Source organism: Diabrotica undecimpunctata, chromosome 2, assembly GCF_040954645.1.
Source record: "Diabrotica undecimpunctata isolate CICGRU chromosome 2, icDiaUnde3, whole genome shotgun sequence".
NCBI classification, from domain to species: Eukaryota; Metazoa; Arthropoda; class Insecta; order Coleoptera; family Chrysomelidae; genus Diabrotica; species Diabrotica undecimpunctata.
In genome coordinates this window covers 119,638,994-119,711,082 of record NC_092804.1, presented here as the reverse complement: position 1 = coordinate 119,711,082, position 72,089 = coordinate 119,638,994, and the positions used below count along the sequence as shown (strand labels likewise).

At 32.5% G+C, this 72,089-nt stretch overlaps 1 protein-coding gene across 1 annotated transcript; it reads right to left on the bottom strand.

Annotated features, from left to right (window-relative positions):
• Positions 1–45,512: 45,512 nt before the first annotated feature.
• Positions 45,513–71,029, bottom strand: LOC140434825 (serpin B3-like). Its single transcript, XM_072523388.1, has 4 exons — positions 70,801–71,029; positions 54,680–55,480; positions 52,419–52,560; positions 45,513–45,746 (listed from the first exon to the last, which is right to left on the bottom strand). Exons 1-4 carry the CDS (start codon positions 70,912–70,914, stop codon positions 45,610–45,612), a joined length of 1,194 nt encoding a protein of 397 aa, XP_072379489.1. The 5' UTR covers positions 70,915–71,029; the 3' UTR covers positions 45,513–45,609.
• Between the last annotated feature and the right edge of the window lie 1,060 nt (positions 71,030–72,089).

Genomic DNA, 72,089 nt, shown 5'->3' with positions numbered 1-72,089 from the left:
TTAGTTAATTGCCATTACCACCGTTGCTGGTTCTACTAAAAGCTAAATTGTGTCAAAATATTGATTTAATACGAGAATTAAGAGCATTCTTGCAGCGTATTTACCGAAATCCTTTTTTAGATGTCTTTTCTGTCCTGTCCTGTAGCACCCAAGGTTCGTTTTATTATTCGCAATGTATGGCAATTTTTTAACTTCTTGCTAAACATTATAAAACCCTTAAATGGTGCAATAAAATCCATAAAAGGGTTGTCGGAGACATTTCAATATATTTTTATAATCAGAAATTGGCAAAAAGATTCTTTCAATCCTTTTATAACCCGTTCGTTCGGCATATAACTGAACCCTTGACGTTTTATGGTGTAAGCAAAAAATTCTACGGTACTTTTAGTTACAGTTACGACATTTGTGATTTTTATAACGGGTTAAGTGTTATAAAAAATCAAAGGAGGTAATACCAGAGGATAAGCACAACAAACTTGAGTTTACAACTAGTTACTGCAAGACAGGGATGTAACAGGAAATATCCTCTAAATTGAGTACTTCGTCGATTGTTACAAAAATTCTTGATTGGAGTTGTATTAACTATATAATAATCATCACAGTCACTAATGTTCATCGGTAACTAGAGATTAGATATATATTTAATAGCTAGTGTTTTTCTTGTGAAACATAAATGATGATCTGTTCTTGTTTTACGATGTTTTGCTATATGTGTTTTAAGGATAATTAAATATATAATAACATAATAACAAGCCATTACGAAGGTGATGTATAGAGTATTTTTTTATGGTTGACAGCATAATTCCGGCTCTCCTTATATATTCAAGAACAGAATTGTCTTTTACAGACTGATTCTCAGAATTGTGCAAGTGATTATTCATTTATACACCAAATTCTCAGATTTCACAGCCATAAATGATGCTTTCCCCGTGGGTCGCTACTTCCTTTTATCTACCGTTGACTCTTAGTAGAGTAGAGCTCGCTCAATATCCCGTGCCCTCTTTTAATCCATTTAACGCAGTGGATTAGTCCGCATATATTCTTTAGGTTATTTTTCGAAGATAAGTATGTGTTTTTGCTTTGTCTACTATCTTTATCCACTCTCTCTGTCGAAAAATCTTTTCTCTTTAGGTTGGAATTTCCATCTTTGATATATCTTCCTGTAGTTGGTCTTTCCATCTTAATTTTGGTCTTCCTTTTGGTCTGTTTATTACTGGTTTCTAGTTTGTTCCCTTCCTAACTAGTGCGTCTTCTTCTCGTCTTTGTATGTGTTTAAACCATCTCAGTTTTTGTGATTTAATAAATTTTACTGTCATCCGCTTCGGTAATATTTATTATTTTATAATTCATCGGCCTTCTATGTATATTCTCCTTATTCTGTGTTTATGGGGCCGTGCGTTCTTCTCATAATTTTTTTTTCAATTATTTTTAGTTTTTCTTCGTCTTTTTTCGTAAGACACATTACTTCTGCTCCATATGCTACTATCCATCCACTAACACCCCCAAGTAGTTTAAGTAATGGACCCTCTGAAATGTATTTCTATCTGTTTTTACTTCTGTTGGTCTGTTTACACAGTCTCTTGTCACCCGCTATTAATGCTATATCGTCTGCGTAACCTATGATTTGTGTTAAAGTTTGAATATATTTTTTTGCAGGTGTGTGTTTCTAATTACTCCGTCTACTTCAAGTATGATCTTAAATAGCGCTGTTAACAGATTAACTCCTTGTCTTACGCCTCGTTCTATATATAAGTCGTTTGTATCTTCTTCAGTTGTTTTAACTCTGATTGCTGATGAGTCCTTCATCGTAATTCTAGTCAGTCTTATTAGGTTTGCTGGTAATTCCATTCTTCTCATTTGCCTTAAGAACTACTTTTGGTACATGAACAATATGTGTAGTTCTATATCACTATGTCATGTGCAGTCTATATTGCACGGTAAAGTCAAAGGTAAGCGAGGACCCGGTAGAAGGAGAATATCATGGCTGCGGAATTTAAGAACATGGTTTAAGAAAACCTCAACGGAGCTGTTTCGAGCCGCAGCGAGCAAGGTCATGATTGCCAATATGATTTCCAACATCCGAAACGGATAGGAACCAGAAGAAGAAGAAGATGTCATGTTCGTAGCTTTTCTTTCGGTGATTTGCGTTAGTATGTGTATTGTATCTATTGTTGATTTCTCTTTTTTAGCTTACTGCTGATACTGTCATATATATTTTTGTGTGTAACAATTTAGTCGGTTTCTTATGATTGTGGTCAGGATCTTATATGTTTTGTTAAGTAATATAATAGATCTATAGTTATTGCAATTAGTTGAATATTCCTTCTTGGAAATTGGTATGATGTGCGTTTTTTCTTTTTACAGGTATGTTTTTGTCCGTCCAAATTTTGACCATTAATTTGTACGTCCGTTTTAGCAGCTCCTCTCCCTTAATTAATTTCATCTGGCCACGAAGTTTTGCGTAGTTTTAGTTACTTTACGAATTCTAGATAAGTAGGTGCGTCTCTATTATCTCTATTATCTCTTATTTCTTCATCTTCTCATTATGTTTCTTGGCTGGTTTTGTATAGATCTGTAAAATGTTTTTTCTATTTTTTTTTATTTTTATGGTTGTTTTTTGGTAAAATATTGTTGTCTTATATATTCGAACCGTCTCTTGTTGTCTTTCTTTATTTATTCCTAAATAATGCATTTGGTCAGAGATCCATGTCACTTTCTTTCTTCTATGGAGTTTCGTGGCTTCTGACTTTTCTCTTTGGTATTGTTCTAGTTGTTCCTGCCTTCCATTTTCTAGCCATATATTTCTCACGAGGTTTTTTATTTGACTTTTTTGTGACATTCTTTATCAAACTCTGCTTTTGATTTTTTAGTTCTTAGGGTCCTATTATTAATTCTGTAGTTTTTATTATCTTGTTTTTATGTTGTTTAATTGCATTTTATATTTTTATTGGTATATCCTCTCAAATTCTGTCGCAATTCTTGTCAACCAATACGTATGCAATATTCTGAGTGTGCGGCAGTCACACGAGTATTGTGTATTGATTAAGGTCCATTTGATGTTATTTATGCTTTTATAATATTTCGTCACATTTTTGACAGATTGATGATTATATTTCTTCCTTTTACTTTTTGGTAATAATCTATTTACCTCATATTGGTATTCATAAGAATCATCCACATTACACTTGCCTGAGCATCTCTGCATCCGAAAAATCCGTAATATGAACATTTAAAACGTCAACTAAAGTATTTTAAATTTTTTTCTTTTTTATTGTACATGTTTTGCCTAAAATATTTAATTTTATGTAATCATTTTAAAATTTCATTTAATATTTTTCTTGTTTGGTTCTGCTTTTTATAGCTTTGTAGATTTTTAATTTTGTTTCTTTTAAAAACCTCTGTTATTTTTACGAATTTATATATAAATCTCACTTTTTTGGTTGTTATTAGTGGAATTTATGAGCCTCATTGTATGAATACGGTTACCGCTGTAAATTTATAGGAATGGGAAATACATGGTGTCATATTCCTGGACAATATCAAATTACATGCATTGAGCAACCGATTTACCATATAACTTAATGAGCACATCCGGTCAAGTAAATGCAATACAGGTAGGAACTAACAAATAGGCTTAATGAAGCTTTCACACAAATTATAGGTTACGTTCTGCATTGTATATAGAACAGGTATTTATTTCTGAGTGAACAGTTTTTGGGGTGGTTTGTTTTCGAATTTCCTAAGAACTGAACATATCTATTTTACATAAACATGATAAAAATATTCTCTTCCGCATTTGCTGCTACATATTTATTATGCTTTCCGTTTGTTTGTTTTTTTTTTAAATATGTCGATGATAAAAAATGTTATTATTATTTTGTATTTTTTTAAGGTTAAAAAAATTGTTGCTGTGTAAAATGTGGAAGAGATTTTCAAGAATTTAAATATGAATACTATACTACGTTTAAAATAATTGTTAGAATTTTGTATTAAAAAAACTTTGTTAGTTTGATATTATTTTTATAAATTTTTGTAAATTAATGAGAGAAGAAGATATCGATATTTATAATCTTTTTACTTTGACTTATGTAAAATGCAGGTGGTTAGTATTATGTTGTACACATTTCCTGGAAGTGAATTGATAGTTCTGAAATAAATTCTGAATTTTTGCTCGCGTTAATCTGTAGTTAAAACATTCTTTTGTGGGATCACCATTTATAACGAAACCAGGATAAGGTCTAATTAAAGAGGTTTTTAACTGCAAAATTCATCTTCCACAATTACATAGGTTGTAGAAATGCCAATTCCAGGAAGACTTTTATCCCTCAGAAGTCATCCAATTATCTCCTTCTCCATCGCCAGGAGGCGATTATATCGTCCAACGCCAGGAGGCGATGTAATCCAATTATGCCTTTAAGAAGAATAGCATAAATTATTTTTATTTATATTACAGTAGGTGCGCTGATCCAATAATTATCTCTTTAATACGTCCTCTCTCTATGATCTTCATATTTACTGTCGTTTAATCTTTGAAACGAAAATTCATTAACAGAAGTATTTTATTACATCGTTAGACTATTATACAAGTCGTTAGGACTTTGACAGATCGGCTATGTATAAGGTCTACACCAATGCCCGATACTGCTCTTATTTTCCCTGTAAGCTCAGAGGCCTTGTATCACGGCTACATCTGACTTTCTCATAGTAGAAGCGAGTTCTGCCGAAGATACCTTACTATGCTGGAGGTTTGCTTGCAGGACTCTGATTGAAGCCATTGATGCCTCTGATTGTCTTAAAGGATCCGTTGTCGAGTCTGTAATATGACTTGAAATAAATAGGAAACGTTTAATGCTTTATATCACACCACGTCAATCGTATAGACTAGGGATTGCGCGTCCTCCCCGATCTTTGTATTTTTCAACAACCAGTCTTTTATACTAAGGTATTGATTTTGCCTTTTTAGATAGTTGCTTCATCACCCTCTTTATCGGGGACGTAAGTGAGAACTATGGGGCGCTTGGGCATGTTATTTGGATCAACTATATTTAAGTTTGTTCCCTCCCACAGGCCTATAGTCCTCTTCACTTCAGTAGTCGATTTTTTTATATCCTCGTTAGCACACTCCACCCCCCAGAGTCCCTAAGCTAAACAATAGTGTATGGAACTGCAGAAGCTAATTCTTATCTCCAAGAAGAGCCTGATCAACTGTTTGCTCCAGTTTGTTGGATAATTGTAAGTGTGGCATTGCCATTCTTTTGTCACTTGCTATATAACTTAGTCTGCCATACTTGTATGACTTTATCCTCGGGTGTTGCCGAAATTCCCGTTTTGGTTTTATTGGGATTTGCTGTGATCTATACCCCAGCAGACATTTTGCCACCCTCCTCATATTCCTTTGTGAAGCCACAGAGAGGCGTTTTTTAAAACTTGTAGTATTTGATACAGATACAGAATCATCGTTAGAGTCGCCTCTCTGACCGTTTCCGTTATCTTTGTTGTCTTTTTTGTCTGTCTGTCCATAAATGTTCCCACCAGTTGGGGTAAAATACTGTCAAGGCGCGGCAGTGTCGTGTGTTTGTATTTATTTATGTATTTATGTGTTTGTATATCTGTACCATGTTTAATTCATAGCTCATATGGCTCTGAGATTATAATTTGATGCTGGAAAAATGCATAACAGAACTGTCAAAAAAAAATATACATATGTTGATAGATTCGATGTTCTTCCATAATTATGATTATGTATTTCTTTGCTTTGTTATTGTAGCTTTTTTTTTCTTGAAAGCCATCTGTTATAAACCGCTCGTACTGCTCCAATAGGCTTATTGTACATCTTCCATTTTCTTATGGTACCCGTTCCAGAATTCTGGAACCGTGTACCAGCATATATAGCTCTAGTGGATGCGTAGTTTGATCTTGTTAACCTTTTTTTCTATCTTTAATTCATTAATTTCTATCTAAAACAACAAACATTTGTTTATTTGAGCGATAACTTATTAGACTGTTGAAGTCATTGTATTGTTGAAGATATATTCCATTCCTTACTCTGTTTTTATTATTGTTAATAAATTAATAAATAGTTATCAATATATGTATTAAAAAATATGATTTATATACACGATAATAACATGAATTATAAGTTATTTCAATTTAAAGAAACATGAAGATTTTATTTGGTAAAGGCGTTATGCCAGTATTTACAGAGCGTGCTTAAATATCAATTTCAGGTAGGTTTTAAAAAGGCACACTCCCTATGTTGTAAATGGAATTATAATGCCGCTTATAAATATAAAATAATAAAATTGCCACCAACGTTGTACTTAGAAAAAAGTATCACTTCCATTTCATAAATACAATATTCCATTTCACTAGTGATAGCAATAAATAAAACAATTTAATGTAAAGTATCTAGGAGCATGTGCGAATATAGTTTTGCGTTTTGCCAGAATTATATCCAAAAACCTCAATTATCAACTATACTTCGATTACTACTATAATACTCTTAATCTGTTAGTGTATTTGGCTCAAAACGGAATTTTAGGTCTTGAAACAGTGCGGAGAAACAGAATTTCTGGTTGCAAATTATTTATAGAAAAGGAAATGAAAAAAAAGACCGAGGAACAACCTATGAGTTTGTAGCTAGCTACAAAAGACAATCTGATTCTTCTTCTTCTTCCTCTTTATAAGCAATTCTGCCGATTGGTGTCTAATCTCTTGCTATTTTGACGACACAGGTCCGCTCCATTCTACTTATGTGGTTATTCCATTGATTTTTCTATGTTGTGTCCATTCATTTAGACGCTATATGTTATATTTTCTTCTAATGTCTTTACTTCTCTTTCGACCTCTCAGTATTTTTATCTATGCAGTTTCCAGTAGCCTCTACGTTGTGGCTGTGTCGGCTCTTGTTTCTGAGGCATATTTCGTTATTGGTCTTACACTGGCTTTATTAATTCTTGACTTCATCTCATCGTTAATGTGTCTATTTCGCCATATAGTGTTATTAAGACATCCTGCCAGTCTATTTACTTTTTGTACTTGATCTCTCCAGGTCTCCATAGCTACACATTATGTTAAATCTGTGGACCACTCTTTGCAGACTATCTTCATATTGGGCTATCAATATTGCGTCGTCTGCGTAACAAAGTATTTTTATTTCTTTGTTTTCCATTCTGTATCCTATTCCTTTATCTTTTAACGCTTTTGATGATTTCATCCATGATCAAATTAAAGAGCATGGGACTCAATGAATCCCCCTGTCGTATTCCGCTGCCTATTTCTATATGCTCTGTGAGTTGTCCATCTATTCTGACTTCCATTGTGTTATTTTGGTAGATGTTTTCGATAGTTTTTATAATAGTTAGGGGAACTGCTCTATTATCCAGAAGATGGATTACATCTTTGAGTCTTACTCTGTTAAACGCTTTCTTTAGGTCAATTAGACACAAAAATGCTGGTCTATTATACTTTAGTGATTTCTTAGTAATTTGCTTTATAACGAATATTGCATCTGTACACGATTATCCACTACGAAAACACTACTGTTCATCTGCTAAACTTATATTTTGATTTATTAGCACTTGTAAAATTTTAGTTGTAAGTTTTAGCGTAGTAGTTGGAAAAACAATGTGTGGTAAATATATTATCACCAAAAGTAAGAAATTATACTACGTATTTTTTACCATCTTCTTAATATGGTATAACCTAATGGTTGGATACTTTATAGAAGAATTTGCAAAAAGAAGCAGAATAAAGCCCATCTTCTAGTTCAGTAGAAGAAATAATTGGTATTAAAAAACAAGAGAATTAACTTAGCATGTCCCTCTTAAATATGTAGGGGATCAAATTGGCCAGTGGATAATATGGACTACGAGGAATCAGTGCATATTTCCAAATTGCAGTGGATATTCACAGACGTGTTGTGAAAAATGTGGTTTGAATTTGTGTTTAAACTGTTTTAAAAATTTCCGTACTGAGGCTTAATAAAAAAGTGATAACCCAATGCATGATGTTGCATATCTGTAACATTAGATTTTTGAATTTTTTAATTTGTTATTTTTTACTAATAAAAATAACATAAATACATAGTATATATTTTTTTTTGTTGAATTTAAAAAAGTCACGCCTAAAGCGTTAATCTACATTATAGTTAAAATATGGATGCGAGAGAGAGAGAGAGAGAGAGAGAGAGAGAGAGAGAGAGAGAGAGAGAGAGAGAGAGAGAGAGAGAGAGAGAGAGAGAGAGAGAGAGAGAGAGAAAGAGATAAAAAAAGAACGTTTTATAGACACGAGAAGTATAAGTCTACATGTGAAAATAATCAAAATAAAAAAAGTAAAAAGGAAAAACCCACTGCACCAGCGGCAATGGGCGTATCAAGCAGAGAAATTAGGTGAAGCCATCCTACACAATCTGAACCTCTCTGTGAACCCTTTCAAAACTAAATTATTAGCCTTCACTAATAATTAAAAAACTGTATGTTTTTGTACACACTTATGAATAAATTAAAATTTATCTTATGGTAACTTGTAAGTCGGTATACGTTAATTTATAATGAAGATACTGTGTAGTGTCCTTTTAGTAGTTGACTTGTTTGTTTTTTCTATCTAAATGTATTCGTTATATTAGACTCTTTCATTTGATATGTCGCATTTTATGATTCGATCAGTTGTTTATTTTGTACTCAGCCAGAGGCCTTCTTTAAGTCAATAAATCCAAATTTGTCTGATAGTAAATCTATTTTTATCTATAGACAGCCTTTATAATTATCGCGAAGTTTTAATATCCGGACAGCTTACTATGCACTTTTAGCACAACGGCTTTTATTGTAAACACATATATAGCGGCGCCTTTGCCAGCTAAATTTTGATTATTACTAGTGGCAATTAATTAAAAACATAATATGCTGATATTTCACCATAGCTGGGCCCCCACACGAAAGTGAGTTTTTGGTATAAATGACAAATGCAAAAATGGAAAAAGTATTTTTGAAAGCGCTGTCGACTTACAAAAGCATCCTCAGAGCTAGGTCAAGTTTTTAAAAGGCAACTTTACTAGAGAGGGATCCCATTGGTTCGAAACATCCACAAATTTTTCTTTTTTTAAAAGGTTAAAAATAATTAAAAAAAAAAACACAAAAGACAGAAGCATTAGACACTACAAAAAAATTAAAAAATTTGTTTATAATACGGGTGTAAGAAACCAACCATTTGTTTTTAGTTTAAGCTGTAGACAGGTCTGTTTACTACGTGAAGTATTAGAGAAAACAAGCCGAAATTAGGTCAGAGTCATAACACGCTTCCATACTAAATACGCGTCAGTCAATAGGCACCTGGACACAATAAAGTTGTTTCATTAAGACTTATGTAGCAAAAAACTTATATAAGTCAACTATATCTTATATTACTGCTATAAACTAGATTGCAGATGACAAATAGTTTTGGTGGCTACCAAGTTACTCCAAAAACATATGGTGCCCGTCTACTAGACCTATATAAGCTGGTACAGAGTCCCAGAATTCTAAAATGGATAACGTGAATGAATGGAAAATGTACAATAAGAAAATGGACTAATCTTGGACAAAAGGCAAAATAAATCGAAGACTTTGGATTTATTTATTCCCACTGATAATGTCTTAATCTGCAGTCTACTTTAATGTGATTTCCAAACAAAAAAAAGCTAAATACTAAGATAATTATTTGAATATAAAAATAAAAATAAAATAAAAAATTAAACATTCTACGACCATAAGATCAGCTATGTTTTACGAATGTTGGGCAGTTAAAATTAAATATCAATAAACACTTGTTGCAGAAATGGGAATGGCTAGATGAATGAGTGGAGTGACATAAAAACAGTGATCACATTGAGAATGAATTTATTAAGTAAAGTCTAAATGTAACACCACCTGATATTATTATAAGAAAACATAGGTTAAAATGATTGCCACGTGCAATGTTGAAATTGAAAGTTTCAAGTTGCTCCTGGAAGACGTAGTAGGAACTTCTAGAGAACTTTAATTAGGGAAGTTTAGCCAAATAATTATAAAGAAAAAAAATGTTAATTTCACAGTACAAAATTTATTGTATAAGTAGTACCAATTTTAGGAAAACCCCTTCTCACAAACCCTTTAAATTTTTGTTTAACCACCCTGTAAGGAATTCTTCAACTTTTTGCAAAATTTACAACTCTTGCGAAACTCTCACTTACATCAGGTAGCAGACATCACCCTTTTACCATCATTGTAGTGTATCTAACATTTATGGCATCTTGCAAAATTTTGACTTCAACTCTTTGCAAAAAAGGCTTAGATGCAATAAAACTAACAGCAGCAATAAAAATCAATAAAATAATATACGAATCAAAAGATTCTAAAAGTAAGAGTGAGGCGGCACACTTGAATGTTGAAAATTTCGGATATATTGCAGAAGGCATTTCGAAGCTATAAAGTAATTTAAGAAATGCCTTTGAAGAAGATTTTTTATTACGATGGGGTTATTTTTTTATTAGGATAGGGTTTTTGAAAAGTGAAAGTGTGCTGAAATGGATAGAATGAAATGGGGAGTACCTGGGATTCATTAAAGAAAGATTATTATCACAATATAATAGTGATATCACCAATTAAGAAGGAAATTTACGTTCAAACGAAATTTATGTAAATGTAAATCATAATCATTGCCTTTATAAAGTAACACATAAATTATTAGGTAAATAAATGGCACTATAAAACAAATTTCGAAAGAGATCGGTTTTAAAATATTGTATTTATATGAGATTCAAAAAAAATTAATTGTAATGAAAACTAGATTTTACATTTGTTTTTGACGTTTCGATTTATGATGAGAAGCTAGAATCGGGGAAGTGTGTTTTCATCAGGATCTCAGCACTTTCGCAAAAGTTGGAAGTTTTGCTTTCATCTTCCTTCGTTAATATGCCAATATTTATTTATTTATTTTTATTATGACGCGAATATAGATCGCGGCTATATGCAAAATTTAATGGATTAAACAACCAATAGTTTAGTCATAGTAATAGTTTTGCTTATCAAAATATAAAAATACGTTATACAAACTAGAAAGTAAGTTTATTGTATAATTAGAATTAATTAAATATTTATATGTAGTTTTATTATTGGATTGATAATGTATCAAATACACAATGCACACACTATGCCCGTGCTCGACCACTTTTGATTTTAACGGGTAGTATCAGATGTTTATTGTTCGATGTGTAAATAACATACTTACATTTTTGTTCTTTTTATACAATATACATGGAATTACTAAACATTATTATTATTATTATTATATATGCCCACGTAGGCCCTTTGAGAGCGCTTTTTATAGCCTGAAAGCCTGCGGGAAATCTTCTATTTCCTTACAGTAGGCTCTCCAAGCAGATCTTTGTCTGCAGACATTCTTAAACTCTCTGAGGTTTGATTGCTAAGAAATAAGAGATGAGAAGAATAAGATTATTTACTTACCGACTCTACCTATTTTCACTTACCAACATATGTATTATGTATTTTTATTTATTATTGCATTTTTTTAAAGCCAATGAGAATATCATTACAGAAAATAAATTAAATGATAGGAGAGAAGACACAATCTTGCTGCACTCCTTTTTGTGTTGCAGCATCTTCAGACTAAGCAATTTTTATTCCTTCATTAACTGTATTAACTGAGCAGAGATTTTCTCTAATTGTTTTATTATGTTTATTTAGGTCAAAGTTGTTTAATATTTTCATCAGAGTTTTATGAACAAACAAAGCGTAAAATATGTCTTTTTGTTGGTCTAAAAAAATTTCTGCTAGTATTTAAGAAAAAATATATCCTCTCTAGTTGGCATGCTTTTTTTGAATCCAAATAGCTGATCTGAAACGTCGTCGAAGTTTTATAGCTTATCTATAATAAGATCAACAAGAAAAAAAAAAAAAAGAAAATTGTATAATATTGACGAATATTTTTGATACATGACTATGATTTCTACGTCTATGTATTGCAAGAAAAATTGATTTTAACCAGTCTTCTGGTAAGATGAATGTATTGAAACTTAGAATGTATTGAAAAGGTCAAGCAATAATTTAGTATTTTTTATCTATAAGTTTAATTACTTTACTATGAATTGAACCTAAATCTCGAACTTCATTGGTTTTTAGTTGCCCCTTTGCATATTGCAACTCTAATAACCATATTTTTGGCTTGTTATTTCTACTGCCTGAATACTGAGAAATAACCTACGTATCCTTAAAGTACGTTTCTTTAATAAACTTTTCATTCCCCTATCTTTCCCTCTAAATCACGGATAAGTGTATTATTTCTAGCAATTATACCTATGTGATAAACGACGAATCATTGCACCAGTTAATGTTTTCTAAGCATGTTTTTTTCTAGACATCATCATATTTTTTTATTGAAATTCTTTAGTGTATTTATATTTTTGTCCAATCCAATTCCCATTGGCAGTTTTTATTTGTTTCCTTTCTTTATTGGTGCTATTTATAGGATCTCTTGTTATTAAATCTGTTTTATCTAAGTCCTTACTCAATTTCTGTTTTACCATGATGAATTTTTTTTTGTGTTTTTTCTGTTTAGCAGTGATTTTATATTATTTGCCGTTTTTCATATCGCGTTTAGTCGAACGAATATGTTACCTACTATAGTTATATAGTCAAACCAAATATCGGTACTAGGATAGTTTTTTTGCAATTATTAACTATTTTTGGGCCTACTAGTTATCAGAATGAAATATTTGTTTATACTTCCACAAAGTTAACTCGTGATTTTAATTTTGACTTCCTCAATCATTTTCAAGAAATAAGCATAACATCTTGTATAACTACTAACATGTATGGTTACTAGCATATTTTACACCTTTTTGGATATAACTGTCGGGACCTTTTAAATTCAGTTTAAAGAAAAGACCAAAAAGCGAGCCACCTGACGGTTAAAGAATAGTAGGTAGGTAATAATGTATGACTTTTGTGCATGAAAATACCCTGCAGTGCGTAGTAATACCCAAATAATGGATGTGTAGTAAATTTTTAGTCTATTATCCGTCCTTTGTTTGACATAAGTGCAGTGACGTGCAATCGTATTAAAATAAAAAGGATTGTATTAAATTAATCGTACATTGGGTACTTCGTTTCTATAAAGAAATTTTTTGTTTTGAAAATTTAAATGCTAATCATTCTTATTGACAATTCGTTTATTTCATATTTGTTAAACGAAGGTTTGAGTTGTCAGGTTTTTTCTGCAGTACAGCTAATTACTAAGCTGTTTGCAATCATCATCATCATCACCAACCTGTATGCGTCCACTGCTGGCCATAGGTCTCCCTCAGCTCTTTTCATCTGCCTCTGTCTTGTGCACCTTGCATCCAATTATTGCTAACACGCTTTCGGTCATCAGTCCATCTATTTGGTGCGCGTCCTCTGCTCCGTATTGCTTCTTGTCTTGGTTTCCACTCCAAAATACGTTTTGTCCCTCGGTTGTCTGATAATCTGGGAACGTGTCCTGCCCAATTCTATTTTATCGACGCGATTTTTTTGATAGCTTCTGTTGTTTTTATACAATACAGGTAAAACACATTGGTCAAAGATTTTCCTTTTGAGGCATATGGGTAGATCCGATTTAAATACGGATTTAAATAAGCTGTTTGCAATATGTTTATTTAAAAAGTACTGAAAAGGTCTGATAGTGAGTGAGTAATTACACATACCAAACTGCAGACATGATGCTGCTTTTCTCTTTTATTATTACGTATTTACAGATTCTCTTTTACGTTGATTGTTTCTTAAATTTACTGTGGTTTAACTGAAAATAAGTTCAGGCTTTCTTTGATATGAAGAGCTTTAAACTTGATCTATAAGTAAAAACAAGCCAATGGGATGATTAAGGTGATAAGACATAGAATATGTAAAAGCAAAAGAAATACAGCAAAAAGGAATGAAGCTTTTTTATCAAGGAAAGTTAATTAAACTCTAGTAAAACAAGCTTAAAATGTTTGCAATACTTAACAGATGCAGAAGTTATTGTTTATGATTCCATTTTTCGGAAATGACTAACAGAAAATGAAAGAAAAACAATTAGCCTTAAAAAGTGTTGACTGCTGCTATGATATATAAACAATATCTTTGGGGAAAATATATAAGGCGGACTTTTGAATATATTCTGGGGCTGAGTTTCTTTTCTAAATACACCCGAATGCTTGTGAGCAGACTGAATAATGTACTCGGAAAAAATTGTGATTAGGCGAATTAACTGTAGGGGTAGCACAAAATCGGTCTTTCTTATTAAATAACTTTACTCAATTTACTTCTGTTAAAATATCACGACTTCGCGACTTGGGTCACTGAAAAAAGTGTGTGGTTACGAACAGAGAGCCATCAACCTGAGTTGATGTGGTATGTGCTTCGCCACAATTTGCACATTTTTTATTTATATTGCGATCCTTTTTGCAATCGTCACCTATATAATTTTCACCACATTTTAGGCATCTTGAGCAATGACAAGCCTTGGACCCATAGTAAAAATCTTGACAGTTAAAACACTGCATAACTTCTTTTTTGTTCTTTAATGTTTTATCTACATAAATTCGCATATAGCAGAGTTCTGTTATATTCTTTATTTAATCGTCGACATCTCTTATTGTTATAGGAATAGTGATAATATCATCTTGTCCTGTTTTTTCAATACTCTTATGACATCGACTGCTTTATTTTGAATTGTGACTATATTAGTTGTTTCTCATAGTCCTCTGATTACTAACCTTTTTGTTTTTTTGATCTTTTGGGTATGCAATATACTCAATTTTCGTTTCATCGTCGTATTTTTCTAATACTTCTCCACTTCGTTGTTCTCCACTGTTTTACAGGTTGTAGGCTGTGCTACCTCTTTGTTCTTTTTTCTGTATTTTATTATTAATTTCTTTTTCTCTCTTTTGCTGGATCATTTGCGTCTGCTTTCTGTGAAGCTCACTATTTTTGGTTTCTCGCTGACTTTTTTTTAGCATATTTTTCTGTAGTTTTGAGTTTCTCGTTTTGTTTTTGTAGCTTTGGCTTCTTTTTGTACAGTGTTTTCTTTCTTAGAAGTGGATTTGTTCTTTTTTTGTTATGTTTCGCACCCTTTGTCTGCTTTTTCTGTCGTGTCCATTGTTTCGGCCTTAGTCATTATTTCGTTAATCTTTTGCTCATGGATTTTACCAGGGTTCCAAAAATCATTAAAGCTTCCACTAGCCAGTGGGTCTAATAGTATACTCGGTTCGCTATTCCCAGTCCGAACTGTCTAGTGAATTTAGTAATTATTTTTTTGCGAAGTTAGTTACTTTTTGACAGACTAAAAGTCGCTGGAAATTACTATACAACCAAGCACACGTACTCATAGCCAATATTAATAGTAAACAAACTAAATAGTAAATAAAATAGAACTTTGCGACTTACCGACAATCAATATTTATTAATCTGCACCATATAATAAATAGTTATGTTAAATTATAACAACTAAAATATATTTTTTAAATATATACTACCTAAAATTTGATGGGCTTAGTATACACTTCCACTATTTAGAATAATTCTTCTTTTTTTAAAGAAAGAAGTCTGCAATAGTAGGATACTTGAGCTATTAATACTGAGAAGTAGGAATTGTTGTGTTGTAGGTTTCCGACAATGAATCTGTCAAAATCTGCCCGAGCTAAACGAATGGAGTATATCCTGGATTTTTGTATTAGTTTTTGGTTTTCTCTTTCTTTCATTTCACTTGAACTCTGTAGTTTATTTATCTGAGCTAGCAGATCATCAATTCGCATTCCGTATTGCTCATCAACACGTTTATTTTCGGCCTCCATTTTTGCCATTTTCTCAATTATTATGATGTTTATAGATTGAGTCATGCTTTTATTTTCTTCTATTTCCTTTGTTCTTTACGGATCATTGTACGTTTCAGAATCGTTTCTCATGACGCATGATGTTTTGCGGTTTTTTGGCTCGTTAACTGCTATGTTATCATCACTACTGCACTGAGAATCGTCAGTTGTATGTATTAGTTTACGTCGCCATAACATCGAAGTTTTCGTTATGGGTAATATTGTAATTAATTGATTCTGAATTAAGTTTTAAATCTGAGTTTGAATCAGATAAATCTGGTTCGGATTTGGGACTGGGAGAGATTAATTGAGAGAGAGAGAGAGAGAGAGAGAGAGAAAGCGAGAAAGAGGTGTGAGAGAGGAAAGTATAGAGTAGGTATTTGAATGATTTGCATAAGAAATTAGTTATATCAGACTCTCTTAGTATTATAAGCAATTAGCACTCATCCACTAAATTAAAACAAAACTGTTTTTCATATAACAAACTGGTACCCAAAAGGATAAAGTCCTTTACTATTAACCCGAAATACATATTATCCTTCAGTTAGGTTAGTGTCAGGAGAGGAATACTCTTGTTTATAAATCACTTATACTTAGGAGAAAGTTTTCTTAAGAAATAAACTTAAGAGATGAGGTAACCGTTTTTATTGTACTTAATAAATTATACAGTGAACGGCTAAATTATGGAATATTATCATTATTTTGACACCTCATTTAAAGGAGAATTTAATTTGAAATGAAAAAGACAGTAAAGATTTCATTTCACGTACAAATCGTCTATGTATCTGTTTATACGTATTTCGCTTTAATCAAGCTCATCAGAACAGTTATTCATAGGCGTTCTCAACGTGAAAATTAGATCTTTCCTGTCTTTAAGGAAGCAACAATAAAATGGCTTCGAAACGGACGCAATAGCGACATCTGATATTAAATCCGTAAAATAGTTTCGAAACACAATTCAGATAACTGCCTTAATCTGAGCCTTCTATAAATTGCAAGGCATAGCCAGACGTTGATAAAGATGTTAATAGAGACATGGGGAATCTAAAATTTGCATTCCACGACATGTCTCCTCAACTAAGCAGAAATCGTTAGCGAATTGGTTTCTTTTACTCATACAGAGTAAATCCGAATAAAATGAAAAAGACAGTAAAGATTTCATTTCACGTACAAATCGTCTATGTATCTGTTTATACGTATTTCGCTTTAATAAAGCTCATCAGAACAGTTATTCATAGGCGTTCTCAACGTGAAAATTAGATCTTTCCTGTCTTTAAGGAAGCAACAATAAAATGGCTTCGAAACGGACGCAATAGCGACATCTGATATTAAATCCGTAAAATAGTTTCGAAACACAATTTAGATAACTGCCTTAATCTGAACCTTCTATAAATTGCAAGGCATAGCCAGACGTTGATAAAGATGTTAATAGAGACATGGGGAATCTAAAATTGGCATTCCACGACATGTCTCCTCAACTAAGCAGAAATCGTTAGCGAATTGGTTTCTTGTACTCATACAGAGTAAATCCGAATAAAATGAAAAAGACAGTAAAGATTTCATTTCACGTACAAATCGTCTATGTATCTGTTTATACGTATTTCGCTTTAATAAAGCTCATCAAAACAGTTATTCATAGGCGTTCTCAACGTGAAAATTAGATCTTTCCTGTCTTTAAGGAAGCAACAATAAAATGGCTTCGAAACGGACGAAATAGCGACATCTGATATTAAATCCGTAAAATAGTTTCGAAACACAATTAATCTCAGATTAAGGCAGTTATCTGAATTGTGTTTCGAAACTATTTTACGGATTTAATATCAGATGTCGCTATTGCGTCCGTTTCGAAGCCATTTTATTGTTGCTTCCTTAAAGACAGGAAAGATTTAATTTTCACGTTGAGAACGCCTATGAATAACTGTTCTGATGAGCTTTATTAAAGCGAAATACGTATAAACAGATACATAGACGATTTGTACGTGAAATGAAATCTTTACTGTCTTTTTAATTTTATTCGGATCTACTCTGTATGAGTACAAGAAACCAATTCGCTAACGATTTCTGCTTAGTTGAGGAGACATGTTGTGGAAAGCAAATTTTAGATTCTCCATGCCTCTATTAACATCTTTATCAACTTCTGGCTATGCCTTGCAATTTATAGAAGGCTCAGATTAAGGCAGTTATCTGAATTGTGTTTCGAAACTATTTTACGTGAGAATTTAATTCTCTATTTAACAACATTACATTTTTAAGGGTTAAAATATTTTTTTAAGGGTACAAAAACAATTTTTTTTAATTTAAATTTAACTAAATTACAACTAATGATTTAATTCATAATTAACTTTAAAGTAACCAAATTATGCATAACAATTATTTTAAATTAAATGTTCGAAATGCCATCCATCGGTTCCTGCCATGACTTTCTGAAGTAAATACTTAAAAAAGCAAAAATAAGTAAAAATAATAATGGAGACAAAAAGTTATCTCATAAACACTGAAACTTTTTATAAAATGTTAATTCAAGCAAGTGATAGTGGCAAACTTACTGTAATATTTATTGGCGTAAATGGATTACTGAGTCACACACACAATATTCTCAGAAAGTAAATATATGAGAAGGCATCATTAATGACAGAATCATTGGCCCTTTTTTCTTTGAAGGAAATCTAACAGGAGAACATTATTTAAATTTTTTGAGAAATCAACTTATACCTGTCTTTGCTAACCAAATGCCAATAATCCAAATTTACCTAGTGAAAATATCTGGTTTTAACAAGATGGAGCCCCCTCGCATTACGCACGTGAAGTGCGTCAATTTTTAAACCATCGCTTTCTCAGGAGGTGGACCGGAAGACGAGGATTTATAGAGTGGCCAGCAAGGTCGCCAGATCTAACATCACTAGACTTTTTCCTGTGGGGTTACATAAAATTAAAAGTTTATGTCAATAGACCCCAAAACTTACCGTACTTGAAAGATAGAATTAGGCATGAAATACTCCAGAAGTCATCCGCAATGTACTTGATGAATGTGTCCGTAGATTCGCATATTGTCAAGAAACCGATGGATGGCATATCGAACATTTAATTTAAAATAATTTGATTTAAATAATTATTATGCATAATTTGGTAACTTTAAAGTACATTATTAACTAAATCATTAGTTGTAATTTAGTTGAATTTAAATTAAAAAAAATTGTTTTTGTACCCTTAAAAAAATATTTTAGTTAAAAATGTAATGTTGTTAAATAGATAATTAAATTCTCGTTTAATTGAGGTGTCGCATTATACCGATTTCTATTTAAAAAAAGTAACTTTTTTTCTCTTTTTCTTACAATTAAGAAAATAAGAAATACTAATTTTTATTTATATTAAAACAACAGTTATATTATCTTATATTGTATATTATAATAAAATAATATAAAACTCTCCAATTGATCATAAAATAAATTATTTCAATAAGAGATTGGTATACTTTTTGATTTTTTTCTACGTCATTGGAAAATCACCTACTCACTTGAAGCCAATCTATTGTCATTTTTGGCAAGTTTCTATAGGGTGGCCCTCTCCATACTGGCACTCGATTTCTGAATGAACTTGCTCGAGAATAGAAAAAACACACAAAAGGTTATTGTATTAGAATATTTTGAAAAAGCTTTATTCACAGAATCACAGCAACAGGAAGTGGCTTATTATTGAGTACTTAAAAGACTCCAAGTTATCGTATTCACAATCATGAGTGTACCTTTTAGTAACTTCGAAAAGAATCTAGAATGTGTGAGTGCTATGTCAAAAAGCGGTAATCCTAAATAGCTATACCCTTTTGAATTACTGAAAAAAATATAAATATTTTACAGTGAGTAAGAATCATTGTGGAATTTGTATATAGAAAATTTTATTCTTGAGGAATGCAGTCAATTGATTTGGGCTGATATAAGTAACCAAACTTCTTTAGTTATGGCAAGATTGCCTTTATAATCTATTATTTTTTTGCTGTTACGTTTTCGGAACTTTCCAGCTATTTCCTCGGCCTTTCGATGGACATTGAAGTTATCATATCGACTATAATACTCCTCTGTTTCTTGACATTGCTCTGTTATTTCTTTCTCTTTGGTTTCTCTTATCTTTCTTCTGACGATGGTATGTATTCTTTTATATTATTGGAGATTTTCTTTGTTTTTTTTCTCTAATCCATAAGTTCAAGTATTTCATCCGTCATCCACGATATCCGTTTCTCTGTATCTTTCTTCAGGTGTTGTTCTTTTATTTCTCTCACTGTTTCTTGTATGTTGATCAGGCTTTACTCTATAGTTACTGAAGTTCTTCATTTTAGCACCTTTGTATCAAGGTTTTCACTCACCTTCGGTCAATCATTTGGATCTTTCAGTTTTCTAACATCATACTTCTTCATCAACTTACTTATAACCTTCTTCATTCTGACTTTGAAATTACCTACAACTGGTATAAGATCAGAATTTATGTCTGCCACCGGGTATATTTTGACAGATATACAGCTGCCAAATATATGACGCGAATTTCCGTTAGTAAATGAATAACCCAGAAAGGTAAAAAAAAAATTTCTCAAAGCTTCCAGATTTCCAATTGCCACCTCAACCGGTTATAACGCGATGGTGAACTTGGCTTGATGCAGCCGTTTTTTATGCTAAGTATTATGATACTTTAAGAGTTAAAAAAGTTTAAAAGGACAGAAACTATTTAAAGATAAACAATTGCAGAAACAACTTATTTCTATTAAAGTAAATTATAATTTTATATTCAATACAATTTTACAATTGGAAGCCAATTCTGTACCTTTGATCGACTCCGTTGATTTAAAGTTATAAAAATGTAAAAGTTTCATTAGGAGCAAAAATGTTACAAAAATTTGAAAATGTTATTTAAAATAATGTAGGATTTGAAATACTGCAAAATGTTTAAAAAAAATTTTGGCTGAGGTTTCTGAATTGCAAGTAATTAAAGAAAATATATTGCCGCATTTAAAATTTGCGCCAATTACTTCAGTTGACGTGGAACGAAGCTTTTCCTTATATAAACATGTATTAACAAAAAAGCGACAATCATTTCTTGTAGATAAGTTTGAAAATATATTATAGTGAATTCATTTTACATTATTAAAAGTAGTTAATTAAAGAATGAACATTTTTATTATTTATACCAATTTCTAGTTTTTATATATAGTAAATTATAGTATACTATATATTATCATCTAGTTTATTATTATAAATTATAAAAGCATATTTTAGATTTTAACTTTCAATCTTTTTGTTGTTGCATTAATTGATTCTTTATAATAATTAAATAGAATTTAAATCCCCAAAAAGTAGTGTTAGTGTTTAAATATTTTAAATATGATATGAGTTACGATTTACATGGTAATATATAAATTACAAAATAATGTAGTTAACATTTAAGAGCGTAGGAGCAAAATTTCGGGCCAATGCTTTTTAAATGCAATCATTTTTTTCGAATCCTGAGAAAACTAACAAATATTTTTGAAAAATTTAAACGCAAAATGAAAGATTACATTATTACTGAGGGCCGAAAATCCCTGAAAACTTCTATAATGGTTATATTAATAAGTTACGGAGATGAAAAAAAAAAAAGAGAAAATTTAGTGTGATTTTTAATTTCAAATATCTCATTCAAAAAAACTTTTTGTTTATTCTAAGGGACTTTCGGCCCTCGGTAATAATGTAATCTTTCATTTTGCTTTTAAATTTTTCAAAAATATTTGTTAGTTTTCTCAGGATTCGAAAAAAATGATTGCATTTAAAAAGCATTGGCCCGAAATTTTGCTCCTACGCTCTTAAATGTTAACTACATTATTTTGTAATTTATATATTACCATGTAAATCGTAACTCATATCATATTTAAAATATTTAAACACTAACACTACTTTTTGGGGATTTAAATTCTATTTATTTATTATAAAGAATCAATTAATACAACAACAAAAAGATTGAAAGTTAAAATCTAAAATATACTTTTATAATTTTACTATATAATAAACTAGATGATAATATATAGTAAACTAGATGATAATATATAGTATACTATAATTTACTATATATAAAAACTAGAAATTTGTATAAATAATAAAAATGTTTATTCTGGGTATTCTTTCATTCTGGGTTTAAATTTTTCAAAAATACTTATTAGTTTTTTTAGGATTCGAAAAAAATGAATGCATTTAAAAATCATTGGCCCCCAAATTTTGCGCCTACGCTCTTAACATAAAGAGAAAATAATAAAAACATGTAACATAACATTTATGTTTTGTTGAGCAGTTGACTTTTCTCGAGGAGTTTCATAACCTTGTTGATTTGGTCCATGCTGTTTAGGACCTCTTTGAAGATAGTATTGATATCAAACTGTTGGCGTATTTTGGCATAAAAAGGGAATCAGTATATATGTCTGATTCGGAGGGTCGTATTGCATTACTGACATTTTGGTTGTGGAGATGATGTCATCAGGTAGCCATGAGTTAGACAGGTATGTCCTACACGCAATCTCCGTATGATTGCCATATTTTTTCGAGATAAAGTGGGATAGGTAAGTAGGTTCACTGAGGGTTTAATTTCATGCAGCGCTGAAGTAACTTTATTCGAGTAAATCTGCCAGGTGGATAGATTAAGCTTCTTCAGTCTAGCTTTGAGATCATTGCAAATTTGTATATTGATAATGGTGTCCGTGGATGATGCGGCTTCTTTGGCAAGGCAATCAGCTTTTTCGTTACCACTAATACCGACATGGGATGGTACCCATATCAGTGTCACAAGCTGATATGTGTCATGAATATCTTGGATGATAGGATGGTTGGTGGATATAGCCTTAATGAAATGTGCAGAAGAAAGTGAATTAGAGCATATGGGCATGCGTGTATTTGGATATTGTTGGGCATATTTGAAAGCATGTGAGATAGCAGGACCCTTAAGCTAGCGGGGACACATGAGCGGAATCCAATTTAACCTACGTAATATTTTTTCACCAATTTTTCACTAATTTATTACCACCCTAATAATTTTTCACCACCAAACCAACCTTAAGGGGAGCGATTCTGCTGGCTTAAGATTCAAGCTAGCAGAATTCAAAAAAGAAACTTTTTGTTGATGGCATATTTTTTCACCCATTTTTCACTAATTTATTACCACCCTAATAATTTTTCACCACCAAACCACCCTTAATGGGAGCGATTCTGCTGGCTTAAGGTTCAAGCTAGCAGAATAATAAAATAAAAAATCTTTTTGTTAGTGGCATATTTTTTCACCAATTTTTCACTAATTTATTACCACCCTAATAATTTTTCACCACCAAACCAACCTTAAGGGGAGCGATTCTGCTGGCTTAAGGTTCAAGCTAGCAGAATTCAAAAAAAAAACTTTTTGTTGATGGCATATTTTTTCACCAATTTTTCACTAATTTATTACCACCCTAATAATTTTTCACCACCAAACCCCCCTTAATGGGAGCGATTCTGCTGGCTTAAGGTTCAAGCTAGCAGAATTCAAAAAAAAAACTTTTTGTTGATGACATATTTTTTCACCCATTTTTCACTAATTTATTACCACCCTAATAATTTTTCACCACCAAACCACCCTTAATGGGAGCGATTCTGCTGGCTTAAGGTTCAAGCTAGCAGAATTCAAAAAAAAAACTTTTTGTTGATGACATATTTTTTCACCCATTTTTCACTAATTTATTACCACCCTAATAATTTTTCACCACCAAACCACCCTTAATGGGAGCGATTCTGCTGGCTTAAGGTTTAAGCTAGCAGAATTCAAAAAAAAACTTTTTGTTGATGGCATATTTTTTCACCAATTTTTCACTAATTTATTACCACCCTAATAATTTTTCACCACCAAACCAACCTTAAGGGGAGCGATTCTGCTGGCTTAAGGTTCAAGCTAGCAGAATTCAAAAAAAAAACTTTTTGTTGATGACATATAGTTTCACCCATTTTCCACTAATTTATTACCACCCTAATAATTTTTCACCACCAAACCACCCTTAATGGGAGCTGTTCTTCTGGCTTAAAATTCAAGATGGCAGAATTCAAAAAAAAAATTTTTGTTGATGGCATATTTTTCACCCATTTTTCACTAATTTATTACCACCCTAATATTGTTTCACCATTAAACCACCCTTAAGGGGAGCCATTCTGCTGGCTTGCGGTTCTGCTGGCTTGCGGTTCAAGCCAGCAGAATTAAAAAACATATTTATAATATACCACAGTGTTTTGCTAGGTTTTTACGAATTTATTACCATTCTAGTAATTTTTCACCCCTTAACTACCCATTGTGAAAAGTCAATAATTGTGGTAGATTAAAATTTAAGGAGAAATTTTTTTTCAAATTTACTGTCCACTACTTATAACTGAAATAAAAAAGTGTTTTGTTAAGTTTATACTAAACTTTGACCATCCTGATAATTTTGCTCCCATAAATCTATTCGAAAACTTTCCTACTAGCTGAATATTTGAACCAGCAAAATAAGAAAAAAACGTATTTTTGAAATACCTCAGTATTCTGCTAAGTTTTTACGAATTTATTACCAACTTAGTAATTTTTTATCCCTCGACTAACCCTTAGTGGAAGTCAATAGTTCTGTTATGTTTAAATTAAAGGTGAAAAAGTTTTGTTTTATAATTTTACTAAATACTATTTATAAGTAAAATAAGAAACTCTCTGGTTAGTTTTTACTAAATGTTAACGAACTTCACCAATTCCACCATCTACACATTTACGCTGGTTGAATGCAAAGCAAATCTTTTCGGAAATATGAGATACTACAGTATTATGCTAGATTTGTACTAATACATTACCATCCTAGTAATTTTTTACTCTTCAACTACCCTCTATGAGGAGTCAATAATTCTACTACCTTAAAATTTAAGGTGATAAAAAATCTATTTTTATAATTTTACTGTATTCTACTTGTAACTGAAAATATAAATTGCTTGCCTGGTTTTTACTAAATTTGATCCACTCTTATAATTTTTGACCCCCTAAGCTTCAGATAATGGGAAACATTCAACAAGATACACATTGACGCTAGGTGAATAAAAAATCTTTTTGAAAACACAAGAGTGCTCTGCTAGAATTTTACTATATTTTTACCAGCCTAGTTCTCAACTACCCTAATTGAAAAACATTTTCAAATGTTATTCTATACTAACTAATATTTATTTTTTCAATGTTTAAATATTAAAAATATGAAAACACTTTATTCCAAAAACTATAAATTTTACCCGTTTTAAAAAATTGACTCTGATTCGAGTCGTATTACATGGCTAAGCGAAATAGAATCGTTAGTCCTTTTTATGAATATAAAATAACTGAAATCAAGTTGAGTTTTAGTAAATACAATGGAATTTTTATATTTCACAGAATAAATTACCAGGTAAGAAATATTCAAATTGAAATAATTTTATTACGTCTATTACATTATTTATCTGATTGTAAAGGAGGGTCGTCGGGATCGTGCGCACCTATTGCACCCTATTGTTAAAAGATTTGCATTCATTAGGTAGATGAAAATTTGAAAAATAATTTAGGTATTTAATATTTTAATAATATTTAAATAAGAAGAGTATTAACGATTGGTCAAAACATAATTTTAAGATTAGGTGTATAACATAAAGAATTTATATTGCAAAACATTTTAAGTAGGTATATTCAAATGAGACCGAAATTACCGGTTGGTCAGAACAGCTGATATAGATTATTTGCGTAGTAAAATAAATTTATATTAGCAGCATTTTAAAAATTTAAAGATATTTGTATTTTAATTCTTTGTCGATTTTTCATTCATTGTCAGTTGAATATAGGTAAAAATTAAAGGTTATTACAAAAAAATATTAACTTATTTATTTTGTTTATAAAAATGTTTGAAAGAATCGCCCACGGAGAGATCTGGTTTCTCGGCACAATCCACACTCATAAATTGGGTTTTTTCTTATTTTTAGGATAGGACATACTCTGCATCTTTTCGTTTTTGTTTCGCGTTTGTCCGATTTATTAGCAATTATTTATAGGTAAATGTTCGCGTGCGATATTCCGTCTTTCTTTGCTTTTTTATAAATTAATTTACGAATTAATTCTAACCTTGATATCGTCTTTTATGTCTTTTGTTTAAAACTAAGTCTAACTTTCCACGGTACCATCGATTCATCTAGCGATAATTATTTTACTGGATAACGCAGAGCAGTCATTTTATTATTAAAAAGTCTATAACTTCTTATTCTATAAAACCGATCTTCAGGAATAACATTCGGTCCCATTGGATTATGGATGAAGATTAAGCACCTTAAAATTATAAGAAAAAGATCTCTTCCGATGTTCTGCAAAAAAGGTTTTAAGTTGAATAGTGGATCTGTTTTCCAATAACCCTCCAATCTTGAAATCCGTATGTGTCAGTGTGGAAGATAATTCCCATAAATACTAGAAATTCAAATAAGGAAAGTAGGAAAGAAAGGGGTAGTAAGGGGTGAAAAATTACTAAAGTTGTAATAAATTCGTAAAAACCTAGCAGAACACTGTGGTAGATGATAAATATTTTTTTTAATTCTGCTAGCTTGAACCGTAAGCCAGCAGAATCGCTTCCCTTAAGGGTGGTTTGATGGTGAAAAAATATTAGGGTGGTAATAAATTAGTGAAAAATGGGTGAAAAAATATGCCATCAACAAAAAGTTTTTTTTTTAATTCTGCTAGCTTAAACCTTAAGCCAGCAGAATCGCTCCCATTAAGGGTGGTTTGGTGGTGAAAAATTATTAGGGTGGTAATAAATTAGTGAAAAATGGGTGAAAAAATATGCCATCAACAAAAAGTTTTTTTTTTTAATTCTGCTAGCTTAAACCTTAAGCCAGCAGAATCGCTCCCATTAAGGGTGATTTGGTGGTGAAAAATTATTAGGGTGGTAATAAATTAGTGAAAAATTGGTGAAAAAATATGCCATCAACAAAAAGTTTTTTTTTTGAATTCTGCTAGCTTGAACCTTAAGCCAGCAGAATCGCTCCCATTAAGGGGGGTTTGGTGGTGAAAAATTATTAGGGTGGTAATAAATTAGTGAAAAATTGGTGAAAAAATATGCCATCAACAAAAAGTTTTTTTTTTGAATTCTGCTAGCTTGAACCTTAAGCCAGCAGAATCGCTCCCCTTAAGGTTGGTTTGGTGGTGAAAAATTATTAGGGTGGTAATAAATTAGTGAAAAATTGGTGAAAAAATATTACGTAGGTTAAATTGGATTCCGCTCATGTGTCCCCGCTAGCTTAAGGGACCTTGAGATAGCTAATAGTTCACCAGTGTGGATACTGCACCAAGGAAAAATTTTAGATAATTCTATAGGCTGTTGTATAGTGGTTACAGAATATCCAACACGACTTTTAGTCTTTAACGCGTCAGTTTAAAGAACTATGTTATATTTATTTTTGTTTATAAGTTATAGAAAGAGAATTCTTAATGTACTAATACTGGTATTTTCCTTGTTATATTTGGTGAGGGAAATATCATGATATGGGAGTATGTTGGTCCAATAGGGATTATTGGAGAATGGTAGAGTTCTGCTTCCAGACAAATTTATATCTTTTAGTAACGGCTGTAGAAGACTAGGAATAGGATGCCTAATTAAGTTACATGGAGGGTTGTTATGGGGTTGGTGTGATGATGTAATTAAATGATATACTAGATTGGACGTATTGGAAGAAATTGCAACAGCATAGGAGAGAAGAAAGTTTTCTCGCCTAAGCCATAGAGGAGGTTCAATAGTACAGTAAAGACTTTCTGCCGGACTAGAACGGAATACTTCAAGATATAGACGAATAACCGTGTTGAGTACTGTATTTAATGAACTTAAGATTGATTTAGTTAAAAATATATAGACGAAACATCCGTAGTCAAGCTTGGAGTGGATTAGTGATCTGTAAACTTTCAGTAACCTAGTTTCTTCTGCGCCCCCATGATAATGTGGGAGTGTTTTGATTATGTTTAACCTTTTTAGGCTCCTTTAAGTTCCTGTATGTGTTGTTTCCAGGTTAATCTTGAATCAAATATTAGCCCTAATATTCTGCAATTATCAACAACCGGTAATTTGAAGTTGTTGATAGTGATTTTAGGATTAAAAGAAGTTTCAAATATTAAAACAAACAATTGGCATCATCTGCATATTTTAAAAATTATTTGCATATTTTAGGCATATTCTTGATTTTTTTTACAGTAGAATGTGCATTAAATGCGCACTTTTTAAAGGTTTTTTATTTGCATTTTATCCGTTCTTTAGTTATGAATGTCTGCATATATTAATATAACAACTCGTATAATATTTGATTTTTATTTAAATAATCCGATAAGCGATATTGAACAACAGGTTAATTATTCAATTATAACACAGCCCAACAAAAAAAATTTTTTGTCTTGCTTCCGAAAAAAAATCAACTGATTTTGGTTAATTCATCTGTGCTGATTCCAAAAATACAAACCTTTTCTTTGTATCAGCTCTAGTTTTCGAGATATAACATACTCATCAAATACTTAAATATTCTTACATTTCTGTATATTCCACCACTATAACTGCAATATGTTTATAAACCAACTTAACAAATTCTAATACAAATACATACTAATCACTTCTAATTAAAGTGTACTTTTTGAAAATGCCCATAACTTGAAATTAGCGCTAATTGCTTTTTAACTATTGTCCAAAATTATATACAAAATTACATACCTACTACCGTAATAGAGAAAATCATCTTTTGCCTTTTTTCTTAGCAAAATGATATCGTTTTTGTAATAATATTAAAGGACTGTTAGACAAAATGGGTTAATCGGAATATACACCAGATCACTGGCGTCTTTTTAATGACAGGTCCAAACGAAGTTTAAAGTGTGCCCTTTTACATAATGGCAACAAATATGGCAGTATACCAGTTGGGCATTCTACAAAAATGAAAGAAGAATATAAAACAATTTCGCTGGTGCTAAAAAACATCAAGTATGACAAACATCAGTGGGCGATCTGTGTTGATTTTAAGATGGTGAACTTTCTCCTGGGACAACAAGGTGGCTATAGAAAATATCCTTGTTTCCTGTCTTTGGGATAGCAGGGCTAAGGATCAACACTGGAGTAAAAGAAAATGGCATCCCAGAGATGCTTTAGTTCAAGGAGAAGCTAATGTAGTTAACGAAGCATTGGTCGACCGAAAGAAAATAATATTACCTCCGTTACATATTAAACTAGGGCTGATGACACAATTTGTAAAGGCCCTAGACCAGAATCGTCCTTATTTTGAATACTTGGCCAGCAAATTCCCTGCACTTAGTAAAGAAAAATTGAAAGCCGGAATATTTTATGGACCTTAGATACGACAAGTTATAAAAGATTCACATTTTACAGAATCAATGACTGAAATTGAATGTAATGCATGGTGTTCTTTTGTGAAAGTTGTGCAAAATTTTCTTGGAAACAATAAATCGGAAAATGACCGGGATATAGTGGAAGAAATGCTTAACAATTTTAACAAACACGGTTGTCATATGAGCATTAAAATTCATTACCTCCACAGCCACTTAGATCGTTTCCCAGAAAATCTTGGTGACCTTAGTGAGGAACAAGGGGAACGCTTCCATAAAGATATCAAAACAATGGAAGAGAGGTATCAGGGGAGATGGGACACTCACATGATAGTGGATTACTGCTAAAATCTTCAGAGACCGTCCTTTTAAAGCCTTTGCAAGAAAATCATATAAAAGGAAGTTTTTAGGTGACGCTGACTAGCAGATTTGTGCTGCGATGCTGGTTAAGTTAGATGAAAATTTATGTTTTTTTGGCAGATATGTGTGATGATTTTTGTAAGTACAATATTGTACAATAAATATCATACTTTTTATTAGTGTTTTGTTTATTTAATTGGTAGCAGTACTACATATACGTAGCTAGTGCTGCGTTAAATTAAACTATATGTTAGAAATGTGATCTGTTGTATTTCCTGAAAACGATCTGATGGAACAAATCTGGTGACATTTTTGGATTCAGCAGACCCAAATTACCTAGAAACAGTAAAAAAATTTCCGGCAGCAAACTGTGTGTTTACCAGTGAATCAATCTTAAAAAACCAAGATGTAATAGACGGATGACTTTTCCTTGTGTCGAGTTTAATGTTCGAATACCAAGTGTTTTTGAATAACGATCATATTCTATATTTTTTGTAGATTTGGTAATTTGTGCGTAAGTAAATTCTTAAATGATACAATTTTTATATTGATGGATTTCGTAAAGTTTTATGTTTGTTTTGTTGTTTCAATATTTGTGTTTATAATTTTTATATTTTTTTTTTCTTTTTTAATAAACTGCTGAAGTAAAATTCAATACCTTTTTTAACCTGAGGTATTTATTCTTACAAACAGCTGGATACCATTAAAATGCCCACGCTACTGGCCACTTGGCAATTCTCAAACTTTTTATTGTACAACACTTAAATTATTTTTATTGCCCTATTTGTACATAACAGTTATACCTAAAAGTACCGTATTTGTGCAATTTTTACCATTTTTGCATAAAATGGACATACCGTTAAAGTAGGGACCGTAAACACCCCAATAAACTTTGAATATTTAATTTTTATGAACCTTAAAAGCTGCTTCTTTGAAATTTACGGTATATAGTAAGTCAAAATAGAATCATTAAAAATTGCGAAAGACCTGGGTACCGCCACGATTCTTTGTCGTAAAAATTATTCTTAGAATATTTGAGGGAGACCAAATTGTACAGTTACATACTTCCAAATTTTAATAATTCCCTTTTCATTACGTTAAACTGCTAAGAAAATAATAAGTTAGATTTATATTTTGACTGTTTTTTTTTAATTATAAGTAAATATTATGATAATGCGTGATGCTCATATGCATTGGTAGGTAAGTATTGTCAAATTTTCCTTTTTATGATATTCAAGTTCACTTTTAATTTTTTCCAACAATGCTGTTTAAATTAATATCTTTATTGTGGACTGTTTTCACGTTGTTACATGGATGGATCGTGGATATGAATAGATTATGGTTATATATGTCAATATGTCATGTCAAAAAATTAAGTTGATTTTGCATAATTATGTCTATTTGTTTTTACATTGTTACATGGAGTGATCGTGGATATGATTAATTTATGAATATATATGTCAATAGGTCATGTCAAAAAACTCAGTTGTATCAACTACTCAGTACAAAACAAAAATATTTACTAAAATATAAAATATCCTAAATAGTCCCCCTTGTGGATGTAGACCTCTTACGGATCGTATTAAGACACCATTTGTAGTAGACACAAGGAATACTCGGTAAATACCATCTGGAACAGAAATTAGCTGCAAAACTCGCCCTAGTTGCCATTTTTGTGGTGATAACCGGTCATTACAGATTAATACCTGACTTTCAACTGAGAGTGTGGCCTGAGGATATTTCCATTTATATAGTTGGTGGAACTGGTTAATATATTCTTTTGAAAATCGATTCCAAAATTGTTGTTGCAAACGATAAACAGCTTGGAGTCTTGTGATTCTATTTACTGCTACTTCAAGTAGGTCTAAGGAAGACAAAGTAATAGGATGGCCCAAAAGAAAGTGGGAAGAAGTCAGAGGCTCGTAATCATTTGGGTCATCTGAAATTGCATAGAGCGGTCTTAAATTGTGAATTCCTATCAATTTGAATTGTATGAGAGTTTAAAACTCTTCATATGTTAAAATAGAATTTAATAGAGTTCGTTTAAGATGATGTTTTATTGATTTAACTGCGGCTTCCCATAAGCCAGCAAAGTTGGGACTATAATGAAGAGAAAAATTTCAACTTATGTTAATGCTAGTTGCATAACATATTACCGTATTATGATAAGTTTAAATAAACTTGTGTAATTTATTGAGTTCATTATATGCATCTTGAAATGTTTTACCACTAAAGCTATAAAGCGTTCTGTTAATAGCTTTAGTTACAAAGCATACAAAATACAAATAACCTTTTGTTGTTTTTGCACCTCTTCTTTTTCTGTCTTTTATGCTATGCGGACATACATAATCTATCCCAGTGACTTGAAATGGAAAAGATGGTGAAATTCTATTATTAGGTAAGCTACCCATAGGGACATGGATGCAACTCATGTCGTAGTATCATGGATGCAACTGGCTGGTATCTGAAACTGAATACAATTCTTGACAATTTTCTTGGCAAGAATTTTACCCCCAATAGGCTAATATTTTTATCTGATTGCTGCCAATAGTAAATTTGGCCTGAATGTAATAAATAATTGTGTTTATGAATAAAAATTGTGTTTATTAGAGTAAACTCTAATAAACACTCGTTTTTTGGGATCACTAACAGGAGAATTTTACTGTCATCATGGCATGTGGTTGTCTTTTTAAAGACAAATTACATGCTATTATTTTTTTGAAAGATATTCTCAAGTTTAAGTTGATTTCGTGTAATCGAATAAACTATCTTACAATAAAGTCGTCTACTTTAAAATGTGTAATATATGTCTGACTTTTCAATATCAATTAGTCAGATAAAATTAAATTAAAAGAAAAAATTTTTCACCAAGTAACAAAAAACAAAATTTGTTGAATTTATTAATATTTATATTCTGAGAACAATTTTCAAAGTGGATATTGAAACGTCAATAAACTTATTTTAACTTTTAACTGTGGCTTTTTCCCATTAAAATAGTGATTCCTTTAAAATGCCACAAAAAATAGCTTCAGAACAATATTAGGATAGGATGTTTAATATATATATATATATTTGTAAGATAGTACATTTTAATCCACAGCCTACACGAAGCATACTTGCCCATCCAAAAATGGGCATAATGAAGATAATTTATGGTTATATGGTAATGGTTTATGAGAAAGAAGAATAAGTTTGTCATTAAATGAATCATTTGAAGCTGGTTTAGTTATTGTTAACACTGCTTGATCAACTTTAATTGCTTGTAACGGTCCCAATTGTTGACTTTCTGTATTGTTTGAATTATAAATAAATATTTTACAATATGCAATAGTTCTAACTTTAAACAACTGGAAAACTTATGTTTGAAAGAATTGTTGTAGGAATTACTTTTAATTATGGTAATTTTGATTTCGATATCTTAAATGAATATTGAGGCCATTGAGTGTTTGGATATCACAAAACCTCTGGCCACGTCCACCATATATGGTGGTATTCTAATTTGTTTGGTAGTATGCCTCTGAAGACAACATCAGCAGGATTGGATTTTGTGTTACCATAACTCCAATTTTAGATAGAGCTTAAATTTGGAATTTTTGTAACTCTGGTGCCCACAAAAATTTCTAGAGTGTTTGAATCTGTTTTTAACCAACAAAGCACTATCTGTGAATCAGACCAATAGTAAAATGGTACATCATTAGGAAGGTTGTATAATTGTGTTTTTACTTGAATAGATAATTGTGCAAGTAATAATGCTGAACATAATTCCAATCTTGGAATTATTGTTAATAGCTTAAGTGGTGCTACTTTGGTTTTTAAGCATAATAATTGTACAATAAATTCTTCTTGCGAATTTGATCTGCATGCAAAAACGCATGCAGCATATGCATTACGAGATGTATCCCAAAAACCATGCATTTCTATCAATTTTTCCTCATTATTTATAACTCATCTAGGAATGGATAACTCATTTAATTTTGACAGTTTAGTTCTAAACTGTTGCGATTGTAAAGATAGATCTTCTGGAATGGGTTCATCCCATGCCATGTTTAGTGACCATAATTTTTGTATTACTATTTTTCTGAAATTGTACAAGGGCTGATCATACCTAATGGATCATAAATTTGTGCTATATCTAAGATTACTTGTTTTTTTGTAAGTGACTGTACCAGTAAATGCCTAAAGTTTTTGAAGCATAATTTTGTCCTAATATTAATATGGCTAATGAATCATCGGTACTGGAAATGGTCTAAAGAATATTTGAATTGTTCTTCTTCTTCTCGTGCCACTCCTAGCGGAGATTGGAAATCATCATGACCACTGCGACTTTGTTAGCAGCGCGCCTAAAAAGTTCAATCGAACTACACCCGAACCATTCACGTAGATTACGAAGCCACGATATTTTTCTTCTTCCCACACTTCTTTTGCCCTTAATTTTGCCCTGCATGATATTTCTTAAAAGTTCGTACTTTTCACCTCTCACAATGTGCCCCAAGTATTCCATCTCTCTAGTTTTTATCTCATTTAGAATTTTTTAGAATTCTAGAATTTGAATTTTTTTGAATTTAGAATTTTTTAGAATTTGAATTGTTAGCAGTCCATTTTCTTAGTGGAAATCCAGCCGAGTTTAGAATGAATAAATCATCTAAATAAAAGTCTTTTAGAATTGTTTGTGTTGCTAATGGAAATAAGTTTATATGTTCTTGAGAATGTTTATAAACATTTTATTGCTAAATATGAAGCTGAAGTTGTTCCATAAGTCACTGTATTTAACTCATAAACTGAAAGGTCTTGTTCTGGATTATCTCTCCAAACAATTCTTTGTAATGACTTATGATCATTGCGAATTAAAATTTGTCTATACATTTTTGTAATATCTGTAGACACTATACATCTGGAACATTCTAAATCTTAGTAAAATACTGAAGATGTCATTTTGGACTTTGGGACCTAGGTATTGTAAATCGTTTAGTGAATAGCATGTAGATGAAGCACAGCTACCATCGAAAACTACACGTAGTTTTGATGTGATACTTTCTTCTTTGAGAACACCATGATGTGATAAATAATAGTTTGTTTTATTAGGACTGTCTTGCGACATACCTATCTTAGTCATATGATTTAATGAAATATGTTCTTTAACAAATTGTGAATATTGAATTTGAAATTGTTTTGATTAAATTTGTTTGGTTAAAAAAAAATGTTTTGATAAAACTTTACTATGAAACGACCTTCTTCATTTCTAGTAGTATAAAAAATATGTTCACAATGTAATTCATCTTTTGGCAAGACTGAATTTACAGAAACTTCCTCTAATTTCCAAAATCTTTTTAATTGAGCATCTTCTGAATAAATTGTATTTGCAAAATTGCATCTGAATAACGAAGTTGATACAGGACTTTTTCCTGGAACAACCCAGCCTAGTTTGGTATTTTGTAAAATAGGTAACCCGTTACCAGGATATATTTTTCCTTCTGTCAGAACGTCCCAAAAAAGATCTGCACAGTGGTCTGTGATCTGCACCTATAAGCATATCAATCTCTCCAGATTGAAAAAATTGTTCATCTGATAATTAAATATTTTTAGGGACGATTAAGGATAGGTGGATTAGTATTTTTGTAAGCATTTCACTGCATATGTTGGAAATTAAATAACATGAAATTGTTGCTTGATAATTATCAACTTGAGAAGAAATAGTAAAATTGCATTTTTTTATGGATATGAAGTTATTTGATTAATTCCAACTATAGATCGTTTTGAATCTATTAAAGGTATGCTAACTTTGTTGCAAAACCTTTGTATAATTAAACTGTTTTGCGAACTACTGTCTAATAGAGCTCGACAGTAATGCTGGTTGCCTATAGTGTTATTCACGTAAATAATAGAATAATAGAATTTGTGTATTTGAATGTTGAGATATGAATAAATCTGTAGATACTCTATTATTGGATTGTTCATAAATCAATGAATTGTGTTTAGTATTGAATTTTTTTGCAAGGCCCTAAATAGCATGATTCAACCCTATGACCTGTCCTCAGACAGTTTTCACACAACTGTACCTACCTAGTTGTGAAATTGATTCTTCTCATTGATTATGTTTACTTTTAAGAAATCAGAACAATTGTATATTGTATGGGTATTATTTTTATAAAAGATACATTTTTTGTAATTATTGAGTTATGGCTGAAAATGGTTAAATTCAAATGTGAATGATTTTTTGTTTTGTTTGGTTTATATTAGAATAAAAATAATTAACTAGAATTAATGTTTACATTTGTAGTGTTGTGTATAATTTCCAATATGTCTGCTTTTGAATTAAGAAATTCTAAGAATTCTTCTATGTTAGAAAGTTCACCGACAAATTTTTTCCTCTTTCCATCCTCGAAAAGTATTTTTGTCTAATTTGGATGAAACTAAATGTATAATTATTAGAAAATTCCACAACTGGTCTCTACTGATACCTACGTTTTGTAAAGATACAAGATTGTTTGATGCATTGTCTAATCCTCTATGGAAACTTATTGAAAAATCTTTCTAACAATGTTCCATGTTAAGAATGGAATTTAAATGACTATGTACTAAAAATTAAAAAATACGTTTTATCAAACCTGTCTAGTAATATATTGTAAGCTTCTTGATAATCAGTGAATGGAACTTGATCAATTAAACTTTTTGCATGACCTTCTAAAGATGCCCTCAACAAAGAAAATTTTTAAGAATTTGTTAAAGATGCATTCTCATGTATTTTTAAGTGGTAATTACTTTTGAACTTAAGCCAATTGTCATAATCACTCTTGAATATTTGAAGTTTAATCGTAGGTAAAATAATATTTTGTAATGGATCTTTATTACAACTTGAATAAATTTTTACGAGTTGAATTGGCAGACATACTTTCTGTATATGTCTTAAGAAAACTTAGAGTTTCATAATAGCGCTTTTTAAATTGTTCTTCCTCTTATAATGCTCCTCTAGTTGTTCTTTAGGACAATTTACCTCTATTTCTAATTGAATATTTTTAAATTCTTTATCTACTGAATCTATTTCATTAATTCTAATTGTAGCATAATTTAATGAATCTTTTCTATTTGGGTCTGATACCCGTTTTTATAAAATTTACAAACCTCTCTAAAAAAGTTAACCTCTTTAAAATTGAACCCATAATTCTAATACATTTTACTAAATTAGACATTATTATTAATTATACTTATACTTATACTTCAATACACATTCAATACTATAAACCACTACTTACTGAAGAAAAAGATAGCACAAATTATACAAGATCAGGCAACATAATTAGATATTTAGAACAAATATTTTAATAAAAAATAAGAAATAGAAGTACTTATTGTACTGGTATTAGTTTAAAAATATATCTAAAGTATGTAAAAATTAGGCAAAGTAATATTTATAATGATCATTAAGAACCCACAACATTAATTATTCAGGATAAATTACAAAATTTAAAGTAAAACTTCCGTGCTATACATACATCCATTTTTTTCTTCAGTATGTAGGTTGTTACATCACATGATAGATGTATTAGAAGCTTCTTTTCATGGTTATGCAATCAGATACACATTTATAACGCGCAACAGAGGAAATACACGAATTGCATAAAATTATAATATCTAATATATACATAAAATTAAAAATGTTTTGGTTAAAAATTTTATAACACATCAATATTAATCTAACGTAGAGGTAGCAGAAAGTAATAAAAATTATACTTCAGTCGTCAGAGACGAAAATTCCATTGAACATCTAAAAATCATACGAACAAGCTGAATTTTGCTGAGAATGTCAATTTTAAGACCCCAAAAAGATAAGAAAAAATTTACTACTCGGGCTTCTTCTTAAAACCCCTCTCGAAGGGGGGGGGGGGGCGGGAGAATCTGTAAAAAATGTTTCAAATAAAAAATTTTTAACAAACATATTTATTAGTACTTTTTGTCTAGAATGAACCGTTCTCTTAGAAATACCGCATAGAGCGACCGGCAATTTGTATCAACTCGACAGTAAAAATTCGATGTTTTTTTGATCAGAGTGTCTAATAGACGAAAATCAAAATGCATTTAAAAGGTGATGAGTGCAGCTTTTGTACGCAATTTTGGAATTTGTCGCAAATAAGATCAGTCTTTATCAAGATGGTAAATAAATAAACATTGCGCAATTTTTGCCTTTTTTTAAGATTCTTACAAGATCAATAAAAATTTATCACTTTCATTGAAGCAAGCGGCGATTGTAAAGGTCTGATACGCGAAATCAATTTTTTAAATTAAATTTATATCAACACAACGGTAAAAATTCAATATCTTTTGATCATAGTGTCCTATCGATAAAAATTAGAATTTTAAAGGTAAAAAGTGCAGCTTTTGTATTCAATTTTTGCATTTTGCCGTAAATAAAGTCAACTTCTATAAACCTGTTTAATAAATAAACGTTGCACGATTCTTGCCATTTTTAGCTATTTTTATGAGATCGATAAAAGTTACAACTTTCATTGACTTTTATAAAGTGCCGGAAAGATAGTCTGCTTCTGATTGATTGCCTTGGCTCTGCGAGGAAGACTACCAAACTCTTCATCCAAAGTGAATTTATAGTGTATTTCACCGTTACAATATATTAATGTTTTAATATCAGTTACAGCGTTAACGTGCATAACTGGACGAATGGACTGGTAGTTACGAAAAAAATCGAAGTCTGGTGATTTCACTACATAGGGATTTTTTCTTCGTGCTTCTTTTGTTATGCTTGCCTAATCGCTCGGTAGATGAATGTCTTTATTTTTAAGCGCAGTTTCTATTGCGGCATGGACACTGTCGCATTCCATTTGCGCATGTCCTTTGACCAGATATTTTTAATAAATTGTCACATTGTCAATTGTAAGTTTCTGAGAGGTACAAAAGTGCGTCAGACATGATACCATTACGGTTTTAAGCCATACAACCGTCTAAAAATATAATATTTTTTTGATCGTTTTTGTCTAAGTAGTTTTCTTTCAAATAATCTACTACACAGGATGCATAGGTCCTAGCTTGGCAATCACTTCTTACTGAATTTAACTACTTTCATGGACCAGTCGCTATGAACTTTTCAATAATAGGGTCTAATCTTCAAAACCAGCCACATGAAATTTTGATTTTGAGTTTTGGAATTACATCTGAGGCATTTGAATTATGCCTAAAAACGCTAAATTTAAACTTTTACATTACAAACTATCTCATACCACGTTAAATACTGCCACTAATACAACATTAGATGAAAGTTGTAGCTGAATTTGTGTAGTTTCGAAAAAAGCAATCGAAAAAAGCAGTTTTAGATCGTTTTTAAAGTGAACGTTGAAATTCAGCATTTTTTAGGCATATTTCAAATGCCTCATATTTGTTGCAAAAACTCAAAATTGATGTTATGCTACGGGTTTTGACGATTGGGCTCTAACAATAAAAATTTCTTAGTAACCGGTCAATGAAAGTGATAAATTTTATTGATCTTATAAGAATCGTACAAACTTATGGAGCAGAGACTTTAACACTCACGCAGAAATCTGCGAATAAACTAAGAGTTACACAACGAGCCATGGAACGTGCAATGCTGAATGTGAGCCTCCGAGACCACATAACAAACCGACAAATCAGGCAAAGATCAGGAGTTCAAGACGTCATCGAAAGAACCACGAGACTTAAGTGGAACTGGGCAGGACACTTAGCCAGAACACAAGATGGACGATGGACAAGACGAATTATGGAATGGAGGCCCAGAAATTATAAAAGAAGCCGAGGACGACCACCGACTAGATGGACCGACGACATAAAAAGAGTAGCGGGAAACTGGCTACAAGCGGCCCAGTGTAGAGAACACTGGAAAGAACTGAGGGAGGCCTATGTCCAGCAGTGGACGGGATTGGCTGATTGATGATGATGATAAGAATCGTAAAAAATGGCAAAACTTGCTTAACGTTTAATTATTTAACTTTACAGAAACCAACTTCATTTGGTTTTTGAATTTTTACCGCCGAGTTGATACAAACATTATTTATTCAAGCTTTGTTCTTGTTTAAAATATTTTTTTCTACCACGTGTAAATTCTTGGTAAATCGATGTTTTTCGTTGCCACCCAGCCTTCTACGAGGTGGGGTTTTAAGGGGAAACCCGATGGTAAGAGTAGCAAAGTTTTTCACATCTCTTTAAGCTTTAAGCGTTCCAAATTTGACATTATTATCAAAATTTATCTTGTTCGTATGCTTTTTTGATGTTCAAACATCAAAAAAGCATACATGCGACATTTGACATTTTTGTCTGACGACTGGAATATTATATTTTATAATTTAGATAACGATTTATCAATCACCGAACCTTAAATATTGCGACAATGAAAACAAGTCGTTCTAAAAATAATATAAACATTTTATAGTGGAATTGCAGATCAATAAAATTCAACCTTGCTAGTTTGCATAAACAAAATAAGTTTTCAGTATTTCAATATTATTATTTTATCTGAAATATATGTCTTATACCAACTAATAAATTTTATTTAAAAAGGATTAGATCTGTGCAAAATTACGAGTTGTTTTGTATTGGGGAATGTTTGGCAAGGGATAGACTATAGAAAAATTTCTGTAAATTATAACTTTAATTATAATAAATCAGTATGTGAGCTTCTATCGGAATCTTAGATATCTTAATATTATTTCTATTTGTAAAACTTCTAAACTATAGACCTCTAAAAGAAATTCCAATTTCTTTTAGAAAGTTTATTTACCAAATTATCCAAATTACCAAATAACAAAAAATTATCCTGCAGGTTTTCTACCACCATTTACCTACATTTGTGATGTCTAATATCTCTTTTATAAATTTAAAGTATATATTCGGCTATATACCCTGAATAAACATTTGCCGCGAAAGACTTTTAACTTTTTATCTATCTTGGTATATGCCGAAATACTGTATTGCTTGCGCTTGTGTGAACGTGTCTTGTAATAATCTGGAACCTCCATCAATGGAGGTTTTAAGTCCATAAAGCTCCATTGACCCACCATCTGTTGTAAATAAATCTTCATCAGTCTGATGATTGCTTCTGTTAGCGCTAGATATGTACAAGAAACCCAACACAGTTTTTGATTCTATGAGATCAATATTAGCCTAACCAATTACTGACCGTTTCATCTAATTTCAATGCTATAAACTTTTTGGTGCATACTACGTTTTGTTCTAGAACATCTGTAGTAGAAAATACCACATTTACTTAATGTCTAATTATTGCCCAATTTTAACTTTTGGTTCAAATGAGGTACAATATTTTTAGCACAACTGTTCGAATGTTCAGACTTGACTGTTTGACTCTATGTACTAGAGTACTTTGCAAAAAGGGATCTAGAGTAAAGCACAAAATTAAAATCAAATGTTCATCATCATAAGTGGCTCGACAATCCGTTGTGGATCTTGGCCTGCTCACAAAAGAAATCGCCACTCCTGTTGATTCCTGGCAACTTCCCTTCATCTTCTAATTCTTAGAATTTGTAGGTCTTTTTCCACATCATCAAATGTTAGTAAGATGAAAATCAAAGATGAAGATCACCAGATGTCAAGAGCAATGCAACTGTAATTATTATCCAACCAAATAACTGGAAAACAGAATATATAAGACATTACACAAAAAGGAATACCTGACAGACTACCAAAGAAGAAGACTAACACGTCACTACAGTAGGACACCACACCTATTATAGGTGTTACGAAGTCTCAAAAATACACACAGAAATTGTACCCCACAGACCATATTGCAGCAGCATAAGTTCCTTCTAGACATAATACAGCCTTTAGCATACAATACAACAATATTTATACAAAACTCACAACATTTACTGCAACTACTTGGAGAAATGTATTACAATCCCAAAAATATGCTAGTGAGTTTCGATACTACTAGCCTCTTTATTAATATGCCATTGGAGAAAACTTTAAGAGTCAAATTAGTGAGGGATGATAAATTTACAACAAAAACCAAATTGAACGTGTAAGCTTTTATGAAGCTACTAACACAGACCACACTTATTTTCAACTTGATAATACTTATATAAAAAATTTTCGGATTAGCCATGAGCCATTCGCCTCATCCTTATCTCCATTAAAAGTAGATTTTTTCATAAAGAAATTCGTAGAAATCACCAACAACCAACAATTCTCGGTATGGTGGGGACAATATAGATGATGTGTTTTCTGTTGGTCTCCACGGACCACAAGCATTGAACAAATTTCTAATGGACATCTAAGTAAAGAAAAATCAATAAAATTTACCATGAAAAAGAAAAACCAACTTACTGCCATTTCTGGATCTATTATTCACAAAAGGAGATACAGATAGTTTACTGAAAACCAATCCACCCCAACAGATATTTAAATTACCACTCAAATCACAATATAAATATAAAAAATAAAATTATCAAATCATTATTTAATAGAGCCCAAAACATCTCTAATGAAGATGCAGTTTATGAAGAAAAAAAACCTGCTAACAAAAGCTTGAATAAAAAAAATGATGACCCGTTGTTATTAACAATCAAGAATTTTCTCAATACTGAAGAAAGGAAACAACAAAATACCATAAGCACTCCAGATACTCCCAAAAGAAGGGATTTAAAGATGACAACAATGCTATATGTAAAGGGCTTATCAGAAAATTACAAAGAATAAAATAAGTAAAACATCACCACATCCAAAACAATAAATACACTGAGATCTATTCTGTCGGAAACGAAACCTTACAAAAACCTAACAATGCCTAAGAACACACAAGAGTGATCAAAGAACTGAATTTATAAAATACCCTGTAAATGCAACAATCTTTATATGGCAGAAACAGAAAGACCACTTAGTTAAACTAGCTAACCAAGCATGACCCGTACATTAAAAAACAGAGACTCATAAAATCAAAGATATGCAAACATGCCTGGGACAACGAGCACATTTCACAAAACCAAAGAAGCAGCTTTTTTCTTCTTCTTCTTCTTCATGTGCCTTTTCCGTTCCGAACGTTGGCAATCAACATGGCTATTCTGACTTTGTTTACGGCAAATCTGAATAGTTCAGCAGATGACAATCCGAACCATTGCCGCAAATTTTGGAGCCACGAGTGTCTTCTCCTCCCTGGACCCCTTCTGCTGTCTATTTTCCCTTGAATGATCAGTTGTAGTACTCTATATTTATTATGTCTCATAACGTGACCCAAGTATTCCAACTTTCTTTTCTTTATACTTATTCCTACCTCTCTCTCTTTACCTATCCGGCGTAGTACCTCTTCGTTGGTCACGTGCTCAGTCCAGGATATACGTAATATACGTCGGTAAGCCCACATTTCGAAGGCCTCTACTTTTTTCATCAATGTTGCGGTCATTGTCCACGCCTCCATTCCATATAACAAAACCAGGAATACATAACATTTCAGAAGTCGAATTTTGAGAGGTAGGGTGAGGCTTTTAGAAGTGAAAATTTGCTTCATGCTAGTGAACGATGCTCTTGCCTTTTCTACTCTTATACGTATTTCCTTCGCTTGATCCCAATTTAAGTTAACTGTTGTTCCCAAGTAGATGTACGAATCCACGTGTTCAATTCTTTCATTGTCTAATATCAGTTGCTGTGGTGGTTGTTGGGTTTTGCTTACTAACATCCATTTGGTTTTTGTGATATTTAGTCTGAGTCCGTATTGTGCACTTGTTTTTTGTATCTTACTCATTAGGCAACTCAGTTCCTCCATGCTACTTGCTAGAATCACAGTGTCATCAGCATACCTTATGTTATTAATTATTTCTCCATTTATCTTTATGCCTTCTGTGCTTTCCTCCAGCGCTGTCTTAAATACTTCTTCTGAGTATATATTAAAGACAATAGGAGACAAGATACAGCCCTGTCGTACCCCTTTCTTGATCTCAATTTTATTGGTCAATGTAGATCCTACTTTCACTTTAGCTGTTTGGCCCCAATAGAGACTCGCTATTGTTCGAATGTCTCTGTAGTCGACTCCGATCTTATGGAGAACTTCAACTATCTTTTCGTGCTTTACGTTATCGAATGCTTTTGCGTAGTCTATAAAGCATATCTCTGCAGCGCTGGATGAGTACCTGTAGACTAAAAAGTGCTTCTCTTGTCCCAAGAGAATTCCGAAACCCAAACTGCGAATCTCCAATGTTATCCTCGCATTTTTTGGTTATTCTGTTGTAAATAACCTTGGTGTATGCCTTCGAAATGTGGTTAATTGGACTTATCATCCGATGTTGATCACAAGACTTTGCTTTTGGTTTTTTCGGTATGGCAACAAAAGTTGACTCTAGCCAGTCTTCAGGAAACTCCCCGCTGTTATAAATATTGTTAAAGAGTCTGACAAGTGAGTCTAGAAATTGACTGTTTGTTTCGCACAGCATTTTCAATACTTCCCCGTATACGTTATCGTTGCATGGTCTTTTATTTTTAAGACCCTTTATAGCATTCTCCACTTCTGATTTTAGAATAGAAGGGCCAGTATCATCATTGCTCAGTGTATACCCACTAGGACGGTCATCATTAAACAGTTGTTCCACATAAGTTTCCCAGATTCTAACTATTTTGTCGGGGTCTAGTTGTAGATTTCCATTATCATCGCATAGCCCTTTCGATAAAATATTGTAGCTTTTCTTTGTTGTGAGTTCCTTTATCTTCTTATGCATATTGTGATAGTCGTATACCTTTTCGCACTGTTCGATTTCTTTGTTCTCGGATCTCTCCGAGAACCATTTCTCTTTAGTTTTTCTTATCTCAGCTCTAATTCGTCTATAGGTTTCACGGTATTTGGCAGTATCTTTAGTTTTATATATCCGTCTCTCTTCCATCATGTCAAGGATTTCTGCAGTCATCCAGTCTTTCTTTTTTCTCTTATCAGGTAGTAAAAACTTAGTGCTTGAAGTCTTAATCTCTTCTTTAATTTCACTCCACTTTTCCAGCGGTTCATTGTTATTTTTAAGGATTTTTGATATTTCGGTATTTAAATTCTCCTGCATCTGTTGTTTAATATTATTGTTGGAAAGCTTCCTAATATCTAGCGTTTCGGGCCTGTTCTTTACATTTGGCTTTTTCCTTAATTAGCGAAAAAAAAAATGTGTAACCAAACCACAGCAGAATGTGGCAAGCTCTGGTTGGCAAGTTAAATAAAAATTTTAAATTGATTTTTCATTAGTCAATTGTGACTTCATTCGATATAACATAATTTTTACCTTGGACATGCACCAGGAAACAGTTTTAGAAACCTTTTAAACACTGAGTAGCACCTCAGAGAGTACAACAATAAAAAAAAAATAGAATAGGTCTTAAGCTAGATATATTTAGGACAAATTATGAAATTTAAAAAAGAAAATTAGACTCTAGAGATGAAACGTAAAACAAGATTAGTATGGACATCATTTGGAAATCTAGCGTTTATATTAACGATCATAAATGTCCTCAGTATCTTAAAACAAAATTGTTTGACCAACGCGTCCTACGAGTGATGATATACAATCACAAGGTCGAAGATAGCTAAATTATCGAAGACTCAGAGAACGATGGAAAGGTAAATGTTGAAAATAGACTCGAAAGATAGAAATGTAACGAGTAGATGCGAAATATTCCGCAAGGCAAATATGTGATAGAAAACTCAACAGACATAAAATGGTACTTTTTAGGCCATAACTCAGGCAGAAGGACAATAGATGGAACAAACAAGTCCTGCACTGGAGAACCTATAAATCAAAATAACCCAAAGAAAGACCACAGATGAGGTGAGCAGATAATTTAAAGAAACATGTTGGTCCAAGATAAATGACAAATCGCAATAGACAGAGAAAAACGGAAGATAAATAACTTCCTAAAACTTATATTAAAACTATTGGGAAACTCCTTTAAATGAGAAAATATAAAATTATGTTTTTTTTTGTAATAATTTTTTCATTTATTAATGATGTATTAGCACTTTGTATATTTATGTATTGTTTAAAAATATCAGAAGAGGTGTGATATTACTGAACATATCTTCCTATAAATAGAATAACTCCTGAGTCATTGTCTCTAATATAATAAAAGAATGGATGGTCAGCTTTAAATGTTAAGTCTGTATCTGGAGGCGGCAAAGGTAACGAACGTATTACTCCAATAACTGAAACAAAAAAAAAAATAATTATAAACACGGGTATATTTTGTTTTGATTTTAGTACGACGATTTTTTTAACAAGGTAATTTTTTTTAAGTATAAGCATATCGTAGCTATGTAGACATCAGACCGAATATAAGATGCCCCTAAAAAGCAATTTAATAGAAATTCAAAATAATTGGGAAGGAAAATCTACAATAAGGCTTTATATTTCTGTTTGATTATGCTATGTGTATATTAAAAACATAATTGCTTGGTCGATTTAATATGAATTTTTAATACGATCATGTTAGTTAATGATTGTTTCATAATTTAAATTTTTTTTGACTGTTAATTGTCGTTATTTGCATTAGTTAAATTTGTTTTTATCGATTTTCAAATAATTTCAAACAATTATTTAAAAGTTGCTGATAGTCAATTAATTACTTGTAGAATATATTAATGATAGCTCATCGTTGTTTTAACAGTGCGTGTTTTGTTCACGCTAAATGGATTTTCTTTATCAATATTGTTTTACCTAAAAAATCTCTTCATAGATAATAATACCTATGTTCTTTTTCATTATTCGCATCATTATCATCGAACGACGCATTGCAAACGGTGAGTGCCAATGGATAACAATATAGCTACTTCCGAAAGTTGAGAGCCAATTTATAACAAAAAACTAACTTTTTTTGTTCAAACACTTGATAGGCAGCGGTTAGTAGAGTCTCTCAGGTGTGAGATGGTCTGATCTTAAAAGTACCTAAATCTAAAAAATGAGTTTGACAGGGACAAATAAAATAAGATAAGACGTTCTCACACCTGAAAGATTGAGCTAAAAGAGGCCTAATAATTGGCTCCGAAAGAAAATTGTGAGTTTTATTGTTCTACATTGGCTCTTAACTGTCGGACGTAGGTATATTGTTACCCATTGGCACACACCATTTCTGATGGGTCGTTGGATAGTTACACATTGGCGCTCAACATGAGGCACAGAAAAATATATGTTTTATGTCTACGACATAGAACAGACTTAAGTCTAATACAGGAAATATAACTAAAATAAATGAACATTAACCATTAAGTAATCGGGTGCATGCAAATTACATGAACAGTCATATCGGATCTGTGAGGCCCAGTTTTTATTTTACACAATACATTCATCATCATCATCAGTGGTGCTACAGCTCTAGTTGAGCCTTGACCTTCCCCAGTCTATTTCGCCAGTCGTTTTTGTTCATCGCCAACCGTTGCCAATTTGCCGCGCCGATTTTCCTTGCGTCCTCGTCCACACCGTCCCTCCATCTCAGTCGTGGTCTGCCTCTACTCCTATTTTCCACTGGGACCGATAATAGAGTTCGTCTGGGTGGGTAATTTTCATTTGCTCTTGACACATGTCCAGCCCATCTAAGCCTACCTATTTTTATGAAGGATATTACATCTCTACCATTTACTATTTTTTTATACTTCTCGTACAATTCGAAATTATATCGCCTTCTCCAAATACCATTCTCACAGAATGCGCCCATTATTCTTCTTAGTATCTTCCTTTCGAAGACGAGCAGAAGATTTGCGTCTGTTTTGGAGATGGTCCATGTTTCTGACCCATATGTCAGCACTGGTAGGATGAGTGTTCTATATATTATTAGTTTGGTTTTCTGGCTTAAATTTCTGTTTTTTAGCTGCTTGCTTAGTCCAAAATAACATTTGTTTGCTAGCAGTACCCTCCGTTTTACTTCTTCAGATGTGTCATTATCGTTTGTTATGAGAGAACCCAAATATGTAAACTTATTTACTACCTCAAAATTATATTGGTCTATACTGAAGTTTTCTTCGGCGTTTCTAGCTCTATCTTTGTTATTTGGAATAGATGCTAACATTTTGGTTTTTTCCTCGTTTATTTTAAGGCCCATATTTTGTGCGGCTGTCAAGAAGGTGGAAGTCATCTCTTTAAGTCCTCGTGTAGTACGTGCGATCAAATCCAGATCGTCAGCGTAAGCCATAATCTGCGTTGATTTAATAAAGATTGTTCCCCTATTGTGTAACTAGGCATCTCTTATAGTCTTTTCTAACGCTATATTAAAGAGAAGGCACGCCAGCGCGTCTCCCTGCCTTAACCCTGCATATGTTTCAAACGCTTGTGACATATCGCCTTGTATTTGCACTCTGCAGATCACTTTACTCATAGTTGTTTTTACGAGCCTTATTAATTTATGGGGAATGTTAAGTTCATTCATGGCTTCGTATAATTTACCTCTTAGGACGCTATCATACGCTGACTTAAAGTCCACAAAGAGATGGAACGTGTCAATATTAAATTCATTGGTTTTTTCTAAGATTTGACGTAGCACAAAAATCTGGTCAATTGTTGACCTACCTGGCCTAAAACCGCTTTGATACTCACCAAGGATTTCTTCCACGTACGTACTTAAACGGCTGTACAGGTTGTTGGAGAATATTTTGTACATTGTATTCAGAAGAGTTATACCCCTATAATTTTTACATTCCAACAAATCTCCCTTTTTGTGCAGTGGACATATGATTCCAGTGCACCATTCCTCTGGCATTTGTTCTTCTTCCCAGACTTTGACTATTATGTTGTGAATTTGGTGCATAATGCTGTTACCTCCATGTTTGATGAGCTCTGCGGGGATACAATCCACTCCTGGGGACTTGCTATTTTTGAGTCGTGTGATTGCGTCTTTCACTTCAAATATTGAAGGAGGTTCTACGTGAGTGTTATTTCTTGGTTTTTGGGGTGACGCATCATTTTCCACTTCGGTACCAAGTAGTTCTTTGAAGTGCTCAACCCATCTGCTTTGTACTGCGTCAGCGGTACTGACTATATGTCCATTTTTGTCTCTACACATCGTCAGCCGTCGTTTAAATTCTTTTCTTGTCTTATTTAGGATATTATAGAACTTTCTAGTTTCATTACATTACACAATACAACAGAACACAATACATTAGAAAAGATTAAAATAAAACTATTTGATATTTGTACAATCTTTTTTTATTTCATTTTTATACATCTTAACGATTTTAAGCTCAATGATAAAATAAACAACATCTTTAAGAAAATGCAAAAAAAAGTTTTAAAAACAAAAATTCTAATCCTAATTTCAATTTTCATTGAAGTCTTCGCAAATCGGTTTAACATGCTCTACGCATAGCCATTTTTGGCATTTGACACAAAGTTATTGATGTTTTACAATTTGGACAATAGGCGCAACGACCTCGTATATTTGGACGCAGAGGCGCTGGATCTGCATGTCCTCCTCTTAATTTTTGAGCAATATTTCTAATATCCTTTTGTAAATGAGGGACTCTTGCTGTGGTTAGCATGTTATCTCTTGTCAAGGCTAATCCAATTTATTTCAGAAACAATCTTCGTTTCAAAAGGTGGTTTTTATTTGCATTACATTTATGTAAGACGTGAGAGTTTATGCCTGCAATGTTGAGTAAATTATAAAAAATGACTATTGGCCATCTTCGGGTGTTTCTGCCTACGTTATAAGCCTCACAATTCTGATCGACTAAGTTAATGTCCCATTACGTAATGTTAACAAAACTAATAATATTGGACTTACAGGCATCTCCAGAATCTTCATTAATCGAGTCATCATAGTGAAAAGATGATAACAGCGTCACGACTTTTTTGTCTTTGGGATATACGACACCAAATAATGAATTTGGAAAATGCAAACATAGACGAGTACTGTGGTCTGCTGGGATCAAGAAGTTTCTTTGGCATCTTCCTTTAATTTTTTCGAATTGTTCCAGTTGTAATTTTGTACTGCTCCAGCATGCGTTTTACAATTTCGTAACTTATAAACCAATTATCCATGGTTATATTTCTAGAAAGATTTCTAGGCGAAAGATATGAATTACTTCAAGTTATACTGAAAGGAAAAGTACAGGGCAAAAGATCAGTAGGAAGACGCCTGAACTCGCGGCTGAAAGACCTGAGGAGATGGTTCGAGCGCTCATCCACAGAAATCTTTCGCACAGCAGTTTCCAAAACTACAATTGCCATTTGAATCGCCAGCCTTGAAAAGGAGACGGCGCCATGAGAAGAAGATATTTCTAGACGATCCAAACACAGACTCACATATTCTTTTCACTAAATTGGTGGTTTTAGTACTAACACGATATGGCCCTGGAAGCTGAGCTCCAACGCATACTTCCATATTTACCGTGTTAAAATATTTTGCGTCTATTGAGGAAAATACTTTTATGCCATATTTGGCTGGCTTATTCGGGATGTACATGCGGAATCCGCAACGTTTAAGGAATGCAAAAAGCCTCTCGTCTAATGTAAAGTAAGATGCAGAAACGTAATTAAGTTTGCATTTCGGATTAAATTGGTCAAAAACGTTTCTTATTGGTGCAAGTTTGTCTATGGTTCTTCTTTCTTCTCTAGTATTTATGTCATGAAAACGCAAACAACGTAGCAAGAATACAAATCGCCTATGAGCCATAGTAGCTTGAAACACCTCTTCGCTCAACAGTAGCCCAAAATTCTTTGCAGTCTCGGCGGTTTACTTTGAAAACCCCAGGTAGATATATTAGACTAATTACCGCTTTTATTTTCACAGTATCTGTAGGTATGGCTTCATTCGAATCAGCATAATTGTTTCTTAGTTTAGTAATAAATATGTTTGTGCCCTATACAATGGTTTTGAGAATATTATCATCAATAAAACATTGTGACCAGCACTCTATAGGATTATCTGCTTGACAAGCATGTTCTTTTGAACCTGGTAAGTGTGAAATTAAATTAGAACTGCTTGTCCGAACATTTTTTGGAGGCGCATGTTTTCTCCAGGATACCCCATCCTTTGCATAATAAAAGAGCCGCCGGCTTTCCGTATTTTCCTTCAATCCTTCCTCCAATTCTTCCTTCCATTCTTCTTCTGTGTTTGTGTTTTGGTCACTTTATTCACACCTGTCTGATTCTGGCTAGCTTTCCAAATCAATATTTTCTTCTTCTACTCCATCATAGAGCTGTTGTAATCTTTGAATTTGTTTCAGATAAGGATCCATCACTGAAATCTTAAATACAGAAGAAAAAAATTAGAGGCTGGAACATAACTATATTTATAGATAACCATAGAAAATAAAATACTTACTCTATGTAGGTCATACTTCTAAATTTGAAATAAAATAAATATTTAAAGAAAAATAACAAACATGTGACATTTACAACGTTACACACTCCTACCACCCATCAGAAACTTTAATCGAAAAACAAGAACACAAAAAAGAGTATATGCAAGTAAAATCTGTAACAACAAATCAAAAATATTTTAATATTATAAATTATTAATAAAAAAAAAATTAGGGTGTAACTTAGAGAAATATTTATTAACGATTTTTAGTTTTCGTCAGACTAAATTTGTTTCAACAATATGGGCTGTTGGACAGATGAGAATGAGGTAGGTAGGACCATAAGACAGATGAAAATAACGTAGAAACAAATAAACACCTGCGTATTATAAGAAAAAATAACAATATGCTGCAGCTAAGCCATAAAATAATTTGGTTTTAATAAATCTGACACACACTCGCACATAAATACACGGGCATATACGTACAAACCCAATATACTCATACCTACATGCACATACCTACCCCATGGTGAGATTTGTGCTGCAATAACTTTACTTCAAAATCTCGAGACATAATTGTTGCTTAAACTTCTCCAGCACTGTATTTGATGAAATAGAGTCAAGCAAACTTTGAGGGATTATAGTCTAAGCATGATATGGGCGCATTGTCGTGTCTGACAATATTTCGTGTCGACTCTTGGGAATAAAATGGATACATGCTAAAGAAAGATAATCCAGAACATAAATTAGAAATTTAGTGACTATGCTAAATTCTCAAATACAAATGTATAACATCAGTGTAGATGCTATGAGAGGATTTAATGTCGCTTTAACATAGAAGCAAGCTTTGATCTTTTCTGACTCTTCGTATAATAATTATTTGAACGACACGAAACTAGCTGAAGATAATTAATCCTACCTATAGCTAGCAAACTAGCCGTTGGTGTAGAAAATTAAGTTTCTTTTTTCTTCTATGAAGTGGTAACATACTTAAGTTTTTAACTTTTCCTGTTGTTCAAACGTTTTGAATTTACTAACTGTCTAAAATGCATATTATTTCCAAAAATGCCGAATAACGACAAAACACTTAGACTGAATGTGTGCGCAATAAGAAGGTAATCCTATTCAATGAGAAATTTTAAAATGCAATGCAAATCAAATAACGAAGTTGGAGACTATTTCTGGTATAACTGGAAATAACATATGCCCAAAAATATTTTGATTAGAAAGTTCACCATCGAAAAGCTATGCAGCTGAATTTTCAGCTCAAATCAATTTAGATTGGCAGATACGTCTTAGAGGTCAATTACCGTGATACACTCAATATTAGTATATCATTTAAATTTTAAAGTAATTTGTTTAAAATAATTTCTAAATTTAATAGATAGCCACGTAAACAAAAAAAGTGTAACAGCTCCTTGAGAAAAATGCTGGTGATGGGTTTACCTATTTAAGATGTTTAGTTTACGAGTCTCCAAAGGATGCCGGTGACTAGTTTGCTATATCTCAGAGGGTTTAATAATTTTATGGAGGGCTATAAAGTGATAAGTTCGTACACGTCCAAATAAATTAGTATTTGTAATACCTGATGAAGCAGCTGTAGCTTTGGTCCCTTGTTCATTTACTCCTATAAATGCTTTCTGTGTAACAAATTGAATAAAAAGATCTCTTTGGGTTGATATGCCTGTCATATCTGCTGATTCTTCAAATACTTGAGTAATACCTAACTGTAAAGAAAAAAAAATATTAATATATTACTGAAAGATAAGAGATAGATGAAATCAAACGGCATTTAGCATGAAATAGAAAAAAAAAGAATGAACAATGTACAAATGATAGAAGATATCAAGAAATATTTTCATAAAGCGTTAGCTGTATCTGTAGCTGTATCTGTATCTGTTAAGATTAATCTGTAACAAAATAAGGTAAATAATTGTAAATACGCACCTATAATAAAAGCCCGCTAAAATAATAAACATACAAATTCTTAATAAAAAATGCTTTAAAAAATAAGAAAAGTGTATCACAAAAGATAGTAAATAAAAGGAATACAAAAGCCGAAGTAAAAGTTAAACAATTAAAACTTCATAGTCAAAGAATGTTTTAGATGCATTTAGAATTAAACTTAGTTATTGCTGAATATTATTAACAAAACAAATAATAAAAAAAATAAGCAAGAATTGTTGTTAAAAATAACACCATTTATTGTAACCGACCTTGTACGCGATATGTTTAAAAGTATTTATATTTTATTGTAAAGAGGACATTTGCTAACTGTCAATATTATGTAAATCGCAACCGCGACCTATCTCAATTGTTAGTACTTTAGCAGCAAACAAAAAAAAATATAGTTTGCTTATTACTTTTCCCTACATACCACAATTTCTATCCTTTACCTAGTTCTTTCGCATTTTGTTCTTTTCACTCAGTCTTTTGAACTGAATCAATTTGTAATCTCCTTATTTTAAGTGCATCTACCAACTCCATACTCTTACCGGTAGGATTTCTAAGGTTCCAGATGTTAATATCATACAAGAGTTAAGAGGAGTTATACATGCAAATATGAAAAAAAAATGTGCAAATTGGGATGTCTGTAAGTTGGGGAACATCCTACCAGTTATATATATATGTGAATATTCTAAAATATCAGCCAGGAGCAAAAAAAGAGTGAAGAAACCAACAACCATTTGTAAAAAAACTTTACGACTTTAAGCAACAAATTACTCTACGGTGACTAAGAATATTACAGCAAACACTAATAACATACAAAAATTGTACTTGTACTGGTACTTATAGAACAAGTTTTTAGATACTTTTACAAAAATCTTACACTGAACTTGCAAAGCAACGAATGGATAATTGAAGGGAGGCTCCTGGAACTCATAAGGAATAAGAACAAATTTAAATGTGCTTAACGAAATAATAACCAGGATAGACTAAAATCATGTAGTTCTGTAAGAGACAAAGCTCGCCAATAACATGAGTTTCACTATTTCACTATATATATATATATATATATATATATATATATATATATATATATATATATATATATATATATATGTATTCCGAAAGATTTCCGTGGTTAGTACAATTAAATCTAAAAAACCTAAAGCTAAGAATAATATTATTAAACTTATTAATATTAAACTGAATGGGCTTCTGGTTTGAACCGCGCCGATTTTTACTGCGCGAAGCTTTTGACATCCTCTCTGATATCTTCTCCAGGGCTTCAGAGGTCTCAGACTCCCAAGCCCCAGACACTACTGCACTCACTTATCAATGCACTACTGTAATTGCAGATAACGGACGGTTCATTTGTACCGTCGATGGTAACGTAGTTTGCTTGAAGGTTGGGGTGGATATTGGCGTGATGAAGGGCACGAACATTTGTGGCGGCGAGATTTTGTCGAACATGGAGACCTCTAGTAAAGAAAATATCGTTCGCTCCTCGCTCCAATTAAAATCTAGCCGTCAGAAATGTTCACGCCAATTCTCACGCCAACCCCTACGCCAACCAGATACAAATAATCATGATAAACGCCATTCTTCAAATGAAGATGGTAATTTAAGGAGAAGAAAGAAGAAAGAAATTAGTCGAGAAGTTTTCACTGAAACTACTCGATTACACATACACAATACAATAATAAAATATAAGAAGATAAACAACTTTTTAAGTTTAATATGAATAAAATGTAGTGAAAGTGTTTTAATGATTCTAATGAAAATACTTTTCATTTATTTAGAAATAACACTAGCTCATGAAAAACAGAATTTGTTATAAATAAAGCAGGAAAAACTAAGATCATAATATTTAAAAAAAAATTAATATTAAGAAATAATTACCTTTTTTAGCAGTGGTATGTAGTTTATAGAACTGGTAATATTAAATTTAGGAATAGATACATCAACTAACTCATTTGTCAACTTCTGCTTCTTTAGATACTTATGAATGTTCTTTTCTATAGAGCATAAACCATCTTGCTCATGTGGTAATACAAAAGTCATACTTGTATTCGAGTTTTTATAAGGAATTTCTAAAAATTTGACTTTAAGTTCAGATGAGTCCAAAAACAGATATGTATTAATAGAATTCATTGTTTTAACTATCTTGGCAATTTTATTGTTATTGCAATATCTCGGAAAGAAACTCTGGTCCTTTGTTCTCTGAGAATTAAACGGTTTTGTCCATTGTCCTCTAAAATATAAGGCACTAACGGTAACAAATTTGGTTAGTGCACTTAATTCATTTGCATCTACTAAATCTTGAATGGTATTGTTTGTTTCCTGGGCGACCCATTTATTAATATTATTAGCAGCTAAAACATTGTTTGAAAAATCAATATTTTCTATATCTGATTTGTAAGTATTTCTTGCCAGATCCAGAAACGATGGAAGTACTACAAAGTTTTTGGAGATGTACAATTTAATGGCCAAAGATTCTTCGAATGTATCTTTTTTAATAGGATTCTCAAAACTGTTAATAATATCAGTTCTATATTTAATATTGGGTAACTGAAGTCCTGTGGTTAATTGTTGAGCTGTTACCCCTTTGCATCCTTCTCCAACCAAGGCTAAAATAACTTGTACTCCAAGGGGACTTGTAATAAAGTTTTTATCTTTGGTCTTATTATCGATAACCAACTCCTAAAATTAAACATTCATATTATTACACAAAAAAATTAATTGAATTAACATACGGCATTTTCGTATTATCCCAAGATTCACAAAGCAACTCACTCGGAATGTTTAGAATATTTTTAATTTTTCTCATATTAAGTTCATTAAAAGATCCAAAAGAAAATGTACGAGCTTTCTTAATTTACGTGGTGCAAGCTTTTCATAAAGTGTAGAATAAAGTACTTAGATATAAATTAGCAAGATTATTCTTAGAAATATACAGATACATTAAATTATTACATTTCTAATAGTTAACTACGAAAAAAGATACTAAGAGAAACACCAATATAATTAAAAAAATATTCTAATATGGTGTTCGTAACAAAACGACTCTACCTGGGGGATTTTAATGGTATTTTTCTTCGCCAATAGTTCTTCCAAAGTTTAGCTCGCCGCATAGACATCTTTATAAAAATGTTGAATGGTTTCTGGTTCTGCTTTTTTCCAAAAGATGAGCAGGTTACCGAAGTAGTTCCATCCACCTCGCTTCTGAGTCTATTTAAGCTCTTCTATACCTTCCTGTTCAAGCCTCTGACAGATGGTAAGGCCTCTGTGGGGATAACTCCAGTATTGTAGACGACTTAGCTTATCCTTCCGCATATCTATTCTTGCTGTGCTTATCTGGGTGTCTAAAAAGTGTCTAAAAAGGCTAGATCTGCAGCTGTTTCTCGATTGGGGTCGCTTTTGTCGTGACTGGTGCCAGTATAGTACATGCTTCTCGATAGTTTCCATCTTATTTTCTTCATGTTGGCTTTAGTATATATAGTACACACAGTATACACACAGTACATGCACACTGTAGTAGTAGTAACATAAAAACTATCGGTGAAGTTCATGAAAAAGCAACAAGATAACTGCAAAACTCTGTTTAGCAAAATTATAAGTACGAGTACGTGCACTAATTTAACAATTAAAAAGAATAAACACAATAGTGTTAATTTTAGTACTAAGCTATTGAATACTTAAGCAAATATTAGGGGAATTACTTTAGATGCTAGACACTGCTGGAATTTCCATCTTAAAAAAGAGTGTGCTCAGTATTAGGCATAAAAACTGAGTTAATAATTTTAAAGATAATCCAATTTGGTAATATCCGATAAAGTACTCTGCTATAAACAGATGTTAAGATGGAATCTAGTATAAGGAAATATTACTACAGACAGTATAGAGTAATAAAGTTATGCCAGTAAGAATTATTACGTGGTCATCATTGTCATCACTCGTTAGTGCTTCACGAACAGTAATATTCGTAGGTACCTGAAAATGGATACTGTTAGTAACACACTCTTCTCTTAAAGTTATGGGACCTGTTGACTTGGTCACCAGATGTCATAGTTGCGTTTCCCATAAAATATATCTGAACTACTTTAAAACCAAGTAGATGGTACCTACAATTAACCCTGAAGACAGCGGTGCAACAGCATATGCTTAGCACAACGAAGTCACTACGTTGAGAAGCTTGGTCACTACTATGTGAACTAGCCTTCTCCAAATGTGTAGGCTCCACCAACAGTAACCATTAATTTTCTAGCTTCTCATTATATAAGAATGGGATAAGAATAAATAAACAAAATAAACCGCACAGAGAAGCAATGCAACCTAAAGTTATTAACGTTGATAAACTTTCCCATCCGGAAATTATTGAACTAAATCTTAATACAAGTAAAATGTTTAAAAGTGAAGACAAAATCTTAAACCAACTTCATAACGGAGAGAAAAAGATTCAACAAACGAGAATAAGCGACGCAACTAATCAAACGTTCAAGGAGCTGTTGTAAAATAAGTCTGGAACCAGAAAATACTCCAGGAGGGTCAGAAAATACAATAGAAGTCCACAATAGAAAGAAATGTGTTAAAACTGGCTAAAAACTCATAAAAAAAATAAGCCACACAATAGATAGAAGCTGATAGCTATAATGGTAGGAACGCTGTTTCAAAATTATTCAAAAACTTCTCTTAAAATATAATACTCCATAGACATTAAGAACAATAATTAGTGGAGCAATTAGTGGACAAATTAGTGGAGCTTAGTCTAAAAACAAAAAATGACTTAATTTAGCAACCAAGTTCAGACCAAGTTCAATATCTTACAGGAGGGACAGACTTTAAAAGACTCCAAGAGGACAGTAACATTTGCATACACACACACATACATACACATACGCACACATACATGACGATCAACCCTGCGCCTAAGGAACATGTGTATACCAATGTAAACCATGTATAAACCGGTTATACTTCCGTATAAAGTGGTACCTATTTGACCCCAGGCTTTTTCTTCACCCCTTCTCATCATGTAACTTACGTGAGGAGGCTTATGATCTGGGCATTACTTTGGATGCCCTGAGTAATGAGATATCCTCTTTTTTTATCACTGTGGTTAGGCCACCTAGCTTTAGAGGTAGCACACATATCGGCTTTTCATTTTATTTACATTACTGACTCCATTGAAGTAAAATAGACGGCTCAGGTTTGATTTTTATTATTTTACTCTAGTATGAAGTATTAGGAAATCGTTTTCACGAAGGGATTTCCGTCTAGACGAATTGGCATGACATGGATACAATTATAAATCCCCATGACAATGCATTTGTCATCTGCTAAGTTTGCAACGTTTAACATGCTCCAGGTATTGCAGCTTTCGTGTTTTGATGGTTTCCAATATTTCCATTCTTTTGTAGACTCTTCTCATGACTTCGTTGTTTGTTACATGCTCGGTCCATGATATCTTTAGGATTCTTCTATACATCCACAGCTCAAATGCTTCCAACTTTTTAGTAGTCGACGCGTTAAGTGTTCATGCTTTTATCCCGTAAAGCAGAGTCGAGAAAATATAACAGCTTACCAGCCTAACTCTCAAGTCTAATTTCAGTTCTCTTGCATAAAATACCTTTCTCATTTTATTGAAGTTTGTTCGTGCTTTCTCTCGTTCGAACTTTGATTTCTTTGAAGTAATCGTTTGTGTGATTAATTATTGTGCCAAAATAATTGTAGTTTTCAACTTTAAAGTTTTACCGTTAATTGTCTGGTTTTCATCATTATTATGGATTTTTGATATCCTCATAAATTTAGTTTTCTTGATGTTTATTGATAATCCATATTCTTCTCCATACTCAACTATCTTGTTCATTAGCTTTTGGAGGTTCTCTGCTATTATAATAGTATCGCTCGCATATCTAATGTTGTTAATTGTTGTTCCATTGACCATTATTCCAGCTGTTTCTCCTTCAAGAGCTCTTTTCATAATTTCTTCAGAGTATGCATTAAATAGTAGTGGTGACAATACACACCCCTGTCGCACTCCGTTCTTAATTTCGAATTCTTCTGATGTGTGTTCATTAATGCGTATGCGTGCCTGCTGTTTATAATACAAATTTGTTATAATTCTAAGATCATTGTATTCTAATTGTTTTGCTTTGAGGATGTCCATTAGCTCTTTGTGGCGGACTTTATCTAAAACCTTGGTTCACATCTAAGCATCTATGGATTAGTACGTTGAATGCAAAGAGAGCTTCACGGGTACCTACGCCTTTACGGAATCCAAATTGGGTTTCTTTAATATCCGTATCAAGTATTTGATAAATGCGTTTATGGATGATTTTTAAAAACATTTTCAGTATGTGAAACATCAGGCTTATGGTGCGGCGATCGGTGCATTCTCTAGCATTTTTCTTTTTTGGGAGACAAATAAATGTTAAGGTCAACCATTCATTGGGTATGTCACCCTACTGACCCATTTCATTAAAGAGCTTTAAGAGGACATCCATGTACTCATTTTCTATTATTTTAAGGATATCAATAGGCAGTTGATCTGGCCCCGGGTTTTTCCGTTTCTGGTGTTCTTTAGTACATACAATATTTCTTCCTTGGTAATGTCTATACTTGTTTCTTAGTCCTCGAAAGATATCTCTTGTAGGTTTCCTCTTTCGTCGTCGAAGAGCTCTTTCATATATTCTTTTCATCGTTTTGGCTTTTTGTCAGTCATTATCATAGTATTTTCATTTTTATCTAAAAGAGTTCTGTTGTGGTTTCTTTTTGCAGCCCTGCCATTTCTTTAACCTTTTTATGTAGGTTGACTGGATTGTATTTGTTTTGATTTTGTAATTGTGACTGTCTTTGTTCTTGGCTTGTCTTCTTTGGTCTATCCTGCCGAGTATTTTGTCGGTCATCCAGTTGTCTCCCATTCTTATCGGTTCTTTTATTATCTCTTTGCATGGGACGAGGAGGCAGTTTCTTAATGTTTTCCATTGTTGGTTTATCTCGTAGGTGTTAGTATCTAAGTTTTCGTATATTTTCTGTTAGAGTTTGTTTTTTATATCAGCTTCTTTCTAAGTTTTCTAACATTCACTTCTAATTTTGAAGCTCTTTGGGATTTTCTAATACGTTTGAGCTTAAGCGTGACATTAGCGATTAGTGGGTTACGGTCTGATGTGACATCTGCTCCGTGCTGAAGAACTTTAAGACGAGTCAAAAAATACCTAAGTTAGGTTTAAGTTTTAAATGTACACAGAGTTAAAGTTAATGCCACTAATAAAAATCCAAATAATGGACCAAACAAGTTGACCAAACAAGTTGATCAAACAAGTTGATTGCCAAGGATTATAAGCGATCAGTGAAGATCCTATGAATTCTTATGAGAAATTTCTAAAAACATGTAAAGCTTTAACAACTGAATTAAAATCACACATAAGTCGCAGTTAGCATGCCAAAAGCCTCATTGATCAGTGCAGCAAGAAGAAAAGAAAACGTATTATTGGATGTGACGCACAATAATACAATTTGGGCAGGACATACACAAATAAATGGATCAAATACCTATGAGTATATATGTGTGTTACAGACATTATTCACAAATATTATAAACCCATATTATTTACTCTTATTATAACTACAAAATAGGTGCTGGACATCACGCTAACCGCACTAACCTGTAATATATAATCACAGTATTATTCTGAAGCTATTTTCTTGTAGCATCTTGAAGCAATTACTATTTTAATAGTAATAAGCCACAATTGAAGTTTAAAATAAGTTTATTGACGTTTCAATTTCTACTTCGAAAATAGTTCTCAAAATATAAAAAATAATAATTTTTTCTAAAATTCTTCTAATAATTTCATTTTATCTGACTCATTCATATTCACAATTTAGACATATATTGTACATTTTAAAGTAGACGACTTTAATATGATATTGCCAATATTGCTGAGTTGCATTCCTGGGACGGCTTTATTGTAAGATAGTTCATTCGAGAAATCAACTTTGACCTAATAATATCAGTAAGAAAAATAATAGCATGTGATTCATCTTTAAAAAGACAACCATGTGCCATAATGACAGTAATATTCTCCTGTTATTGATTTAATAGTAAAATATGAGGAAAAAAAACAGGAAGAAACCTTATAATATTATCCTGACATGGTAAGTATTTGGTATTACGTTTAATTTACTCTGTATAATCACCAAACTACGATTTTATATGTATGTTATTTCTTTTTCATGTGCCATCTTCCACCGAAGGTTGACGAACATTCTCTCAAGTTTCTCAGCCAGGATTTCTTCTTTCTGCCCAAACCTCTTCTACCTTCAATCCTGCCTTCCACGATAAGCTGTAGCAGACTGTACTCATCATTACGAAACACATGGCCCAGGTATGACGCTTTCCTCCTTTTAACAGTTGTTAACAATTTCACCTCTTTACCCGTTCGTCTTAATACCTCTGTGTTGGTCCCTCTGTCTGTCCAAGGTATTCTCAGTATGCGTCGATTCAGCCACATTTCTAGAGCCGCTAACTTCTTTATGGTTGCTGCTGTTAACGTCCACCCTTCAACTCCGTAAAGTAGCGTAGAGAGTACGTAGCATTTTATTACCTTCCTCTTTTAATATATGTAACCAGATTTTATTGCATTCTGCCAAGAAATTTGTGACACAATTGGTCTCATTTAGCATAATTAGAGCCACTTCCTTGATTTTTCTATTTTTATTATCTGTTTCTTTTAGGACTGTACTTGAATCATTCAATTGAACTCTATATTTATTTTCCCATGCGTGTTTGAATATAGATCTATTAAATTCTCTGTTTTTAATATAAGATTGATGTTCACGTATTCTAACATTTGATGTCTTTGATGTTTCACCTAAATAAAACTGATCATATTTATAACGTATTTTGTAAATACAAGCTTTTGATCTTTCTTGTCCATTGTTAGGTTCTATCCTATTCGGTCTTTTTTTCTTCAAGTGTCCTCTCCGCTACAGAGTTTGGCAATCATCATTGCTATTCGTATCTTTGAAGCTGTTGCTCTAAATAATTCGTTAGATGTGCACTGGAACCAGTCTCTTAAATTGCGCAGCCAAGATATACATCGTCTCCCCACGCTTCGTTTGCCCTGAATCTTTTCCCAGCAATCGGTACTTTTTCCCTCTCATCACATGACCAAGATATTCCAACTTTCTTCTCTTGATGGTGATTAACAGCTCCCGTTCTTAGTTCATTCTTCGAAGAACTACACTATTTGTTATTTTGTCTGTCCAAGGTATTTTGAAAATTCTTCTGTATATCCACATTTCGAAGGCCTCTAGTTTATCGATATTGCTCTTGTTTAAAGTCCAAGTCTCTACTCCGTACAGCAGTATCGAGAAGGTGTAGCATCTAACCAATCTCATTTTCAGGTTTAAGTTAATGTCATGACTTCCCAGAATGTCCTTCATATTAACAAAAGCAGCTAAAGCCATTCCAATTCTAGTTTTTATTTCTTCTGTGATGTCATTGTTGTTATTAACGCTTGTTACCAAATATTTATATCTGTGCACCCGTTCGATTTCGTTATTGTGAATGTACAGGTTTGCGTTAAATCTTTGTTTTTTTTTAAATAATCATGAATTTCGTCTTCTTGACGTTCATTGTTAACCCTTTCTCTTCATTAGCTGTGACTACCTTGTTTAAAATGGCTTGCAGGTCTTCTACTGTCTCCGCCATTAAAACCGTATCATCTGCGTATCTAATATTACTAATTAGTTGGCCGTTAACTTTTATCCCAATCTCTTCATCCTCCAATGCTTTCTTCATAATTTCTTCCGAATAGAGATTAAATAGTATTGGTGACAGCACACATCCTTGTCTAACTCCTTTTTTAATTTGAATTTCATTTGTTGTGCTATTTTCGATGCGTGCGACTGCCTTCTGATTATAATACAGAGTAGATATTATTCTTATATCGCGAGTGTCTACCTGTTTAGCTTCCAAGATTTTTAAAAGTTGGTCATGCTTGACGTTATCAAACGCCTTGTTGTAATCAATGAAACAAACAAATACATCTCGATTCACATCCAAACACCTCTGTGTCATGATGTTGAAGGCAAATAATGCTTCGCGAGTTCCATATCCCTCCCGGAATCCAAACTGAATTTTCTGTAAATTCTATTGTGAATTATTTTGAGGAATATTTTTAAGGTATTGCTCATCAGACTGATCGTGCGATGATCACTGCACTGCTTAGCATGTGCCTTCTTGGGAAGAGGGACAAAGGTTGATCTTAGCCATTCTTCAGGAATTATATTGTTTTCATAAATCTTTTTAAATAAGTCTATTAACACATGGATTCGATCTTCGTCTATCAACTTTAGTATATCCGCTGGTAGCTCGTCTGGTCCTACAGCTTTGCTATTCTTTGATGACTTCACCGCTTGCATTACTTCTTCTTTGCGGTCGATTATTGAAAATTCTTTGTTTATAAAAAATAAAGGATATTCATTTTTTAATAAAACAGAGATAAACAAATGTTTCTCTTCTAAAAACGACTCTATTTGTTCTAACGAAAATTCTTTCTTAGAGGAGAAACATTTGTTAACATCTGTTAACAACAAACATTAAATAATTATTTTCCTTTATTGCTTATAAATAAGAAATTCTTAACAATCGAACAAATAGAACAGAACAACTTAAAACGAGATCTTATTCCATACACAAGGAGTATTACGAGGAAAATACCACTACCATACATAAAAGGATTATCATAAAAACTTAAAAAGATAGAAAATAATTTCAACATTTCAACAACATTCAAAACAACAAATACATTGAGATCTATTTTATCTAAAACTAAACCTAATAAGAAACAAGAATGAAAGAAGTGTATTTATAAAACACCTTGTGAATGCGATCAGTTTTATTTGAGTAAAAAATCAAGACCATTAAATATTAGAATAAGTAAAGATAAATCTTATATTAAAAATAGAGAATTTGATAGATCTTAAATATGTAAACACCCATGGGAAAATTAACATGTGGTTCAATGGAACTATACAAAATATAGTCCTACAAGAATAAAGTCGTCCTAGGAACGCAACTCAACAATATTGGCAATATCATTTTAAAGTCGTCTACTTTAAAATGCATAATATATGTCTGAATTTCTAATACAAGTGAATCAGATAAAATTAAATTATTAGAAAAAATTTTCACCAATTAACAAAAAATAACAAAATTTGTTTAATTCATTGTTGTTGTCTATTTTGAGAAGAATTTTCGAAGTGGAAATTAAAACGTTAAAAAAACTATTTTAAACTTGAATTGTGATTTATTCTCATTAAAACAGTAATTTGTATAACAATAAAACACTGAAAACTTGAATGAATTAATGAATGAATTTCCGTCAAGTAACGGTCGAATCCATCACTTATTTAAAATAGTAATTGCTTTATAATTACAGTAAGTAAATTGTCTGACAATATTCAACAATATAAATATTATTAAAGGAAAATGTCTTATAAAAAATTGCCCATTGATAATTTCCTGTGTATTCTTGCCACTGTAATAGTGTGACGTATGTCTTAGGGTTGGTTTGGGCTTCTGCTTCTAGATTTGATTGGGCTTTTGCGACTAGTTACGAGGTCGGCGAGGTCTTTCGTTTGAGCCTTCGTCCGATTGTTTCTGTCATTAAATTTTGGGCTATATTGTTGGCGTGATCTGTTAGTTTCTGGTCATATTGTTAGCAGGGTATGGTAATTTTTTTGACAGTTGTTATTTTGAGGTCTCGTGCGATCGTCTTGTTTGGAACGTACCATGGAACATTAGTTATCATTCGGAAGATTTTCGATATATACACATATTAAATTGGTATATTTTGAATAGTTAAATATAAAAAAAAACTAAAAGAAATACCAATATAAATAAAAAATATTCTAATATGATGTTCCTCACAAAATGTATGAATTTAGACATATTAAACTTCATCTGACTCTAACTGGATGATTTTATTGGTGTTTTTCTTTGCCAATTGGTCTTCATGTTAATCTCGCCGGATATATATCTTTATAAATGTTGGATGGTTTCTAATTTTTCGTTCTTCCAAAAGATGGGCAGGTTATCGAAGTGTTTCCATCCACTTCGCTTCTGAGTCTATTTAAGCCTACTTCATACCTTTCCGTTCAAACCTCTGTCAGATGGTAAGGCCTCTGTTGGATAACTCCAGTATTATAGATGACTAAGCTTATCCTTCCACATACCTATCCTTGCTGTGCTTGTCTGAGAGTATAATGAAGCTAGATAGAAAGGTGTTTCTCGATATTGGTCGCACTTTTCCTGACTGGTGCCCTTATAGTGCATGCGTCTCATTAGTTCCAATTTTATTTCTTTCCATGTTGACTGTAATACATACCATATTATTGGCGAAGTCTGTTAGTCTCTGGTCATATTGTTGGCAGAGTATGGTGACTTTTTTGACAGTTGTTATTTTGAGTTCTCGTGCGATCTTCTTGTATGGAACATACCATGGAACATTATCTTTTAAGACTGTTAATACTGGAGATCTAGCTGCTGTTCTCCATAGCTGAACTCTATAGCTCCAAATGGGTTTTAAAATAAATTTGTATGTTAAAATTTTGTTGTCGATTGACAGTTTTGACTTCCGGCCTATTAACCAATATAGTTTACTGAGTTTAGGGCCCAACTGTTTTCGCTTAGTAAATATGTTTTTCGTCATGTGAATCCAAATGCATTTCCAAGTGTTTAATGTCGTCTTTTTGTGACAGAGGTTGACAGTTTAACAATAGCACAGTTTCCCTTGCTGTTTCTAAACGTTACATGCGCAGATTTTGTCGCGGTGTCTCGTAGATATCACATTTTTGGCCAAGTTTGTATTTTATTTAGGTTAGCCTGTACTCTATGTAATGCTACGGCTGGACCTTCATGAGAAGAGATTATTGGCGTATCATCTGCATAAGTTACTGTTGTGACTTCCGGTGATGTAGGTAAATTCGCAGTGAATATCAGGTAGAGAACTGGTCCAAGAACTGGTTAATTTGGTGATACCTGGTATAGTCATAATGATGTTTTACAAGGTAATGGCGGTCTTGCAGGTAGGACCTTAGGATTTGAAAGAGTATTTGAAAGAAGGTATTTTTTGATTTTGTGTAAAAGGCGTTTCTGCCAGACTTTGTGAAATGCCTAAAAGATGTTTACGCAGATTCCGGATCAATATTTTCTGTTTTTCAGTGATTAATTAATTTGTTGGTAAACCCCGTGAATTTGTTTACGCTAACCAGTTGAGTTCTTTCAAATCTAAAATACAGTTAAATCCTAAGGCTTCATACAGTACTCTCTAAAAAACAGAGTATACCTACACTAAAAAAACGTGCCAGGTGAATACTCGGAATGGTAAAAATTAAGTTCGTTGGGTAAATTGGGCTCCCGCTTTTGATCATGCAAATCAATATACAGTCTAACCAAATTCACTTTGTATTTAAGATTTTGATGCCCACTGGTGTTGACGTTTGTTAAACCAGAAGCTGTCAGTTGTAGACCGAATGTCGCGAAGCAAACATAAGCGATTCTACAGTTGGTACAGTCAGTAAAAGACTTTTTGAATATGGATTTAAAATCACTAGTGAAACATAAAATTCTAAGTGCACGTGAAATAGTAAACAATGTGGTAAATTTTATGAAATTAGAAGCAGAGCGTAGTGAGTCATTAGTTCCTTTATCACAAGTACACAAACGGGTTGCACAAGCGGTTGGTATTAGTCTGGATACAGTAAACAACATGAAGCAAAGGAAAATATTAAAAAGGAAAAACTTTCGGCTTATAAAAAGATCACGGTAGGTTATGTTGATTAGAGAAGAAGTGTAATACCCCAAGAATGGTTATTGTGCACTACCAAAGACAGTACATGTAATAGGATATTCATAATGCAGAACTTAATCTTTATTAAGCCACACATTAAAATCTTGCTATAAATAAGACATGAACGACTACAAAAAAATTAAAACAGGATACATTTAATACCCAGTTCAAATTCAGAAAAGAATTGGAACTAGAGAACCAATTTTTGCTTTTAATGTGTTGATGCAAAGATGTGTAGATATAAATCAGAATTATTTATTATTCATTGATTTTCAAAATGCATTTGATAAAGTAAGACATCACAAATTTGTATTGTAGAACTGCCAAGAGAAAAGAATGCAGAATATTTAATTAAATTTATTCTGTATTGACTTTAAAGAGCGACCGTCTGTAAGATAGGTCTATAACCTTAAGCTATTTATTAATTATTAATTGATTATAAGTATTTACTTGCGTTTTGCATTGACATTAGATCAATAAAGCGAACTTGATATTAGTTTAATAATTACTAAACATATTATGTTTATTTTATGTTATTGTTATTGTATACAGACCTTAGAGACGTATATTTAATAGCGTTATATTTTTAATCAACAACTAATTAAGAACACATTATTGCTGACTACGAATGATTAGGTACACAGAATTACCAACGTAATTAAAAAATCATTAGAAGAAATGTTCTACAATCTTTTTAGACGTAGCTAAAGCCTTCGACAAAGTATGGCATGAAGGTTTAATATACTCAAAATTTTTTAGGCCTCAACAATATTTAGAAATTTTGCAGTAATACAAATCTGACAGATGTTTCAACATTAAGCAAGAAGATGTGTACACATATCTAAAAGAAAAAAGTAATCCCCCAATGAAGCGATTTAGGTACGGTCCTCTACCTGTTATATACATACGATATACCTGAACTAGACAATGATACTATAGCGATCTTTGCAGACGATATTGCTATTATAGTATTAGGTGATACCAGCGAAGAAGCAGCAGTAAAATTACAATTGTCAATAAATAAAATCCATAATTGGACAAAAAAAAAATAGAAAATTAAACTAAATGAATTTAAATTAATTCACGTTTATTTTACAAATAAAAAATAAAAAACATTCCAATTAGAATAAACCATGCCCAAATACGAACCATGGTCGTAAAATAAAAATTGCATTTTGTGCATAAGAAATATGCATTTCCAAAGTGCAAAGAAAAGGAAAAATTTGCAACTAAGAAAATATCGACAGGAATAAGTTTAATTTTGTTTGTCACGGGTTTTCGAGGTTGCTGAATACGAATATGATAACGACGATGGACTAAGCTACCTGGTACCCGAGGTCAACCTCGTTTTTTTCATTCCAAATTAGTCGAAAAACATTACTTTCGAGGTCTTTTGAACACGAATATTATGACGGCGATGATCCTCGAGCTACCTTGTCATCGAATGCCATAGTCTGTGGACTAGTACGCATTTCGATGCGCATCATAAATATTTTCCAAGTCCATAACCCGAAAATGGACTTAAGTAGAGGAGCTCTTGACTGTATATTCGAAGCCCTCTACAGAGCACCCGGAGACAACAGAAGGTGTATAGACCCTTATTTGTTTCCTTGAGGTGACATGGCGCCCGACAACGTGGATTATTCTGAACGTGCGACCCAGCTCACTTTACAGAACGCAACACACCATTGACTTCAACATGGGTTAAAGTCAAGTGAACAATGGGGAGAGCCACGGAGGTTAGAATGCTCTAACACTCCGCCATCGAGCTCTGTAGCAGTCCTGATGCCTTCTGTGTGCCAGATGCCTCAACGAGCCAGCCTTCTTCGACGCTTGAAGTCTCGGAAGCTACGGAGATCCTGAAGTAGCGACAGTTCCTGCCTGCCCTCCCCGAAATGTGGCGATACCACGGAGGCCCGGGCAAACTCGCCTACGAAACCCCAGGATAAAGTGGATGGGAACCTGATTGCAGAGAAGAAGGACGAACCGCTGAGGGAAATGGTACACCGACCGTGGATGGAGCCTACCACAGAGGGAGATGCAGTAACAGCCGGCCCCCAGGTTCCAGATAAGTGTTGTGTGAGTTTTATGGACAATTAACTTGGAAATTACTTGTATTTTTTTATGCATCTATTTTTTTGTGTATTTTCACATGTCTTTTTGTATTTTTATCCAATAAATATTTTCCCAGCCGTAGAGTCTCCAGAGGAGGGAGGATGTCATCAAATGCCATAGTCTGTGGACTAGTACGCATTTCGATGCGCATCGCCCCGCCTCGAATTTTCCCATTGGCTCTTGACCTGGGAATCCCTATTTATCGCTCGAACAGCACATATAAATATTGGCGATTTTCAGGTCAGCCAGGTCAGTCCCTTACGAGCTCTCCGAGAGCTTAGTGCTCTTGGGGCGCTGCTTCCTGCTGTTCCAATTATACTCTGTGGCTGAGATATTATTCCACTACAATCTGATGTTTTATTTCGACCTATATTTTCGTCATGTAAGAAATATCTTGTCTTTTTCAAGACAAGCCGTCAGAAAACCACGACCTGATGCTTTATTTCGACTTGGTGTATCTTTGTCATGTAAGAAATATCTTGTCTTTTTCAATACAAGTCATCAGAAGATAAATATTTTCCAAGTCCATAACCCGAAAATAGACTTAAGTAGAGGAGCTCTTGACTGTATATTCGAAGCACTCTACAGAGCACCCGGAGACAACAGAAGGTGTATAGACGCTTATTTGTTTCCCCGAGGTGACAACCTGGTGCCTAGGGTGAACGTTCTTTTCGGAAGTTTTACATTACTTTTATTCGAAATCAGTCAAGTCATTATTTGGGGGTGATCAAGGTGGATGAACAAAAATATTATGACAGCGATTATCCTCGAGCTATTTGGAGCTCAGTGTGGACCTCGTGTTGTGGAGCTTTATGTTATTTTTTTTTTGAAATCAGCCAAAAGTCATTATTCGGGGTTGCTTAACACGAATATTATGACGGCAATTATCTTCAGGTTATCTGGTAGTTTATTTCTTTTTTTAAATTTAAAATTTTTAATGACTCTATTTATAAAACTCTAGGAAACGAGGTCCACACTGGACACCAGGTAGCTCGAGGACCATTGTCATTATCATATTCGTGTTCAGTGATCTCGAAAACCCCCTAGTATTGACTGTCGAATGATTTAGAATGACATTAACATACTCCAAGGGACGAAGTCCATCCTTGGCATCAGGTAGCTCAAAGATCATCGTTGTTATTATAATAGTATTCATCAATGTCTAAAACTCCCGAGTAACAAAATTGTACTCATTCTTGTCGTACTCAAATTTTATGAGTTGCAAATTTTTTATTTTCTATGTACTTTGGAAATGCATTTTTTTATGCAATTCAAAATGCAATATTTATTTTACCACCTTAAATTTTGTTTACAAACTTTCCTGACACCGAATGCAAAAAGTTGCACAGCGATGCATTTTGCTGCGGAAAATTGGTAGGTTTAGTGCTTTTTAGTGATTTATTTACTTACCTATTAGGTATCACTTGATATCACATATTGAGAAGAAAAGGAAAGAACTAGGCATTCGTTACAAGAAAATGTATTGGCTGATGAAAAAAAATACAAATCTGACATTGTTCACACATAACAAACAACTGCTATACAAAAAAATACCGAGACCAGTATGCACATATGCTTGCTAACTCTAGAGCTGTGCCAATTCAACTAATATTCAAATCATCCATAGATTTCAGAATAAAGTATTAAGAAACATAGTTGATTCCCATTGGTATATCACAAATGTCGACTCTCACAAGGACCTTGAGATGGAAGATAAAGTGATCAAGAAGATGGAAGGTAGTCACAAACAACAGGGCCATAGTCATATAAATATTAAGCTCATCTAGGTCCTCAATAATATTGGGTTAGAAAGAAGACTCAAACGAAGAAAACCATTTGAGTTAGTATAAATTAACTAGTGCAAAAGCAGAGCATAGTGCTGTGTTGTGTGTTAGCCATAGTGCATAGTTGTTAGATAAAATAAGATGATACCATAGGGATAAGCTCTTAAAATTTAAGTATCATTTAGTAACTTAAGTCAAAGAAGAATCGATAATTAATCAATTGTGACCAGATTTTGGTGGTATAAACAGAGAAAAAACATACCTTATATATGTTACCTGAATATTTAACATTACCATTTGCAAACAACTCTACCGCCTCACTAGCAAAACATTGAGAAAAATATCCGCTTATTAAAAACAAACTAAAAAACAGCATTATGTCAGCTTATCAACAAAAGGTATATTTAAGTAGGTTGTAAAATGATTTCATTAACTAGAATTGTTAAAGTATTCACAGTAAGGTTACTTGTAAATAACTCGTATCTTTATCGTTTTATGTTCTATATATATACTAAAATTACAAATTTATTGAATACATTTCTAAACCGTACGTCGTTGTTTCAACTCGCATAGGGGAGACCGGCAATAATAATAACCGTGAAAAGGCGTGGTTGCGCTTTAGTTGACTTGAACTGTCTTCCTCCTCATCTTCTTTAAATATAATTAGGTCCTCCTGTCTTTAATTAAATTAATTATTACACTTAATAAGGTTCTGTACGATATAACAGAATATTAAATCAGATTGATCAGAAACGGCATTGCAGATAATAAATAGTATTGAATGAAAGCACAAAAATATGTTAAAAAGGGGTAAATATTATTTTCAGCTTAATACTGAATTAACAAAACACAATAGAAGGAATGCCTATCTGAGAGTTGAATATAAAGTTATAAGAAAGAATTAAAAACTAACTTCATCGTTATTATCATCATAGCGTTACAGCCAGTTACTTTCCAAAATTAATGCACCACCTTAAATGTATAGTTTATTTTACGAAAAATGTTTGAGTGCTTAATGATTGCAATAAAACCCGACCGCAAGTGTCCCAGCTTAGTCAACATTAGTTGAGCAGGTAAGTATTCAGGTAAAATTGAAGCTACTGTGGAGTGTCGTTATCTTGTTTGTATAATAAATTCCTGGTAATATAAAAACGATTAAAAAATCGTATAAAATTATAAAAACGATTAGAATACATTTTATTTTATAAAGTTGTAAACATTTTAACAGTGAGTTTCACTATCAATGGTTGATCTTTTAATGACCACAATAAATTTGTTAATCGTTAAGTATTTCCTGGAATAATTATACAGGTTCCCTCTATTCTGTATAATTTGTAAAAGTATATAAAACCGATGAGAAATTTTTAAATATTTATTTTGTTTCATTTAGTTGAAAGTGTTATAAGTGTTACCAGTATTATACCTATTTATACCTATAAAACAGCATTATGTGGCATCCGTGGAAAAACATTATTGGTGCTTCTTCCAGTATTCTAGCAAAGAAAAAGCATTTATCTGCTGACGCTAGAGAAATTGTTAAAACAATATATA

Coding starts and splice junctions, on each gene's coding strand:
- LOC140434825 (XM_072523388.1), bottom strand. CDS start 70,914: ATGCTGTTTTTTAGTTTGTTTTTAATAAGCGGATATTTTTCTCAATGT. Junction 55,481..70,800: donor ATTCAGGTAACATATATAAG/GTATGTTTTTTC, acceptor GTTTAATTTTAG/GAGTTGGTTATCGATAATAA. Junction 52,561..54,679: donor ACATACCACTGCTAAAAAAG/GTAATTATTTCT, acceptor TTTTCTTTACAG/TTAGGTATTACTCAAGTATT.